The 54,571-nt window shown below is 44.1% G+C and overlaps 1 protein-coding gene across 1 annotated transcript; it reads left to right on the top strand.

Moving 5' to 3' along the window:
• Window positions 1-7,775: 7,775 nt before the first annotated feature.
• zgc:101569 (uncharacterized protein LOC449822 homolog) lies at window positions 7,776-49,495 on the top strand. The gene is made up of 6 exons (XM_067976706.1): window positions 7,776-8,102; window positions 12,801-12,971; window positions 22,334-22,431; window positions 31,296-31,440; window positions 31,526-31,675; window positions 47,150-49,495. Exons 1-6 carry the CDS (start codon window positions 7,949-7,951, stop codon window positions 47,371-47,373), a joined length of 942 nt encoding a protein of 313 aa, XP_067832807.1. The 5' UTR covers window positions 7,776-7,948; the 3' UTR covers window positions 47,374-49,495.
• The last annotated feature ends 5,076 nt before the right edge of the window (window positions 49,496-54,571 follow it).

Genomic DNA, 54,571 nt, shown 5'->3' with positions numbered 1-54,571 from the left:
TTGAGAGTAGACTGATGGGGCGGTAATTGGCCGGATTGGATTTGTCCTGCTTTTTGTGGACAGGACATACCTGGGCAATTTTCCACATTGTCGGGTGGATGCCAGTGTTGTAGCTGTACTGGAACAGCTTGGCTAGAGGCAATAGCAGGGAAACATCCAAGTCAATGTAAGCCATCAAGTAAAAATTCTGAGCTAATTATGTTTTTTTTGTGCCACTGATGGGGACTGATGTTTGTGCATGAACCAGAGGGGGATATTTACAGGGGGCTTGGATGCCGACCTCAAATACTAATATAGGTCAGTCACCCAAGCTCAAATCATGGTGAAACCTGTTCAGCCGCAAGTTATTGAAGAACTGACAGGGGGATAAACGTCCTTGGGCACAGCAACACGTGACAACTTCAGTGAGAACTACAAATCCACCATGGGACGTAAAGGGGAGAAAAGCTAGCTTTTACAGTCATACAATTAATCTTTTATAAATTATGTTAAGAACTGAGGGTAAAGATTTTGGGAAGAGGATAATAAGCAAATAAGTAAAGTACTTCTATTTTATATTGGAAATAACTGAATAAGAGGCTTTGAGAAGCGCAAAGGGAATCTCACAATTTTGACCTGGGGGCGTGGCCAGTTTTGTGGGCGGGGCCCGATCCGTGCGAATTGAATCTTGAACCAGCATAAGTGGTTTTGGGCGTAACTCACTTACGTTTAAAATGCCCTGATCTTTTGCGCTGATTCTGCCTGGATTGTGCTGATATAACCAGCAGAAACTCAACCTGAAATCGCAGTCTGAGTCCCAAACGATCCATGAGCAATTCAACAAGAGATTTATTACTATACATTTATTTAATTTTTTTGGAACTAGACGCTAGAATTAAAGGAACCTTCAATATAATGTTCATTCTTAAGATATCCATCCTGCCCCACAAGAACAACAGAAGAATCTGCAAGCTTTATAAATTCGTCTTGATCTCCAACAACGGTGGGGAGAGATTTTTCTTTAGCATAGGATATCAACAGCTTCAGCAAAGTATAGCCCCTGGGGGGACAGTGATTAGTTAACAATAGTATCTGATGGGGAAAACAACCAGTGAATATTAACATTTTTTGAGTGCAAAAGCAAAGAAAAGGGGAGCAGTAATGAGGCTCATTATGATGAGAAGTGACAAACTGTGTGTACATTATTCAGGAGTCATGAGGAAAATTGTTGGGCTGGTTACTGTCTTGAAAGGTTGATGGTAGTAAATTTTCCCTGTGACGGGCAGCGAAGAACATGTGATGGAAAGGATAGGTGTAAGATCAGGGGCTGGTACAATCCACCTTTGCAGAGACCAGAAACGCATGAAGTGCACTGGTTGCTAGCCTATTGATTGACGAGGACAAACGAGGAGTAATTTCCCAATTTTGTGCCTCGTGTGGGACTGCTCACCCACCAGGACCACCTTTGGGCACACGCTGTGCATGATCTACCTTCCATTGTGGTTGGAAAAATACGCAGATCCTGCACCTGAATTTCCCATATGTAGGTCCCAGCTGGCAAAGTGGGAAATTGATACATTACTCCTGTCGAAAGAGCGAGAAATGGCTAAAGGGCCGAGGTCCATAATGTAAGACACCGCCAAGTGAAAAAGAATAGAAAAAACTTAATGCGGAATGCCAGCTTTAGATTGGCACAGTGAGACTTCCGCCCACCGAATGAATGTGTCTCTAACCTGACAAATTTCCGGGGGTCACCCAATTAAAATTTTTTTTTTGCATGAGCTCCTAGAGGTGTTCCCGCCCTTGCTTTGGGAGCTTGCCACTGGGGCGTGGGATAAGGCTGCTGCTATAGGAGATGGATGCCTGCAGCAGCTTAAAGGGGAAGGCAGCCTCTGATTTTCTAAAAGGTTTGCTGCCTCCGATGAACTTGCAAATTCCACCGATGTGCAACTGCCAATCCATTGTCCCACATTACATTACTGATCCTTTTTTTGTAGCTGGCATTAGTCCTGTCATTGCACTTCCCCCAGCAATGCTGGCCACTTGTTGAATGCTGGCACTGTTCGTGTCCAGCGTTGCTAAGATGATAATGACAGAAAACAATGATCATCACACTGATATTATTGCCTAATATGGATGTGCCTCCCTATATTTGGGCAGGCGCAGCTGGTGTCATTTCCAGCAGACGGTACACAAATGGACTAGAACTTGGTGTGATGGGCCCCACCCTGTTTTCCGCCCCCTTCTAACCCATTAGTGTTAAAGCAGTAGCAATGAAGGCAAAAGTCGTGCCTGATAAATCAAATAGTACTGGCTAGATTTCGGCAAACTTGTGTTTTAAAGGCCTGTAGGTCGTAGGAGGAAGTGAAAACTAAAGAAGGTAAGAAGTTTCACAGTTTTGAGGTCTTCCATTCCCCTTTTTAAATATTTCTGTAACCAGTGATGAAAAACCAATTTTAGTGTCTCTTGAACAAAAATAGCTGCCCAAAAAACTTTTTCAGAATTATGTTAGATTTAAAGCTACATTCCTGATCTCATCAATGAAAAAGTGGATTAAACACGGTCTTTGATTCGCCTCAGTTCACTCTCTACTCAACGAGCCCTTCATACTTTCCAGTATATCATCAAATTTGTAGATGTACATGGGGGAGGGAAAAAAACACAGTTCTAGATAGAATCACATTATCTATTGTCATTGACCTACATAAATCGAGTCAGGAATACAGCATTAAATGGAACATAATTCTTAAATGTTTCTGGGCAAGAATTATTGTACAAGGGAGTCAACAAAATGGGTTACACACCACCAGTACTGCAGTAAAATGGTTCGTTTAACTTTCTGTCATTTTTTTATTCTTTCATCTTTGAACTTTATGGCACTTTTTAACCTTTATATTTTGTATTTCTAAATAATTCTGTAACTAATGGTGTATTATCTTAATTTGAACTCTTGGATTTAAATGTAACAGTTGCAAATTGAAACAGTACATTTCTCATTTGACATTAAAAGAATCATACCTAAAAACAAAGAGATGTTATGAAATATACTCTTTACCCAAATCTTTAGTGAATCGTACGAAATTTACAATTCATTCTTGGGTCATGGTACATTACAGGTTGCATAGTACTTGTATTTTGAGGCTGTTACACAGTTCTGTACATTTGGGTAGCACTATGTATTGACAGGACCAGAGTCGTTCGTTGGTAAGGATCCTTGGTGGGTCAGACTCACCAGCACAAGGAGTTGGTGAAGTTTTGACAATATGTCTTTGACTGTAAAATAATTACAATGGCCTCAACAGAGATTGTTACATCTCAGTTTTATTTTAAAACGTGTGTGATTTTAAAATGGGGTTATATTGACCCATCTACTTAATATCTAAGTTCACATATATTAATTTTTATAAACATTTTAAGTGGAATTGGCCAATTGTGAATATTTTGTATTTTAATTTATCACAAAAACAGAGTTAAACAGTTAAAGAGAGATGTTGCAAATGTACACTCCAGCCTTAAGTCCCAATATGTGCTGCACCAGAAGTATAAGTTCATAAAATCTACCATTAAAAATTTTGATTTCAGGTTTGTGTTTCAGGCTGTAATACCACCAGGTTCATACAGGTGGTGTCCCTGGGAAAACTGTTTTCTAGTAGTTCTGCAGTGCCACCAGGTGGTGCATCTTAATATCTCAGCACTTGGTAATAACATAAGAATATAAGAATTAGGAGCAGGAGTAGGCCATACGGCCCCTCGAGCCTGCTCCACCATTCAATAAGATTATGGCTGATCTTTGACCTCAACTCCACTTTCCCGCCTGATCCCCATATCCCTTGATTCCCTTAGTGTCCAAAAATCTATCGATCCCAGTCTTGAATATACCCAACGACTGAGCATCCACAGCCCTCTGGGGTAGAGAATTCTAAAGATTCACAACCGTCTAAGTGAATAAACTTTTCCTCATCTCGGTGCCAAATGGCCAACCCCTTATCTTGAGACTATGACTCCTAGTTCTAGACTCTCCAGCCAGGGGAAACAGCCTCTCAGCATCTACCCTGTCAAGCCCCCTCAGAATTTCATACTTTTCAATGAGATCACCTCTCATTCTCCTCAACTCCAGAGAATATAAACCCATTCTACTCAATCTCTCCTCGTAGCACAACCCAGGAATCAATCTAGTGAACCTTTGTTGCGCCCCCTCTAATGCAATCCTTCTTCAGGTAAGGAGTCCAAAACTGTACACAGTACTCCAGGTGTAGTCTTACCAAAGCCCTTTTTAATTGCAGCAAGACCTCCTTACTCTTATACTCCAACCCCCTTGCAATAAAGGCTAACATACCATTTGCTTTCCTAATTGCTAGTTGCACCTGCATGTTAACTTCCTGTGATTTGTGTACTAGGACACGCAAATCCCGCTGAATACTAACATTTCTTAGTTTCTCACATTTTAAAAAATATTCTGCTTTTCTATCCTTCCTACCAAAGTTGGTAATTTCACATTTCCCCACATTATCCTCCATCTGCCAACTTCTCACCCACTCACTTAACCAATCTATATCCCTTTTCAGCATCTTTGCGTCCTCCTCACTGCTTACTTTCCCACCTAGCTTTGTGACATCAGCAAACATGGATACATTACACTCAGTCCCTTCATCTAAGTCATTGATATAAACTATAAATAACTGAGGCCCAAGCACTGATCTTTAAATGTTCGCCATTGCTTATCTACCGTCATATCTTTTAATATAATTTCCCAATCTATCTTAGCCAACTTGCCCCTCATACCTTCATAATTGGCTTTGTTTAAATTTAAGATCCTAGTTTTGGACTTAACAACATTACCCTCAAACTCAATGTGAAATTCTATCGTATTATGATCACTCTTCCCCAGAGGATCCTTAACTATGAGATTACTAATTAACCCTGCCTCATTACACAATACCAGATCTAAAATAGCCTGTTCCCGAGTTGGTTCCTCGACATATTGTTCTAGAAAACTGTCTTGAACGGATTCCATGAACCTGTCCTCCGAACTACTTTTGCCAATTTGGTTTGCCCAGTCTATATGAAGATTAGAGCCCCCCACCCCACCCCACCCCACCCCCACAATAACTGAATTACCCTTGTTACGTGCTCCTCTAATTTCCTGATTTATACTCTGTCCAGCACTGTAACAACTGTTAGGGGGCCTATAAACTACTCCCACCAATGTTTTCTGCCCTTTGTTATTTTTTAGCTCCACCCATACTGATTCTACATCCTGATTTTCTGAGCTAAGATCCTTTCTCACTACTGTCCTTATCTCATCCTTTATTATCAGGGCAATGCCCCCTCCCTCCTCCACCGCTCTCTCCCCTCCTCCTTAAAGTGCATTTTTAAAGAGAAATGATTCCAAACCCTCTTCAGGTTTTCTACGTTGCTTTTTGTCATGGAGGTGAGCATGGTGCACAGGGTGGAGGCCCACAGCGATATGTGGGGGAGTGGTGGAAGAGTTCTGGGAGAGTAGTCTCACACTGAAGTCAGTGAAGTATTACTGGAATCTGCAGAAATTGTCGAATCTGGAGGTGACGGTATTGGTGAGGTGGAATTTGCTAGTTTGCTGGTGGAAGGGTATAACCTGGACCTCGTGGAAGAACTGGTCTAGTCTATCAATACAACCCCCCATAACATGAGGCCCAGGGGATTTTCACTCCTGGGCCTCATTTAAATCCGCCCCCCCCCCCCACTGATTCCCACCGGTGGGGATGACACAGAGGCCGGTGGGCGGAAGCGGGTGCAGGCCATGGCTGGGGACCCACAGAAACAGTCCCCGGCGAGGTAAGTCAGGAAGGAGGGTTGCTGGATAAGGGGGCGAGGGGAATCTCGGGACAGAGGAAACCCAAGATTTCCTTGTTGGGCCAGGAGAAGCACTCCTGAGCACATAATCCAGGCTGATACTTCAGTGCAGTAATGAGGGAGTGCTGCACTGTCAGAGGTTCTGTCTTTTGGATGAGATGTTCAACCAAAGCCCCTTCTGCCCTTTAAGTTCCCATGGCACTATTCAAAGAAGAGCAGAATAGATTTCCTGGTGTCCATGCCAAAATTTATCCCTCAACCAACACCACTATCTGGTCATTTATCTCATTGCTGATTATGGAAGTTTGCTGTGTGCAAATTGGCTGCCATGCTTGCCTACATTACAACAGCGACTACACTTCAAAAAAGTTAATTTGACTATGAAGCACTTTGGGACATCCTGAGGATGTGAAAGGTGCTATATATACATATGCAAATTCATTCTATGTGGTATCAATGTTACCGATCACTTAGCACAAGCCTGAATGTTGTCCAGGTCCTGCTGTAGGCTACCATAGGCTGTTGGAGGAGTTCTGGATAGAGCTGTAGAATCATCAGAGAACAGCACCGTTCCTGACCCAAGATAGAAGGGAGGTCATTGATGAATCATCTGAAGATGGTTGCTGTCCTGAGGAACTCTTGCAGCAATGTTTTGGGGCTATTATGATAGGCCTCCAACAACCAAGATTATCTTCCTTTGTGTCAAATATGACTCCAGCCACTGGAGGGTCTTTCCTTTAACACCCAATGACCTTAGTTTTCCTAGAGCTCCTTGGTGCCATACTCAGTTGAATGCTACCTTGATGTCCAGGGTAGTTACTCTCACTTCTTCTCTAACATTCAGCTCTTTTATCCACGGCTGGATCAAGATTGTGGATCCAGTGGTTCTGGAGCTGAGTGGTTCTGATGGAACCAGAACTGAACATAGTGAGCAGGTTATTGGTGTCATTTGATGGTACTCCTTCCATCACTTTGCTTATTTGGGAGGAGGCTGATAGGCAGTAATTGGCCGGGTTGGATTAGTTCTGCTTTCTGTGGATAGGACATACCTGGGCTTTCTTCCACATTGTTGGCTAGATGCCAATGCCATAGCTACACTGGAATAACCCGGCACCTTAAATAAAATTAGATTTTTTCAATTAATACAGTGGAAAAGTGAAAAGTTGACCAAAGAAAAATATGAAAGCAATCTCCTGAGGACCTTTGCTTTCAGAAAGGTGTTTTTTCTCTCTCAATTTCCATTGAATCGCAACCATATTTGATGAAGGCTGGAAAATAATGTAAAATTGGAAAACAATCCTTGATGGTAAATGTTACTCCTATTAGTGAAATGAAGCAAATACAGCTGCAAAAAAAATCCCTACATCCATTCCACTAAAATGGATTAGTTTAAAGAAAATAATTTCTGATAATAAATAAAGTTAGTTCACCTTAAAGGTGCATATCTCTGATATAGGCCAACTTGAACAAGTCAGAGGAATGAGGAACCAGATCACAGACTGCAAATGTACATGTTCTAGAGTTGCCAACCCTCCAGGATTGTCAAATATCATCCAATACAGTAATTAAGAGTATGTTTGCCTTCCAATCAGTGCACTGCAAGGATAGAAGTGTCGGGCGACCAATAGCGAGGATGTGGAGGTTGGAGGCCATGTAATGAAACCTCCAGGAATACGTCCACCCAGAGTTGGCAACTCTAGAACATTCCCACCATGGGCTCCCACTCCTCAGGCAGGAAGAATGATCAGTTGGGTACCAGAACCCCAGCCAATACCATGAGGGGAGAAGAGGGGAAACCATGGGGAGAGTTTGCAGACAAACTCAAAGTCCACTTCAGTCAGAGTCTATTATGGTCTAATGCATCTCAATATAGAAATACATACAGTAATATTTTTGGTGTATTTTGTTGGCACCAGAAAGATAAACACTTTCTTTTAAATCTCCTTTTCCCCAGTCACTCTCGCGTGAAGTTGCGAGGGACTTTTTGAACGTGAACTAAACTTCGAATGGAGTTTGGAGCCGGGGGACTGTAACTTTTGGTCGGTCGAACAAGTCCCCGGAGCCCAGGCTCAAGAAGCGATCAGTTTTCCCGCAGTGTGGAGGGGGATAGACTGTAACTCGGTGTCGGTATTTGGCCATGTCAGGCTGTGGTCGCTGGTGGCGGTCCCTGTTCGCTGCTACAAATGCACAGGTCCGCTTTAAGCTCCAAAGAGCGGATCTGCGCTGCAGAGGAGCCCCGTGTGTGTCGGCCAGGAGTTTAAATACAGCCAGCAGCGGCGGGCAGGAGGCAGGTGAGTCTCTCCCTCTCTCTGGGTGTATGGTTCCACTTGAAAACAGGCAGCTCCCTAGGAAGAATTTGCATTTATATAGCGTCTTTCACGTCCCAAAGTGCTTTACAGCCAGTGAAGTACTTTTTAAGTGTAGCATGTAAGAAATGCAATTTGCACTCAGCAAGGTCCCACAAACAGCAGTCCGATAAATGACCAGGTGTGAGTTGAGGGATAAATATTGGCCGGGACGCCAGGGAGAACTCCCAGCTCTTCTTCAAAATAGTGCCATGGGATCTTTTACGACCTACAACCAGAGGGTAGACGGGGCCTCGGTTTAACATAGAAACATACAAAATAGGAGCAAGAGTAGGCCATTCAGCCCTTCGGGCCTGCTCCGCCATTCAAAATGATCATGGCTGATCGTCTAACTCAGTACCCTGTTCCCGCTTTTTCCCCATATCCCTTGATCCCTTTAGCATTAAGAAATATATCTATCTCCTTCTTGAATACATCTAATGACTTGGCCTCCACTGCCTTCTGTGGTAGAGAATTCCACAGGTTCACCACCCTCTGAGTGAAGAAATTTCTCCTCATCTCGGTTCTAAATGGCATACCCCGTATCCTGAGACTGTGACCCCTGGTTCTGGACTCCCCAGTCATCAGGAACATCCTCCCTGCATCTAGTCTGTCTAGTCCTGTTAGAATTTTATGTGTTTCGATGAGATCACCTCTCATTCTTCTAAACTCTAGTGAATACAGGCCTAGTCGACCCAATCTCTCCTCATACGTCAGTCCTGCCATCCCAGGAATCAGTCTGGTAAACCTTCGTTGCACTCCCTCCATGGCAAGGACATCCTTCCTCAGATAAGGAGACCAAAACTGCACACTATACTCCAGATGTGGTCTCACCAAGGCCCTGTATAACTGCAGTAAGACATCCCTGTTCCTGTACTCAAATCCTCTTGCGATGAAGGCCAACATACCATTCGCCTTCCTAACTTCTTGCTGCACCTGAATGCTCGCTTTCAGCGACTGGTGTACAAGGACACCCAGGTCTCGTTGCACCTCCCCTTTTCCTAATCTATCAACATTCAGAAAATAATCTGCCTTTCTGTTTTTACAACCACGTTATACTGCATCTGCCATGTTCTTGCCCACTCACCCAACTTGTCTAAATCACATCGGAGCCTCTTTACATCCTCCTCACAGCTCACATTCCACCCCAGCTTTGTTTCGTCTGCAAACTTGGAAATGTTACATTCCGTTCCCTCATCCAAATCATTGTTATATATTGTGGATAGCTGGGGCCCAAGCACTGATCCCTGCGGTACCCCACTAGTCACTGCCTGCCACCCGGAAAAAGACCCGTTTATTTCTACTCTCTGTTTCCTGTCTGTCAACCAATTCTCAATCCATGCCAGTTTATTTCCTCCAATCCCATGTGCTTTAATTTTGCACACTAACCTCTTGTGTGGGACCTTATCAAAAGTGTCTCATCTGAAAGACAGCACTCCATCCGTTCTGCAGTGGAGTATCGGTCCAGATTTTGTGCTCAAGGCCCTGGAGTGGGATTTGAACCCATAACCTTCTAGACTTAGAGGTGAGAATGCTACCAACTGAGCCACAGCTGACAACTAGGGTTAATTTGCTATGACATTGCACAGAAATAGCCCTGCTATGTTTAAATGGGTTTGTAATCTGTATTGGGCTAATGCTGCCTTTATGCTCATATGAATCGATTTCCTTGGTACCAGATTTACCCTGTTTATACTACAGGGCAGATTGGGCTCCAGTGGGCTCCAATGTCACTCATGCAGACTTGCACAGACAGTTATAGGACCACTTCTTCCGTATATTGAGAGGTGAATGAAAGTACCAGATGATGGAGCCCGTGCACAACTTTATCTCTGGTTGTGAAACCTTCCCCAATCGTTGGGAGAGAACTTACATTTATATAGCATCTTTCACCTGCTCAGGGTGTCCCAAAGCACTTTGCAGCCAAGTACTTTTGAATTATAGTCACTGTTGAGATGTAGGCAAACACAGCAGCCAATTTGCACACAGCAAGCTCTCACAAACAGCAGTGAGATAAATGACCAGATAATCTGCTCATGGCGGTGTTGGTTGAGGGATAATATTGGTCAGGATGCTGAGAAAACCCCTCTGCTCTTCTTTGAATAGAGGCATGGGATCTTTGGTACACACCCGAGAGAGTGGAGAGGGATTCAGGTTAACGTCCCATCCAGGGTGGAACCCCCAACAGTGCAACTCACCCTCGATACTCATTAGTGTCAACCTAGATTATATGGTCAAGTGTCTGGAGTGGGGCTTGAACCCATGACCTCAAGGCTGACATCTAAGAAAGGTCTATATAAATCAGCAATGGGAAGTCTACTTGGGTGTATTCAGTACACAGCCAGTCCGTGGTTTGGAAAGCAACAATTTGTATTCATTGTAGAAAAACTTCATGGATTGGGTATAAAGTCTTTGCAGGAGGATTAAGCAAGGTGACCGAAACCTTGTGACCGAAGAGATGTGTTTTGAGAAGACTATTAAAGAAAGGGAGGGAGGTCACAGTTGACTTTCTGGCTCTGGCTGACTAGCCCTTCTGAAAGTATAGCAATTTGCCACTTATGCACATGCCCAACCCTCCGTGCTGATGCCTGGTCCTCCCTGCGATCCAGGCCTTCAGTGAGTCTGATCCACTGGAATCTTGAGTCCCATCTCACTGGCTGCGTTCACTCCAAGTGCCCATTTGGAAATTTCCTTTGATATTCAGAGGCGGTGGAGCGGACTGATGACTGCAAGAAACGGTTTAATTTTATCAAAGGAAGCTTATTGAGTGTGTTTTTGGTGGTGCACGTTTGTGTGGGTAGTGTCCAGCTGTCCTAGTGCTTCTGAATGTAGACGAATGGGGGGAGCTTTGCAACGTGCAAACTAGGTGACCAGAGGAAAGAATAGCCTAATTTGTTGCATGATAAAATGATTTTTTAAAATTGTATTGCAATAGAGACTGATCGAATGGTCTTTATTGGGAGCTGATAAATAAGATGTTTTTTGAACTGTTTACATTTGTTTCCATGATTTTAGTGGATTGGCACAGGGAGTGCAGGCAGCACAGTGGGGGCTGAGGAAGCCAGCACGAGTGCCTCTTTCTGCCTGGCCCAAAATAGTGCAGGGAGCAGGAATTAGCATCTCTATTTCATCCTCTCTAAACTCACTTGACCTATAAACTGCACTTGGTATTGACTCCTCCTGTCATTGTCACAGGAGATCAAATAGTAATTAGCGTGTGAAACCATCCCAGAATAATTTTTATTTTTTTGGCTTCATTTGCTCAATCACAGTACACTTGAAAATGCATCAAAAAAGTCAAAAATCAGAATTTCCTGCGGGCACGTCCTCTAGACCCTCTTTGGAATTAAACTTTGTTCCATGAGAGCACACTGATCCTCTTCAAACATATCTAAACCCACCACAGCAAAAATTGGCCTGTCGTATAGTTTTGTGTAGAAAACAGTCCGAGGGCAGTTAAAATGAGGCCAGTCACTTACCACCTCCTATCCCGCTGTCTGCCGATCTTACCCTGTTCCTTTGAGCGGGACACCTGTAGGAAGACAGCGGGGTCCTTCTTTAAATATGCAGATTGTGTCCCAATTATGTCATTAGGACCCGATCTGCAATTTTAGTTGAAGGCCTGAGCGTGGGAGCAGTGACGGCTTCTCCGTCAGGTCAGACCTGTCGCAAGCTGGATTGGGGGTCAGAAAAGGCCCAACAGGTAAGCTTTAAAATTTTATTTTAGGTTTCCCTGTGGGCCAGGAGAAGCAGGAGCACTCCTCTTGGCCTCACTAGGGCCTCCCATGCCCCGGGCTCCCCCAGTTTCCTCCCCCCCCACCCCCGATTGTGGCTCGAACCCCCGCCCCACTGACTGCTGGGAACCGGGTCCCCGGCTGTGGCTTCCTGCTGCCAAATTCCAGCTCCCGCCCACTAGTAGTGGATCTGGCCAGGTTGGGGCGGGTCTCCGGGAACATTTATGTAAATGAGGTCCGGCCATTAAGATCAGCTGGTCCTTCACATCCTCGGACTCCCCGGACGTGCTGCCTGCTTTGGGGCTCGGATCTCCCCCCTTTAAAATCGGGGCCATAATGTCAGACAGGCAGTTTGTCAATAGTGATGGTTGTGGGGTTGAGGTGTTGGATGTGTAGAGCTGGGTGTTACCAGCGTACATGTAGGAGCTGACCCTGTGTCTATGAGTGATGCCATGTGAGAGGTGAAGAGGAGATGGCCAAGGATGGAATTTTGGGGAACTCCAAAAGAGACGGTGTGAGAGCTGCAGGAGTGTCCATTGCTGGAGATGTATTGGTTGCATTGGGACAGGTAGAAGTGGAACCATGTGAAGGCTGTCCCATTTGAGATGGACCATGGAGGAGAGGTGGAGGAGAGGGAATGTGTGATTGACCATATGAATGCTACAGAGGACAGGACTGGAATTCTGGCTGAACCTTATTTCAGAGCAGATTGCAACTTATGGCAAAATGTTTCCTGCAAAAATATGATCCAGTGTTTCTTTTGGAAATGTCATGAGATATCATTTTACAAATGATAAAAATTCATGTGGGGTGTACATTTTTCTCGTGAGAATGTAAAAGTGAATTCTGTACCTTTTCAACTGTAAATTTACCAAGTATAATGTGTACATCAAATTGTTCTATTTTGTAGCTGGGAAGAACTATGTAATCACGGAGAAGAATGGCTCGATTTTGACCATTGGGCTTAACAGGCCGGAAGTAAGGAACGCTGTAAACGAGAACACCGCCCTACAACTACTGGAAGCATTCACTGCTTTTGAGAGGGACAAAACTTTGACAGCAGCTGTATTATATGGAACAGGTTTGTCCGTTAATACCAATAGATCTCCCCCAGCATTGCGCACGGATAGTCCAGGACCTGGGGTTTGGTTTCTGATGTTTATTACAGACCCACTGCTGCCTAAATGCAACTGCGATTTGCCCATCACTGTCATAACAGCAAATTGATTGAAGCAAAGGAGTACAATAGTATAGTGGTTACGTTACCGGGCTAGTAATCCAGATGTAGGGAATTTAGGGTCTTTCCCAGAGATTCATGGATCTCGACGTTAGTTCAGGCAAAGAAAGCCACCTGACGCGGTAGTTTTGTGAATCAAAGTGATTCTTTATTTAGTCATTTAAAAAGACCACATAGCAAGCACGAAGCAACTCAATTAACACAAGGATTACTCTACCCGATAATACAAGTAGGGGTTTGCAACGTTCCTTATTAATGATTTAAAAGAGCACATGAGCAGGCACAAAGCAAAGTGAGCAAGTATTGGATACAACCTTATGCATCAAAGCAGTCATTTAGGTCCAAAAGTAGGGAGCTGATTACTGTGGTAACATGTGTCGAAGTTCTTCTCATCAAGGTTTGTCTTTTCATCAAAGTTTAGAGACAAAGTGGTTTGGTCAATGGTCAGAATCAAAGTCTTTTTGTCAAAGTTCAGAAACAAAGCCTCGTTAGAGGAACTCATGCTGCATTCGTTAATTCTTGAAACTTCTTCCAGCTTCTCCGATGTTGTCTATTGTCTGTCTGTTTTGACTGCTACGATGTCTTATCTTTATATGCTTCTGAGCAAATGGGTGTGAACCAAGTTACGAGAAGGCCCAATTCATCCATAGCATTAAGATGGATTGCTGGTTGGACTGCTCATGGACCGTATGAACCCCTTATATCCTCCTCTCTATGTGAAGCCAGTTGTCCTATCAGTTCTTTGTCCTTCGCAGTTGTTGTTGATATCAAAAACCTTCTGGAAGCTTCTCCTTATCAGTTGTTATTGAAAGCTACAGTTTCTGTACTGCATTGCTCCTGCAGTGTTAAACTGATGTCCAACTGTCCAGTTTAAACGGCCTGCACTTTGCTGTTTTTCAATTGTGCATTTATACTATAACGTCCAGGGCAAGTTAACCCTTGCTTTCAAATGTACTGTAAATGTAGTATCCAAGTGACTGTCCAAATCCTTAAAGGGACTGGTTAACCCTTTATGTTGAATCATCCAGTCGTTCAGAAGAGTGAAATGGGATTTGACCCAATGTCCAAAATCCTTACACAGAGGTCTGGGCTACTAATCCAGAGAACGTGAGTTCGAATCCTACCATGGCATTTTGAGGATTTGAACTCAGTATTAAAAAAAATAAATAAATCTGGCAATAAAAAGCTGATACAGTCCCCATGGGATTTGCGTGCTGGATGGGGTGGACGTTATATTCATCGGACTCCCTAATAATGTCTTCTCCAAGCACTAAACAGAAAAGATTGAGTTACTGCCACTTCCTTGTACTAATGTATCTCCAAGACGCGTAGTATTTACGCCAGTACAGACTACATGGTCTTAATTCCACTCAGTGAAACATTTTAAATAATAAAAATGAAACTGCCCTGCCCTGGTCAATTTCACAGTTCCTGAACCGCTGCCGTTGTGTTTATGAATGTCTTTCAGTAATTAACATTTAATAAAGGAGTGATTCAAATACATTAAAACAGTGCAGGGTGAGCGGCAGTGGATGGGGGCAGACGGAAGGTGACTCCGAACAGTTACTTGGAACTGCCCGAAATGGTCGGCGTGCTTAATACCTTTATAAGTGATGCCTGTTTAATTGACGCCTTTGGTAATGGCAAATGGTCAGCGCCGTTTGCCCCATATAGGAGGCTGTCCGGGATAAACGGCGACGGTGTAAGTGGTGGGGGCTGTATCAGTAAAAGTGACCATGAAGCTGTCGGATTGTCGTAAAAACTCAACTGGCTCACTAATGTCCTTTAAGGGAAGGAAAGCTGCCATCCTATATGTGACTCCAATCCTACACCAACGTCATTGCCGTCTGACACCGGCACAAACATCCATCCTTCTTACCAAAAGCCTCCTTCTCAACAACACTGTTCGCTCATAATTTTTATTTAATAGCTTAATCTCTATGAAATGCTGAGGAAATTGATAACTATTATTTTTGACATTTTCTGCCATTGGTGCCTCAATTGTTTGTCACAGTATAACCTGGTTTTTGTAGCTTGTGAAAACTACGACACAGGTGACACACCCCTCTCGTAAAAATGTCTCCACATATGAGCTAAAACTCCTTGGTCATTCTCACCTGTTTGTCATGTGACGCGGGCTGTCACGGTGCACTGTGGATATTTTCATTCCACAGAAGCAGGGTGAAAACTACAACTTTCATGATGCATTTTACCCACAGAATTTCTCCACAGCAGCTGAAAATCCCAGGACCCGGGCACAGGTAACATTATCAACTCAAGCTTCAGACAGCAGCTCCAGACAGCCTGTGTGGGGGAACCTGTTGCTGACATTTCTAATATCAAGTGAGATAACAACAACACCTTTCATTTATATCGTGCCTTTAACGTAGTAAAACGTCCCAAGGCGCTTCGCAGGAGTGTTATCGAACAAAATTTGAGACCGCCCCACATGAGATAGGAACATAGGAACAGGAGTAGGCCATTCAGCCCCTCGTGCCTGCTCTGCCATTTGATAAGATCATGGCTGATCTGTGATCTAACTCCATATACCTGCCTTTGGCCCATATCCCTCAATACCTTTGGTTGCCAAAAAGCTATCTATCTCAGATTTAAATTGAGCAATTGAGCTAGTATCAATTGCCGTTTGCGGAAGAGAGTTCCAAACTTCTACAACCCTTTGTGTGTAGAAATGTTTTCTAATCTCGCTCCTGAAAGGTCTGACTCTAATTTTTAAACTGTGCCCCCTACTCCTAAAATCCCCAACCAGCAGAAATAGTTTCTCTCTATCCACCCTATCCGTTCCCCTTAATATCTTATAAACTTCGATCAGGTCACCCCTTAACCTTCGAAACTCCAGAGAATACAACCCCAGTTTGTGTAATCTCTCCTCGTAACTTAACCCTTGAAGTCCAGGTATCATTCTAGTAAACGTACGCTGCACTCCCTCCAAAGCCAATATGTCCTTCCGAAGGTGCAGTGCCCAGAACTGCTCACAGTACTCCAGGTGCGGTCTAACCATGGTTTTGTATAGCTGCAGCATAACTTCTGCCCCCTTGTACTCCAGTCCTCTAGATATAAAGGCCAGCATTCCATTAGCCTTATTGATTATTTTCTGCACCTATTCATGACACTTCAATGATCTGTGTACCTGAACCCCGAAGTCCCTTTGGACATCCACTGTTTTTAACTTTTTACCAGGACAGGTGACCAAAAGCTTGGTCAAAGGGGTAGGTTTTAAGGAGGAGGGAGAGGTAGAGCTAGGGAGGGTGGGGTGAAAGAAATTGGAGATGCACAAGAGAATAGGCAGCGTTTTAGTAATTTTTGTGAGAATTATGAATTTCTGGAGTGTTTGTTACAAAGGAACTTCGGCTTTGACTTTTATTAGCCATGGCAGCTCATAGGCCTGGAAATTCCTCAGAGCTGTTCCGCTCAGCTGGCCTTACTTCGCTGGAGGTGCAGCGGGAACCCTGTTAATGGGCGTTCCCACCACATTTCCAGCAAAGTGACACCGGCAGAGCGGAAGCGGCTCTGAGGAATTTCCCGCACTTTACCTTAATATTCCTACTTCCCAAGTGCGAATCTCCATTTTAAACACTTGAATTAATTCTGCATCCGTGGCCTTCTGGGCCAACATAATATACATCATCACAACCTTTTGTGTGTGAATTTATTTTTTGGATTTGTTTTTAAACAGCTTGGCTTGTATTCTGGGATTGTGTGTCTTGTACTGGATTATCTTAAACACCATGGCCTAGAAATTCGTTGGCGTCGCCCCCGTCCCGCAGGCATAGAACGGGCGCCTGAGCGTTCAATATGGCAGGCGGCGTTCATGAGCACGTTCTGCGCCGGAAGTGTGCTGCCCGCCATATTGGTAAAGGTTCCTACGGTAGGTGTCCAAGGGCTTCCGTCTCAAGCAGGCTTTGGGGCCTTTGCATTGCAATTAGACTTGTAGTTGTATAGATTGGGCAAAGCTAAAACAGAATTTTGATTGCCATTTTTTGGCACTCACTTTGTGTAGATCATCAATTCAAATTTGACCCTTTTGAGAACTATAGTAATGAACTAATGTACTCTAAATTATTTTCTTTTGCCAACCACTTCAATATTTGGAACAGTGAAATTCTGCTTAATGTTTTAAGAAACCCAGCAATATTCACGCTTTATTAATGGTTTTGTTTTCCCTCACCGGTTTTTGCTCCTCCCCACCTGAATCCTTGCAAGAATATTGTTCCACGGGCACCTGCTGTCCTCTTGTACCTTGTCCAAGTGGCACTTATTCAAATTTAAAGACCGATCCTGGCCTCATCTGATGTCCACACGTGTCCAATTCCAGCAGGGGCCTCTGGGGTACTGATTCGGAGCAGGAACCTTGGGTGACTTTACCCTACTTAACCGGTGAGGTCACAATTTAGTGTTGCACTTGAAATCCGCCAACTCAGCACAGAGCAGAGATTGAACCTGGGACCTTCCTGGTCTGTGTAACTTGGTTACGCAGCTACAGAATAAGCAATATTAATATTTCTTCAGATATAAAAAAAATCTGAGATCCTCTAATAAAAAGTTGTATTGTGTTCTATTCTAATTGCAAGTCTTTAATATTGGATTTAGTTAGAGGGATAGTATTTGTTTTCGGATCGTGTATTGGAAATGCCTTTTCCGTGATTCCTCTGATTTCAGTGGACACACGGTCTAATTTGAAGGCCGGTGTTCATATTTCCTTGTTTGCGTGAATTGATAAGTTTGAAAGTTATCCTGTAACTGAATTTATCTTTTTTGAGGTGAAGTATAGTTGTGTGACTATCAGCCAGGGTCTGTGAATACTATTATGACCTATGATCTAGCTCAGGAAGTTGGTGTGTTCTTCTAACCTGTTCCTTATGGATCTTAGAAGGAGCTTTGCCTCCATTGTGTGAGTATCCATAGGACTCTTTACTATATTGACAACTAGAAGTATTAAACTCTAACCTCAATTCATTGTCCTGTGGAAGTGAAGCCTTGAGAACTCTGGTGTCAAACAATGCCTAGTGCTTTGGTTGTCAGCTGTTAACGTAAGATCTTCTTGAAAGAGTCAATATGTTTAGTTTTGAGCTGTGTTTATCTACATTCTTGGGCTGAAATGTTGAATGCTAACTGTGTGGTCTTGGTCACGTATCATGTCGATGGTCCAAACTATTAACCTTCACGCATTCTCAACTATTTAGTTTGTGTGCTTACAAATTTATCACGTTCTCGGGGTTTTTGAATTTGTTGTTGTTTCCTGGACCTAATTTTCACATGCAAATTATTTTTTTTCTCTGCAGTAACTCAAAGCATAATGACATTTGATGGGTTTACTAATTACGGTAAAAGGAGAACATCGTAACAAAATATTTATCTATATAGTTAAGTCTTGTGTGCAGCAAACAGCTGCCCCACAGCGGTATTGTACATTGGGTGACTTTACCCTACTTAACTGGTGAGGCCACAATTTAGTGTCGCACTTGAAATCAGCCAACTCAGCACAGAGCAGAGATTGAACCTGGGACCTTCCTGGTCTGTGTAACTTGGTTACGCAGCTACAGAATAAGCAATATTAATATTTCTTCAGATGTAAAAAAAAATGTGAGATCCTCTAATAAAAAGTTATATTGTGTTCTATTCTAATTGCAAGTCTTTAATATTGGATTTTGTGGAACATAAGAAATTAGTATGTCAGGCTATTCGGCACATTTTCTCTCACAGCTCAGATATATTTATATAAAGCAACACATCCCTGTTCACTGCACTGAAGGAAAGCAGGTAAGAAACCGACCATTGAACATGCAACAAAAAAACTACCAACTAACCTGGCTCAAGTGGGGATCTCAAAGATATTGACTGGAGGATACAAGGGGCATTTGTTCCAACTGTTGGTTCATATCTGTACCTGAGCAGTCCTCTTGGATGTTAATTTCAGCCTGGACACAGTTCCTCAGGGCCACAATGAGCTCCAGAGATAACCCTGCAAGCCAGTCCCCTAAAGGATATGGTAGTCCTCACCTAAAGAAGCAGCAGAATTCTTAAATATGATTGTGGATTTCCATACAATGCAAGCATCCATCTGACCAAAAAAAAAATCTAGCAAGGGAGAAATTAAAAACTTGCATTGGTGTAGTGTCTGATCACACCTCTGAAACGTCCTGGAGCACGATGAATTACATTGGAGTTCAGTTAATGTTACCCGGGTAAACGTGGCTGCCATTTTGCATACAGCAAGGTTTCACAGACAGCAATGAAGTAACTGACCAGTTAGCCTGTCTTTGGTATCAGTTGAGAGAGAACTTTTGGCTAGGACACTGGGAGAAAATCCCTGCTCATCTTGGAATAGTACCATGAGATCTTTAACATCCACCTGAACCACAGGAACACATAGACGGGGCTTGATTTTTCAAGTCACTTCTGATAGAACAGTGTTCCCAACAATGCATCCCTGACTCCAAACTGCAGTGGAGTATTAGTCTAGTTTACATGCTTTTAATAAAAGTGGCTTCCTAAACAGCACTACTGAATTCTGTGAAAATCAAAAGGGTTAACACTGGAATTCTGAGGGTCACTGTCCAAACACCTCTAGAGAACTGGAACAAATGAAGGACTTCTTGAAACTGGCAGTTGTTTCTAATTAGGGGCTAGTGCCAGATGAGTAGACCTTTCAAGGTTATCAGGATGAATGGGTCGCGCTATTAGTGTAAAGAGAACAGTGCAGGAGGGTGCCCAACAAGACTGCTTTTACGAGAGCCCTGGGTCGCATTGTTTTGATGTAAGTACTAGGAAAAGCAAAGGAATTAGTGCTCTAATAGGGAGTCAGGCCTTCAACTAATTATAAATCTAGCCATTATAATCCCTAATGTATGTTTCTCCAAATTAAATGATCCCTTAGAATGAATCCATGTGGCAGAATGAATCACCTTGCTTGGTCAAAGGGTAATGTAGGTGGAAAAGGGGGAGGGGGTCTACTTTGGTAAATTAATGGTACAATGAGTTCATGCTTTTCAAGTCCAAGTAGAAGGTTTTGGAAGGAGCAAGAACCTTAAAGGAAGTTGTAAAATGCTTACGAGGCAGACCTTCTAAGCTGAGGAAATATTCAGAATGAAAGTTGAAATGAAGCAACTTTTAAAGTGTATCACTCACCTAGTAGCTTAAATCTATGGGAACAGAGTTAGTAAGTAACCACATAATAATGCAGAGAAATAACATACGTGCAAGGTTAATAAATTAGGACAAGACCACAGCCAAAGAAGGAAAACAATGACCATTAATGGCCACTCGCTGCAGCCAGTCCCAGAGATGGAACTGAGCGTCCCTGAGGAAGTTAAGGAGTCAGTGCTACAACAGCCAATCTACTCGATGGATAAGGTTTATAAGAGGATACTTGGGTTTATGAGAGGATAGTGGACTAGCCTGAAAGTTTACCAGCAATTATATTGAATATAAACTATAAATTTAACCTTGCTAATTGTACAGTGTTCTTGAACACTATGCATTACTGTTATAAAGCCAGATCCCTGTACTATGCATAAACCAGGTTTGTGCCTGTAACAATTTACACTTATCAGTTAACAATATATACCTAAGTACTTTATGTAGTCCCCAATTCCTAACTTTGTGTTGATGATAATCATGTTGCCACATAAGTCAATAATGTAGTATTAGTTAATGCATCTATGTCTGAATTTATCTTTGATTAGCAATTGGGAGTTAATTACTTCACTCAGTAGTGTACTGCATCTCTGCTGTGATTGGTTGGTGTTACTATTATTTGGACAGTTCAAAGGGGAGCTAAATTTTAGGTATCACCTGGCCCTATAATGGTAAATCTCCAATCCAATTCTCTGAAGTGGAATTATTGAAAAAGGGTGAAAGGCTCATCCAATACCCTTTTGGTTAATATCTCTTGTATAACTTATGAATTTGCTGTTTCAAGCATATTAGCATCTTGAAGTGAGTAGGAACTGAGCCCCGTAGATTGCCTTTGAGATTGATTGGGGAAATGCCCTATAAACTATCTAAATTGTGCCTAAAATGGAGTTTAGCTTTTGAACTGAATGCTGGGGAAAGGCTTTTAGCTAACACAAGAACACGGCTAGTTTAAACCATAGAAGGTCCCAGGTAATGAAACCGTAAAGCCTCTAAGTTAATTATACCAGGAGGTCTGTGTATATACAGGGCATTCCTTAATGGTGTTATAAAATCATTTGAAAAAATCTTTACATTTAAAATAACACTGGGGGGGGCAAGGGGAGATAGAAAGATTTTGTGCGGAAAAACTCGAGAAATGCAAGATGGTTAGGGAGACCTTCTAGTACATGTGTCACTGGTTCATTGAATTAGGGAGACTTCTCTTTGAAATTAAGATATAAAACAGAGGGCCTTTGCACACCTCCAATCTGTAGTGGAATGGCAAGTGCAGAGGCTCTTTGAGGTAAATTTTAACCCCCAAGAACAGGTGGGGAGTAAGAATACTCTGTTTTCAGAGCAGGACAGCATCCCAGCTCCAACACATCTGCTTCCGTAACCCAGGCAAGTTTGTCTGCAGGTGGAGAGCAGACACCAGGAAGTCCTGCCCCCATTTAAAGCCGGTGGGCCAATACTTAAAAGGGCAATGCACCTCATTGAGATACTTGAGGTACTTAACAGTTTGTGCATTGGAATAATAAAATGAATGTAACCTTACCTGTTCGGGTTTCCCATCGCTACCCATTCACGTCAGGTCAAAGCAGACGGGAAGGGACGGATCCATGGGGTGAATGCCTTCATGGAATGCTTGTGGGCCCTGAGGAGCAGGAGTGCTTCATCCAGGCCCAACAATTGATTTTCCAGCAGACTATGTCATCTATAAAAACAAGTGATTTTAGCAGAATCTTTCTCTTGATCTTAAAAGACAATTTATACAAAAGAGTGTGGTTTAGAAGTGTAATGAGTTGAGTTTTTGACTGCTGGCCAGAAGGGATGTTAAGTCAAGTGTTCTGTCAGCATTTTTTAAAAAAAGTAATCCAGCGCACTCCAGGTCCCTCACCTAACCTAACCTTCCCTCCCTTGCCTCCACCTCCATATATGTCTTTAAATTGCATATTGATAAGCATCAATAGCCAAATGGGGATTTAGTGTGATGGTGAGCAGCTTTGAGTGTTTGTGTGTATATGTATTTTTTTTTAAAAACGTAATTGCTGATATTTTTCTGGCTTTTTCAGGAGGTCACTTCTGTGCTGGTTATGATTTAAAGGAGTTAGCTCAAGCTGCAGTGTCTGTTAAATTTGAACAGGATGTCACCACGGATCCAGGTCCTATGGTATGTATAGTAATATGCAATTGCACTTTAAACACTATCAGCAAATTGACTTTCATTTGCCCTTATGACCCTATTTAACTCAAGCATATATATCATGCTGGAGACTAACGACAAATTCCCGTAATGTCAACAACAACAACATTTATATAGCCCCTTTAACGTTGTAAAACGTCCCAGGGCGTGTCACACAGGAGGACTATCGAACAAGATTTGACACAGCCACATAGAGACATTAGGACAGGTGACCAAAAGCTTGGTCAAAGAGGTAGGTTTTAAGGAGCATCTTAAAGGAGGAGAGAGAGGTAGAGAGGTAGAGAGGCGGAGCGGTTTAGGGAGGGAATTCCAGAGCTGAAGGCCTGGGAAGCTGAAGGCACGGCTGCCGCTGGAGGGGCGAAGGAAATCGGGGATGCAAAAGAGACCAGAATTGGAGGAATGCAGAGATCTCGGAGGGTTGTAGGGCTGGAGGAGGTTACAGAGATAGGGAGGGGCAAGATCATGGAGGGATTATCACCCTGTCTTCCACGTCTGGCACAGCAACCAAGCCGGAATTGGGATCAGATAATACATGCAAAGCTAGTCGTTCAGTTTTGCGAAGACCTTGTGATACACTTAAAAAGAAAAATCTGACTTTGAAGTTTAGACTTACGAATTGGCTTTTCTTTTTGCTTTCAAATGATCTGCTCGTGGTAGACAAAGAGATTGTTCTACAGCTATGAGCTGTAGTCTGGCTCTCGTAAACCAATCCATTTGCCATAACAATAAAATGGAAAATGTGTACATTTTTCATAGAATTACACAGAATGTACAACACAGAAACAGGCCATTCAGCCCAACATGTCTGTGCTGGTGTTTGTGCTCCACGTGAGCCTCCTCCCACATTTCATATATGGTTCTGTTCAATTTTGTCACACAGTGATCAGAGAGATTTGAGTGTCCTTGTACACAAATCATAGAAAGTTAACATGCAGGTACAGCAAGCAATTAGAAAGGCAAATGGTATGTTGGTCTTTATTGCAAGGGGGTTGGAGTACAAGAATAAGGAGGTCTTGCTACAATTGTACAGGGCTTTGGTGAGACCACATCTGGAGTCCTGTGTACAGTTTTGGTCTCCTTAACTAAGGAAGGATATACTTGCCTTAGAGGGGGAGCAACAAAGGTTCACTAGATTGATTCTGGAATGAGAGGGTTATCCTATGAGGAGAGATTGATTAAAATGGGCCTATACTCTAGGAACATAGGAACAGGAGTAGGCCATTCAGCCCCTCGTACCTGCTCCGCCATTTGATGAGATCATGGCTGATCTGTGATCTAATTCCATTTACCTGCCTTTGGCCCATATCCCTTAATACCTTTGGTTGCCAAAAAGCTATCTATCTCAGATTTAAATTTAGCAGTTGAGCTAGTATCAATTGCCGTTTGCGGAAGAGAGTTCCAAACTTCTACCATCCTTTGTGTGTAGAAATGTTTTCTAATCTCGCTCCTGAAAGGTCTGGCTCTAATTTTTAGACTGTGCCCCCTACTCCTAAAATCCCCAACCAGCAGAAATAGTTTCTCTCTATCCACCCTATCTGTTCCCCTTAATATCTTATAAACTTCAATCAGATCACCCCTTAACCTTCTAAACTCCAGAGAATACAACCCCAATTTGTGTAATCTCTCCTCGTAACTTAACCCTTGAAGTCCGGGTATCATTCTAGTAAACCCAAGCTGCACTCCCTCCAAGGCCAATATGTCCTTCTGAAGCTGTGGTGCCCAGAACTGCTCACAGTACTCCAGGTGCGGTCCAACCAGGGTTTTGTATAGCTGCAGCATAACTTCTGCCCCCTTGTACTCTAGTCCTCTAGATATAAAGGCCAGCATTCCATTAGCCTTCTTGATTATTTTCTGCACCTGTTCATGACACTTCAATGATCTACGTACCTGAACCCCTAAGTCCCTTTAGAAAGTACCCTGTTCTATCCTTTTTTGATCCAAAGTGGATGACCTCTGGAGCTTCGAAGAATGAGAGGTGCTCTCTTTGAAACGTATAAAATTCTTAGAGGGCTTGACAGGGTAGATGCTGAGAGACTATTTTCCCCGGCTGGAGAGTCTAGAACTAGGCGGCATAGTCTCAGGATAAGGGGTCGCCCATTTAGGACTGAGATGAAGAGGAATTTCTTCACTCAGAGGATGGTGGATGCTCAGTCGTTGAGTATATTCAAGGCTGAATCCGATAGATTTTTGGACTCTAAGGGAATCAAGGGATATGGGGAACGGGCGGGAAAGTGGAGTTGAGGTCGAAGATCAGCCATGATCTGATTGAATGGCGGAGCAGGTTCAAGGGGCCGTATGGCCTACTCCTGCTCCTATTTCTTATGTTCCTCACATTCCATTGCAAACTATGTTTAGTTGTTAATAATGCAACTTGTAAAGGCATCAAAATTGAAAATGCTGGGAATGTTCAACAGGTCATTCAGTGTGTAGGCAGAGAACAGGACGAATTAGTGTTTCATGTGTGGACCTTTCATCCATACCTGAAATATTAACTCATCTGTTCTCCCCATAGTTGCTGACTAACTTGCTGAGTGTTTCTAGCATTTTCTGTTATTTTTTGTTTCAGATTTCCAGCATCTACGGTTTTAAAAAAATGTTGCCTGTAAAAGGGTAGTAAGGGATGTAGAGCCAAGGTGTGTAAATGGAGTTGAGATACAGATCAGCCGTGATCTAATTGAATGGCAGAACAGGCCCGAGGGGCTGGATGGCCTACTCCTGTTCCTATGTTCCTAAAGCTAGCGACTGGATCGCTTTATGGATACAAATGCTTAATGCATGAGGGCATCATCAGATGATCTCGATTAATTGGAACTTGTTGAATTAAGATGTGAAAAAGGTGATAGCAGTAGTAATTGTGCTTTGAACTGAAAAGATAGGCATTTGTTCCAGGCAGTCATAGTTAAAAGCTCATGAATATTTTGCTGAAGATTTGATGCCATTTCTGATGGAGTGTACGCCCGGAACATTACCCTGTCTTCTTTTTTCAGATGGTGATGGGCCTGTTGTGCATTTCCAGCATTTTCTGTTTTATTTTTACCCGATTCCGAGGATTTTCAGGTTTTTTTCTTTTTTTTTTACCAGATGGAAGTGCATGTCGTACCAAGAACTGACCTCGTTGGTAACCTGCTACTTTAAAAAGGAATATCTTAGAAATTTAAAAGTGAAAAATAGCTTTACGTTGGAGTAAAAATTGAGACGAGGCCTGAAATTCTGTAATTCTTGGAGTGCAAAAGCTGGTGTAGTTCCAGTGTAGAGGGTGTAAGTCAGGTATGGCAGTAATACAGCTATTCTGAAATACACGATAATTTCTGGTAGAACTGAGTGCTGGCGGAAAATGTGCCCATCCCCAAAGCGGTACACGTATGAAAATGACAGGGTGACAAGGGCAGAACTTGCTGTCCCGGAAATTCTGCCACTTACATTCAAATTGCACCTGATATAACTTAAGCCTGAAGAAAAGAGGTTGTGTGTGAATTGGCTGCCATGTTTCCCTACATTACAACAATACTTTTGGCTGTGAAGCGCTTTGAGATGTCCTGAGGTTGTGAAAGGCGCTATGTAAATGCAAGATAATGCATTCATTCATCAGTGTCAAACCAGGAAGTGGTTGAGTTCCCAGGCTTTGACTGTCCACTGTCTTTATTTGACTGGAGCAATTTAGAAATTTTTTTTCTCAGTTTAGCTGCTAAGAAAGGATTCTGCAAACTGCCTTTCAGCAATTTTAGACTTCCCACCTCCTGCCGTGGGACCCTTACCATGGGGTTCACTGTGGTCATTTCCACATGTCCTGATGAGGAGATAGAACAAAATCAGGAGAAGAGGAAATGGGAGACACACAATGGTGCTGTGCTGTGACAGAGACTGCAGACACAGGTTTGGGGGGAGCAGGTGGCTTAGCACAGCTGCTCTGAGGTTAAATTTCTTCCAGTACTGCAAAGGAGTCCTGGAGGTCAAGGAGATGGCACTTACTGCCATAGCCACCTTTCCACAAAGTTCCTACCACATTCTTGGCAGGTCTCTAACATCTAACTCAAAACAGCCCATCCCCCCAGCTCTACATCTCCATTAGGAAATGCTCATTTCTTCAATCTAGTTGCCATCCTTGTTGCTCAGGTTGTCTACTTGCCCTTCAGTGCTGCCTTCAAGCAGCACCAGGTTTTATATCCAGCTGCAGCACTGGCTCTCTATCTCTCCGTCAGCTATTCAGCCCCCGCTGCCTCCGCAGTAGATTTCCACCCCCCTTCTGGCCTACCTGTGTCTTTGTGGGCTGAATTTAGACAACCTGCAATTGACAGCGGGGTCAATGCCATGACCTTATAATGGGCAGAAGTCCTGCCCTGCCTCAGTTCCACTGTCACCGTTAGAATTTCAGGCCATTCATTTTATTTTTAGATAAAAAGGTTCTTATTTCAGATGTTGTTTGCTTCCTATGATCTCATGGTCTGCTGAGGGGAGGCTGTATTAACAAACTATAAATGATCATTTTAACACCGCATAAAGCATGTTCCAGATAGAGTACAGTTAAAAACAAAGAAACTGCAAGTGCTTGGAAATCTGAAACACAAAATGCTGGAAGTACACACATCTGAAAAGAGAGAGAGATTGGTTAATGTTTTGGGTGTAGATTACTCATCAGAGTTTACCAGAACACTGGCACATTGTTAAAGGATATTGGCCTAATTTCAATATTTCCTGCAGTGTATTGGAATCATAGAATGAGACAGCACAGAAGGAGGCTTTTTCTTAAATTCATTCACGGGATGTGGGCGTCGCTGGCGAGGCCGGCATTTATTGCCCATCCCTAATTGCCCTTGAGAAGGTGGTGGTGAGCCGCCTTCTTGAACCGCTGCAGTCTGCGTGGTGAAGGTTCTCCCACAGTGCTGTTAGGAAGGGAGTTCCAGGATTTTGACCCAGTGACAATGAAGGAACGGCGATATATTTCCAAGTCGGGATGGTGTGTCACTTGGAGGGGAACGTGCAGGTGGTGTTGTTCCCATGTGCCTGCTGCCCTTGTCCTTCTAGGTGGTACAGGTCGTGGGTTTGGGAGGTGCTGTCGAAGAAGCCTTGGCGAGTTGCTGCAGTGCATCCTGTGGATGGTACACACTGCAGCCATAGTCCGCCAGTGTTGAAGGGAGTGAATGTTTAGGGTGGTGGATGGGGTGCCAATCAAGCGGGCTGATTTGTCCTGGATGGTGTCGAGCTTCTTGAGTGTCGTTGGAGCTACACTCATCCAGGCAAGTGGAGAGTATTCCATCACACTCCTGACTTGTAGATGGTGGATATGGACTTTTAAAAAACATTTGATAAAGTACCACATAATAGACTTGTTAGCAAAATTAAAGCACATGGGATTAAAGGCAGCTTGGATACAAAATTGGCTAGGGGACAGAAAGGAGAGAGTAGTGGTGAACGGTTGTTTTTCAGACTGGAGGGAAGTATAGAGTGGTGTTCCCCAGGGTTCAGTATTAGGACCACTGCTCTTTTTGATATATATTAATGACCTGGACTTGGGTATGGAGGGTATAATTTCAAGGTTTGCAGATGACACAAAACTCGGAAATGTAGTAAACAATGTGGCAGATAGTAACAGAATTCAGGAGGACATAAACAGACTGGTGAAATGGGCAGACACATAGATGAATGAGAAGAGGAAATATAAATTAAATGGTACAGTTTTAAAAGGGGTGCAGGAGCAGAGTCCTGGGGGTATGCATACACAAATCTTTGAAGGTGGCAGGTCAAGTTGAGAAGGCTGTTGAAAAAGCATATGGGATCCTGGGCTTTATTCATAGAGGCATGGAGTACAAAAGCAAGGAAGTTACGCTAAACCTTTATAAAACACTGGTGAGGCTTCAGCTGGAGTATTGTGTTCAATTCTGGGTACCAAGCTTTAGGTGGGATGAAAAGGCCTTAGAGAGGGTGCAGAACTAGAATGGAATCAGGGATGCGGGATTTCAGTAATATGGAGAGACTGGAGAAACTGGGGTTGTTCTCTGAACAGAGACGGTTAAGGAGAGATTTGATGGAGGTGTTCAATATCATGATGTGGAGATGCCGGTGATGGACTGGGGTTGACAATTGTAAACAATTTTACAACACCAAGTTATAGTCCAGCAATTTTATTTTAAATTCACAAGCTTTCGGAAATCTCCGAAAGCTTGTGAATTTAAAATAAAATTGCTGGACTATAACTTGGTGTTGTAAAATTGTTTTCAATATCATGAACAGTTTTGGCAGAGTAAATAAGGAGAAACTGTTTTCATTGGCAGAAGGGAAGGTAACCAGAGGACACAGATTTAAGGTGATCGGCAAAAGAGCCAGAGGTGACATGCCCAGTTTTAAGCTGCTAGATCTGTTCTGAATCTATCCCATTTAGCACGGTGATAGTGCCACACAACACGTTGGATGGTGTCCTCAGTGTGAGGATGGGACTTTGTCTCCACAAGGACTGTGCGGTGGTCACTCCTACCAATACTGTCATGGACAGATGCATCTGCGACAGGTAGATTGGTGAGGACGAGGTCAAGTAAGAGTTTTTCCCTCATGTTGCTTCGCTCACCACCTGCCACAGGCCCAGTCTGGCAGGTATGTCCTTCGGGACTCGGCCAGCTCGGTCATTAGTGGTGCTACCGAGCCACTCTTGGTGATGGACATTGAAGTCCCCCACACAGAGTACATTCTGTGCCCTTGCTATCCTTAGTGATTCCTCCAAGTGGTGCTCAACATGGAGGAGGACTGATTTATCAGCTGAGGGAGGGCGGGAGGTGGTAATCAGCATGATGTTTCCTTGCCCGTGTTTGATATGACGCCATGAGACTGCATGGAGTCCGTAGTCAATGTTGAGGACTCCCAGGGCCACTCCCTCCTGACTATATAGCACTGTGCTGCCACCTCTGGTGGGTCTGTCCTGCCGGTGGGACAGGACATACCCAGGGATGAGTCTGGGACGTTGGCTGAAAGGTATGATTCTGTGAGTATGGCTATGTCAGGCTGTTGCTTGACTAGTCTGTGGGACAGCTCTCTCAATTTTGGCACAAATCCCCAGATGTTAGTGAGGAGGACTTTGCAGGGTTGACTGGGCTTGGTTTGCCTTTGCCTTTGTCGTGTCCGGTGCCGAGTGGGTGTCCGTCCGGTTTTATCCTTATTATGTGTTTTTGTAGCGGGTTTGTACAACTGAGTGGCTTGCTAGGCCATTTCAGAGGGCAACTAAGAATCAACCACATTGCTGTGGGTCTGGAGTCACACCCGACTGGGTGAGGATGGCAGATTTCCTTCCCTAAAGGACATTAGTAAACCATTTGGCCCATCATGCCTGTGCTGGCTCTGGAAGAGCTATCCAATTAGTCCCACTCGCCTGCTCTTTCCCCATAGCCTTGTAAATGTTTCCCCTTCAAGTATTCAGCCTTTTTTCTTTTAAAAGTTATTATTGAATCTGCTTCCACCACCCTTTCAGGCAGTGCATCCCAGATCATAATAGCTCGCTGTGTAAAAATAAATACCCTCCTCTCGCCTCTGGTTCTTTTGCCAATTACCTTAAATCTGTGTCCTCTTTACCGTCCCTTCTACCACTGGAAACAGTTTCTCCTCATTTACTCTATCAAAACCCTTCATGATTTTGAACACCTCTGTTAAATCTCCCCTTAACCTTCTCTGCTCTAAGGAGAACAACCCCAGCTTCTCCAGTCTCTCCATGTAACTGAAGTCCCTCATCCCTGGTACCATTCTAGTAAATTTCCTCTGCACCCTCTCTAAGGCCTTCACATCCTTCTTAAAGTGTGGTGCCGAAAATTGAACACAATACTCCAGCTGAGGCCTAACCAGTGTTTTATAAAGGTTTAGCATAACTTCCTTGTTTTTGTACTCTATGCCTCTATTTTTAAAGCCAAGGATCCTATATGTCTTTTTCAACTTGTCCTGCCACCTTCAAAGACTTATGTACATACACCCCCAGGTCTCTCTGTTCCTGCATCCCCTTTAAAACTGCACCATTTAGTATATATTGCCTCTCCTCATTCTTCCTCTCAAAATGAATCACTTCACACTTTCCTGCGTTACATTTCATCTGTCATGTGTCTGCCCATTTCACCAGCCTGTCCATGTCCTCCTGAAGTCTGTTACTATCCTCCTCACTGGTTACTACATTTCTGAGTTTTGTGTCATCTGCAAACTTTGAAATTATGCCCTGTATACCCAAGTCCAGGTCATTAATATATATCAAAAAGAGCAGTGGTCCCAACACCACCCCCTGGGGGGGGCACCACTGTAAACTTCCCTCCAGTCTGAAAAACAACCATTCACCACTATTCTCTGCTTTCTGTCCCTTAGCCAATTTTGTATCCACGCAGCCACTGCCCCTTTAATCCCATGGGCTTCAAGTTTGCTAACAACTCTATTATATGGTAGTTTGAATAAGATCAAATGCATCATCTTTAAAACCCTTATTTTCAACTCCCTCCATAGTCTTGCTTCCTCTAATCTACTCTTCCAAATTTGTTCTTACTGTGTGTGTCCTCTCTTCCTCTGCTCCGCTGTCTGTGACAGAGCCTTCAACAACCAGGCTATGCAATCTGGAATTCTTTTCCCAAACCTCTTTGCATTGTTGCCTCTCTCCCTTTCTTCAAAAGCCCCTGCAAAATTTACCTCTTTGACTGTGCCTTCAATCACTTCCTCTAACTTATCTCCCATTTCCTGCGATGGGTCAGCCATTTCCTACTGTAAAGTACCTTGGATAATTTATGTGAAAGATGCTCTATAAATGCAAATGGTTGTACGCAAAACGCTGCCGTGTATTTCTAGAATTTTGTTTTTTATTCCAGCTTTGCTCTTGACAGGGCCCTTCCAGAATGCAGTTATCAAAACCAGTGATTGCTGCGGTGAGTGGATACGCAGTTGCTGGAGGACTCGAGCTCTCTTTGCTGGCTGATTTACGTGTAATGGAACAAAGTGCTATCATGGGAGTGTTCTGCAGACGATTTGGTAAGTTTGTAAGCTGAGCAGAAGCCTGTAACTTGTAACATGCACAGTAGCAATATAAAATACCATCTGTATTTCCCTCCCACAGGTGTTCCATTAATTGACGGTGGTACAGTAAAGTTACCAAAGCTAATTGGGTTATCCAGGGCAATGGATCTTATTTTGACTGGACGTCCCATTGGTGCACAAGAAGCTTATGAATTTGGTCTAGCTAATCGAGTCGTCCCAGATGGTCAAGGTTCGTAAAAAAGAAAGACTTGCATTTATATAGCGCCTTTCACGACCTCAGGACGTCGCAAAGCGCTTTACAGCCAATGAAGTATTTTTGAAATGTAGTCACTGTTGTAATGTAGGAAACGCAGCAGCCAATTTGCACCCAGCAAGGTTCCACAAACAGCAATGTGATAAATGACCAGATAATCTGTTTTAGTGATGTTGGTTGAGGGATAAATATTGGCCAGGACACCAGGGAGAACTCCCGTGTTCTTCTTCAAAATAGTGTCATGGGATCTTTTATATCCTCCTCCTCAGTTTAACGTCTCATCTGAAAGACAGCATCTCAGACTGTGCAGTGCTCCCTCAGTATTGCACTGAATTATGTTCTCAAGTCTCTGGAGTGGGACTTGAACCCACAACCTTCTAACTCTGAGGCGAGAGTGCTGCCCACTGAGCCATGCCAAGGTTGGCGTGACCCTTGATTTTAAAAGGAAAATGAACTAATTGCAGTTAGCTAAAATTATATGCCGCTGCTATCATTGTATCTCAATTAGAAAAAAAACAAGCAAAGTCATGCCCAGTTTAAATTTTATTGGGGAGCGAAAAGACTTGGCCAGAATTTGAATGAATGCTATTTAAGCATTCATTCATGTTGAAACACTATCCAGTAAAATATAATGATAGATTACATAGTTTCATAGGGGATTCAATAGTTAGGGGAACAGACAGGAGTTTCTGTGGCCGTGACTCTAGGATGGTACATTACCCATCTGATGTCAGGGTCAAGGATGTCACTGAGCGACTGTAGAACATTCTGAGGGGGGAGGGTGAACAGCCAGAGGTCATGGTCTATATCAGTACCAATGACATAGGTAGAAAGAGGGATGAGGTCCTGCAAGCAGATTTTAAGGAGCTAGGAAAGAGATTAATAAGCAGGACCTCAAAGGTAGTATCTCCGGATTACTCCCAGTGCCACGCGCTAGTGAGTATAGAAATAGGAGGATAGAGCAGATGAATGCGTGGCTGGAGAGATAGTGCAGGAAGGAGGGCTTTAGATTCCTGGGGCATTGGGACCGGTGCTGGGGGAGGTGGGACCTGTACAAGCCAGACGGGTTGCACCTCAACAGGGCCAGGACTAATATCCTCGCGGGGAGGTTTGCTGATGCTGTTGGGGAGGATTTAAACTAGCTTGGCAGGGGGATGGGAACCTGAGCGTAGATTCAGAAAGGAAGAAAAGCAGAGCTGGAAATGGAAGGCAGAAAATTGGTAAGTGAGTTTGGATGGCAGAGGAAACAAAGGCTAGAAAATAGACAACAAAGGAGTTTAGCAGTGCTTAATGGTATATACCTCAATGCAAGGAGTATAGTGAATAAGGCAGATGAGCTGAGGGCACAGATAGACACATGGAAGTTTGATATCAGAGCTATTACTGAAACATGGCTTAAAGAAGGGCAGGAATGGCAGCTCAACATTTCTGGTTACAGGGTGTTCAGACGAGATAGAGAAGGGGATAAAAAAAGATGGGGGGGGTTGCAATATTGGTTAAGGAATCAATTTTACCCGTGAGGAGGGGTGATATGTTAGAAGAATCATCAAATGAGGCGATATAGGTTGAACTGAAGAACATAAAAAGGGGCAATCACGCTGCTGGGAGTGTACTGTAGACCCCCAAACAGTCAGAGGGAGATAGAACAGCAAATATGTAGGCAAATTTCTGAGAAGTGCAAAAACAATAGGCAGTAATAATAGGGGATTTCAACTGCCCTAATATTAACTGGGATACAATCAGTGTAAAAGGTATAGAGGGCGCAGAATTCTTAAACTGCATTCAGGAAAGCTTTTTTAGCCAGTACGTAGCAAGCCCAACAAGAGAGAGGACAGTTCTGGACTTAGTTTTAGGGAATGAAGCTGGGCAGGTGGAAGGAGTATCAGTGGGAGAGCATTTTGGTGGTAGTGGTCATAATTCAGTTAAATTTAGAGTAGTTATGGAAAAGGACAAAGGTAGAACAGGAGTAAAAGTTCTCAATTGGGGAAAGGCCAATTTTACTAAGCTGAGATGTGCTTTAGCAAAAGTGGACTGGAAACAGCTACTTGAAGGTAAATCAGTGTCAGAGCACTGGGAGGCATTCAAGGAGGAGATAGTGAGGGTTCAGAGCAAATATGTTCCCACAAAGAGAAAGGGTGGCAATATCAAATCTAGAGCCCCCTGGATGTCAAGGAGTATACAGGGTAGGATAAGGCAAAAAAGGGAAGCTTATGTCGGATACCACAAGCTCAATACTGCAGAAAGCCTAGAGGAGTATAGAAAGTGCAGGGGTGAAATTAAAAAGGAAATTAGGAAAACAAAGAGAGGGCATGAAAAAATATTTGCAAGTAAAATCAAGGAAAACCCAAAGATGTTTTATAAATACATAAAGAGCAAGAGAATAACTAAGGAAAGAGTAGGGCCTAATAGAGACCAAAAAAGTAACCTGTGTGTGGAGGCGGAAGATGTGGGTATGGTTCTTAATGAATACTTTGCGTCTGTCTTCACAAAAGAGGGGGACAAGGCAGACACTGTAGTTAAGGAGGAGGAGTGTGAAATATTAGGATGGGATAAACATAGTGAGGGAGGAAGTATTAAGGGGATTAGCATCTTTGAAAGTAGATAAATCGCCAGGCCCCGATGAAATGTATCCCAGGCTGTTAAGAGAAGCAGGGAGGAAATAGCGGAGGCTCTGACCATCATTTTCCAATCCTCTCTGGCTACAGGCTTGATGCTGGAGGACTGCTAACGTTGTACCATTTTTAAAAGGGGAGAAAGGGAAAGACCGAGTTATTACAGGCCAGCCAGCCAACCTAACCTCGATGGTGGACAAATTATTGGAAAAAATTCTGAAGGACAGGATTGATCGTCATTTAGAAAGGCACAGATTAATCAAGGACGGTCAGCATGGATTTGTTAAGGGAAGGTCTGTATGTCTAGCCTGATTGAATTTTTTGAGGAGGTAACAAGGAGGGTGGGGAGGATAGCGCATTTGATGTAGTCTACATGGATTTCAGCAAGGCTTTTGACAAGGTCCCACATGGCAGACTGGTCAGAAAAGTAAAAGCCCATGGGATCCAAGGGAAAGTGGGCAAATTGGATCCAAAATTGGTTCAGTGGCAGGAAGCAGAGGGTAATGGTGGATGGGTGTTTTTGTGACTGGAAGGCTGTTTCCAGTGGGGTTCCGCAGAGCTCAGCATTAGGTCCATTGCTTTTTGTGGTATATATTAATGATTTAGACCTAAATGTACGGAGCATGATTAAGAAGTTTGCAGATGATACAAAAGTTGGCTGTGTGCCACTGAGCCAATTTTGGATCCAAAGCTGTAGACTGCAGGAAGATATCAATGGACTGGTCAGGTGGGCAGAAAAGTGGCAAATGGAATTCAATCTGGTGAGGTAATGCATTTGGGGAGGGCAAACCAGGCAAGGGAATACACAATAAATGGGAGGATACTGAGAAGTGTAGAGGAACAGAGGGACCTTGGAGTGCATGTCCGCAGATCCCTGAAGGTAGCAGGACAGGTCGATAAGGTGGTTAAGAAGTGATATGGGATACTTACCTTTATTAGCTGAGGCATAGAATATAAGAGCATGGACGTTATGCTAAAACTGTATAAAACACTAGTTAGGCCACAGCTAGGGTACTGTGTGCAGTTCTGGTCACCACATTACAGGAAAGATGTAATTGCACTCGACAGGGTACAGAGGAGATTTACGAGGATGTTGCCAGGACTGGAGAATTTTAGCTATGAGGAAAGATTGGATGGGGTGGGGTTGTTTTCTTTGGAACAGAAGAGGCTGAGGGGAGATTTAATTGAGGTGTATAAAATATGAGGGGTCTAGATAGGGTGGATAGGAAAGACCTATTTCCCTTAACAGAGAGATCAAAAACCAGGAGGCATAGATTTAAAATAATTGGTAGAAGGATTAGAGGGGAGTTGAGGGGAAATTTTTTCATCCAGAGGGTGGTGGGGGTCTGGAACTGCCTGAATGGATGGTAGAGGCAGAAACCCTCAACTGATTTGAGGAGTACTTGGATGTGCACTTGAAGTGCTGTAACCTACAAGGCTACGGACCAAGAGCTGGAAAGTGGGATTAGGCTGGATGGCTCTTCTTCGGCTGGTACGGACACAATGGGCTGAATGGCCTCCTTCTGTGCCATAAATTTCTATGATTCTGTGATGGGTGTGTGAAATTTTCATTCTTCAAACTAAAAACACCTGGAAGTACAGTTAGATTTGTCCTTCCAAATTAGAGTATTTTGAACTCCTGTGAAATATGAAATTTACCTGTACAGTATGTTTCGTGTGACCTGAGACTTAACGCATTTTTTCAGATCCTGATTGCAAAAATCACAGTGAAGTTAAAACTGTCCTGTTACTATCAGGCTTGAGTCCTTCACTAACAGCACTTTTATAATTTTAATCCAGGGAAGTACTAAAAACAGAAAATGCTGGAAATACTCAGCAAGTCAGGCAGCTTCTGTGGAGAGAGAAACAGAGTTAATGTTTCAGGTCGAAGACCTTTCATCAGAACTGAAAGACGGTAAAGATTTAATAGTTTTCAAGCAAGTACAGAGCCGGGGAGAGGAAGGGGAGGGGAGGAAAGAATAAAAGGGAAGGTCTGTGGAGGGCAGGAGTGTTTGAATGACAAAAGTAGACAAGTAAAGAAACAAAAGATGGGTCTAGAGGAGCTGTAAATGGCAACAGCAGGACCATCACCAGCACCTGCTGTCCGAAAAAATGGGAGCAATGGTTCTGATCTGAAGTTATTGAAATCAATGTTGAGTCCAGAAGGTTGTAAAGTGCCTAATCGAAAGATGAGGTGCTGTTCATTGAGCTTACATTGAGCATCATTGGAACAGTGTAGGAGGCCGAGGACAGAGGGGTCAGATTGGGAGTGGGACGGAGAATTAAAATGGCAAGCGACCGGAAGGTCAGGGTCAGGCTTGTGGACTGAGCGGACGTGTTCAGTGAAGCGATCGCCCAAGAAGTACTGGTGCTGTGCCTTTCCCCAACTCTGGAGGGAGTTACCAGCTAGAACAGTAACTATACACCATTTACACTTCCACGGCAGCTGCTATCACAGGTAATGTATACTCTGCCCACAGTTAATGTATACTCTGCCCACAGATAATGTATACTCTGCCCACAGATAATGTATACTCTGCCCACAGATAATGTATACTCTGCCCACAGATAATGTATACTCTGCCCACAGATAATGTATACTCTGCCCACAGATAATGTATACTCTGCCCACAGTTAATGTATACTCTGCCCACAGTTAATGTATACTCTGCCCACAGTTAATGTATACTCTGCCCACAGCACTATTCAAAATCAGAGACATTTAGAGTGCTGGTCAACAGAAGGTGTCCAGCTGGTAATTTTTATAGTCAGGAGCGTCAAGGCATCAGCACTTAACTCACACTCTTAAAGTGCTACTGAGCAGTGAAACTGACAGGAGAACCCTTCGGGAGCACTGGGATTTAGGTGGGCAGAGAGGTAGAGACCGAGGATTAATATTTGTGATCAGTTTCACAACCCTGCTTCAATTTGTGCATATTGTCAAAACGACTATTTTCATAGTGTTCAACACCAGGGTGGAGTAGGAGTGATTTGAGGTGCTGAGTCTAGAGTATCGCACAAATACCATATTAGCACAAGCCTAAAGCATTTAGGCTCAATCTTTTCCTATGGTGGCGATATATCAAATAAGCTCAGTGATAATAGTATTGTGTCTGTAAATTGTACTTCAGCAATTCCTAAATCTGGCAAAGACATTCCAGTATGTGCAAATGAAGGGTTTCTCACAATGGTGGAAGGTTCTTTAAGAACAGTTATAGAGGAGAATCCAGTCTCAAGCTGTAATTTGTGATTTATCATATGCTCAGAATGCAAGGCCCTTGCTACACATGCCCATGGCAATCTTATTTCTCTTTCCCCAGTGCTGGTAACGTGCCATTCTTTCTCATTCCCACTGTAGTTTGTGGTCAAAGTCACGTAATGTTTGACACACTGACCTCTCGCTGCACTAGTGAGACTGCTTTGATGAGAATAAATGAGCACTTTGCTGTGACTTTCGCTTCTGCACACAGAGAACTTCTGGCACTGCCAATATTTGACTCAGCTGGGAAGGAATGTTTATGCTTCACAACAGTTCACAATAATAAAGGAGCTTTAGTCCCTGCACTAAAATCAGTGGCCTTGAAATTACACTCTTCGAATATTATGAACACTTAATAGATTTGCAGGAATTTCATCTGTCCGATATTTCAGCGGAGGCAGTAACCGTCTTAAAATAATGGGTTAACGACAGGGAATTCAGGAGAAACTTCTTTACCCAGAGAATGGTAAGAATGTGGAACTCGCTACCACAAGGAGTAGTTGAGGCAAATAGCATAGATGCATTTAAGGGGAAGCTAGATAAGCACATGAGGGGGAAAGGAATAGAAGGATATGCTGCTAGGATGAGATGAAGAGGGGTGGGAGGAGGCTCACGTGGAGCGTAAACCACAGCATAGACCAGTTGGGCCGAATGGCCTGTTTCTCAATGCGCATGATTTTAGCATGGCGGCAGGATCTCAGCGGGGTGGGGGGTGGTGGTCAATGGGCGTGTGGGAGACCCGGGGGGAAAAAATTTTACCTCTCTCCACGTAATCGCGACTTAATTGGAGGTCCTTAATGTGCCTTCCGGGTTTCCCACGCGTCAGGCAGCCAGATTGACAGGCTGGGGATCGGGGAGTTGGAGATCGATCACATCGTGAGTTGGACATCGGAGAGGGGACATCGGGGCTTGTACATCGTGGGTTTGGGGGGGTCGGACATCGGGGGTTGGAGCGGGGGCCAGCCGATCGCAAGGGTCCGATCACACCAGGTAGGCTGTTGGGCCTGGATGAAGCACTCCTGCTCCTCCGGGCCCACAGGCAGTGCAATAGAGGCACTCACCTCATGGATCCGGCCCTTCCCACCTGCTTTCACCTGGCATGAATCGGAAGCAATGTGAAACCCAAACAGGTAAGATCAAATTCATTTCAAGTGTCCAATACACAAAATATAAACATAAGAACATAAGAAATAGGAGCAGGAGTAGGCCAATCGGCCCCTCGAGCCTGCTCCGCCATTCAATAAGATCATGGCTGATCTGATCCTAACCTCAAATCTAAATTCATGTCCAATTTCCTGCCCGCTCCCCGTAACCCCTAATTCCCTTTACTTCTAGGAAACTGTCTATTTCTGTTTTAAATTTATTTAATGATGTAGCTTCCACAGCTTCCTGGGGCAGCAAATTCCACAGACCTACCACCCTCTGAGTGAAGAAGTTTCTCCTCATCTCAGTTTTGAAAGAGCAGCCCCTTATCCTAAGATTATGCCCCCTAGTTCTAGTTTCACCCATCCTTGGGAACATCCTTACCGCATCCACCCGATCAAGCCCCTTCACAATCTTATATGTTTCAATAAGATCGCCTCTCATTCTTCTGAACTCCAATGAGCAGAGTCCCAATCTACTCAACCTCTCCTCATATGTCCACCCCCTCATCCCCGGGATTAACCGAGTGAACCTTCTTTGTACTGCCTCGAGAGCAAGTATGTCTTTTCTTAAGTATGGACACCAAAACTGTATGCAGTATTCCAGATGCGGTCTCACCAATACCTTATATAACTGCAGCAATACCTCCCTGTTTTTATATTCTATCCCCCTAGCAATAAAAGCCAACATTCCGTTGGCCTTCTTGATCACCTGCTGCACCTGCAAACTAACTTTTTGATTTTCTTGCACTAGGACCCCCAGATCCCTTTATACTGCAGTACTTTCCAGTTTCTCGCCATTAAGATAATAACTTGCTCTCCGATTTTTCCTGCCAAAGTGCATAACCTCACATTTTCCAATATTGTATTGCATCTGCCAAATCTCCGCCCACTCACCCAGCCTGTCTATATCCCCTTGTAGGTTTTTTATGTCCTCCTCACTCTCTACTTTCCCTCCCATCTTTGTATCATCTGCAAACTTTGATATGTTACACTCGGTCCCCTCCTCCAAATCGTTAATATAGATTGTAAAGAGTTGGGGACCCAGCACCGACCCCTGCGGAACACCACTGGCTACAGGTTGCCAGTCCGAGAATGTACCATTTATCCCAACTCTCTGCTTCCTGTTAGATAACCAATCCTCCACCCATGCCAGAATATTACCCCCAATCCAGTGATTCTTTATCTTGAGCAATAATCTTTTATGTGGCACCTTGTCGAATGCCTTCTGGAAGTCCAAATACACTACGTCCACTGGTTCCCCTTTATCCACCCTGTACGTTATGTCCTCAAAGAACTCGAGCAAATTTGTCAGACATGACTTCCCCTTTGTAAAGCCATGCTGACTTTATCCTATTAAATTATGTTTATCCAAATGTTCCGCTACTGTCTCCTTAATAATAGACTCCAAAATTTTACCCACCACAGATGTTAGGCTAACTGGTCTATAATTTCCAGCCTTCTGCCTACTACCCTTTTTAAATAACGGTGTTACATTAGCAGTTTTCCAATCTGCCGGGACCTTTGCCGAGTCCAGAGAATTTTGGAAAATTATTACCAAAGCATCCACAATCCCTACTGCCACGTCCCTCAAGACCCTAGGATGTAAGCCATCAGGTCCAGGGGATTTATCCGCCTTGAGTCCCATTAATTTACTGAGTACCAATTTCTTAGTGATTTTAATCGTATTTAGCTCCTCCCCCCCTAGAGCCCCCTGTTTGTCCAGTGTTGGGATATTCTTAGTGTCCTCTACCGTAAAGACTGAAACAAAATATTTGTTCAGCATTTTTGCCATCTCCATGTTTCCCACCATTAATTTCCCGGTCTCATCCTCTAAAGGACCTATGTTTGCCTTAGCCACCCTTTTTCTTTTTATATAACTGTAGAAACTCTTGCTATCTGTTTTTATATTTTTTGCTAATTTATTTTCATAATCTATCTTCCCTTTCTTAATCAATCCTTTCGTTACTTTTTGCTGTCTTTTGAAGACTTCCCAATCTTCTATCCTCCCACTATGTTTGGTTACCTTATATGTCCTTGTTTTTAGTCGGATACTATCCTTAATTTCTTTACTTAGCCACGGATGGCTGTCATTTCTTTTACACCCTTTTTTCCTCAGTGGAATATATATTTTTTGAAATTTGTAAAATAACTCCTTAAATGAACACCACTGCTCATGTACCGTCTTACCCTTTAATCTATTTTCCCAGTCCACTTTAATCAATTCCGCTCTCATACCATCATAGTCTCCTTTATTCAAGCTCAGTACGCTTGTTTGAGAATCAACCTTCTCACCCTCTAATTGGATATGGAATTCAACCATGTTGTGGTCGCTCGTTCCAAGGGGATCCTTAACTAGGACATTATTAATTAATCCTGACTCATTACACAGGACCAGGTCCAAGGTTGCTTGCCCCCTTGTTGGTTCAGTTACATACTGCTCAAGAAATCCATCCCTAATACACTCAATAAACTCTTCCTCAAGGCTACCCTGCCCAATTTGATTTGTCCAGTTAATATGATAGTTAAAATCCCCCATAATTACATGCCCTGACTATTTCCTGATTAATACTTCTTCCAGCAGAGTTGCAACTATTAGGAGGCCTATATACTACGCCCACGAGTGTTTTCTGCCCCTTATTATTCCTTATCTCTACCCAAACTGTTTCATTATCCTGATCCTTTGTCCCAATATCATTTCTCTGTATTACAGTGATTCCTTCCTTTATTAACATAGCCACCCCACCACCCCCCTTCCTTCCTGCCTGTCCTTCCTGATTGTTAAATACCCTGGCATATTTAATTCCCAGTCGTTGTCACCCTGCAGCCATGTTTCTGTAATGGCCACAAGATCATACCCATACGTCGTTATTTGTGCCGTTAACTGGTCCATTTTGTTACGAATGCTACGTGCATTCAGATAAAGAACTTTCAAATATGTTTTGTGACACTTCGTTCCTGCTTTTTCCTTTTTTAACACTTTACCTTTTACTCCATACCTTCTGTCCCTTCCTGATACGCTTTCCTCTGTCTCCCTGCTCAGGTTCCCAACCCCCTGCCACAGCTTTGATGCTGGGTTAATCGCCTTACGCCTTCTAGTTTTTATTTTATCTGTCGTGCCTAAAGTATACTTTCTTTCCGCTGCTCTACGCTTTTCCCTTTCACTTGTTCTTGAACAACTGTTTGTACTATTTGTATTGTAGATTTCCCCTGGGTCTTCCCCTCTCTTGCTGCTCTCAACTTTATTCCCTTCTGACTCCCCGCTCAGGTTCCCATCCCCCTGCCACTCTAGTTTAAACCTTCCCCAACAGCACTAGCAAACACCCCCGCGAGGACATTTGTCCCGGTCCTGCTCGGGTGTAACCCGTCACGCTTGTACAGGTCCCACCTTCCCCAGAACCGGTCCCAATGTCCCAGGAATCTAAATCCCTCCCTCCTACACCATCCCTGCAGCCACGCATTCATCCTGTCTATTCTCCTGTTCCTATACTCACTAGCACGTGGCACCGGTAGTAATCCTGAGATCACTACCTTTGAAGTCCTGCTTTTTAATTTATCTCCTAACTCCTTAAATTCACCTTGCAGGACCTCATCCCTTTTTTTACCTATGTCGTTGGTACCGATATGGACCACGACTACTGGCTGTTCACCCTTAAGGATCTCAATGAGGTACATTGCCCCTTTAAGTATCAGCCCGCCAGATTTAAGTGGGGGCGGGACTTCCTGGTGACTGCTGTGCACACGCACACAGATCTGCCTGAGTCAAACCCAAAAATGGGCAGGTTGGAGGCGGGGTTTCTACCCGCGCCCAAAAACATTGATTTTCTCTGCCCCCAACCCACCCGATCTTGGGGACTAAAATCATGCCCCATGTGACACCTCCATTAAAAGAGGAGGCAGTGGAGTTTCTGGGGAATGTGTGAAGTGTTTTTATATGTCTATTTTTACAGCAGAATTTAAAGCCCAATGTATAATTTCTATCTACACTGTCATATGTTAGGATTACTATTTAAAGTCTTCAGCCAATTTGATTCACTCCATGTGATATCAAGAAACGGCTGAGTGCACTGGATACAACAAAGGCTATGGGCCCCGACAACATCCCAGCTGTAGTGCTGAAGACTTGTGCTCCAGAACTAGCCGTACTTCTAGTCAAGCTGTTCCAGTACAGCTACAACACTGGCATCTACCCGACATGGTGGAAAATTGCCCAGGAATGTCCTGTCCACAAAAAGCAGGACAAATCCAATCCGGCCAATTACCACCCCATCAGTCTACTCTCAATCATCAGCAAAGTGATGAAAGGTGTCGTCAACAGTGCTATCAAGCGGTACTTATTCACCAATAACCTGCTCACCGATGCTCAGTTTGGGTTCTGCCAGGACCACTCAGCTCCAGACCTCATTACAGCTTTGGTCCAAACATGGACAAAACAGCTGAATTCCAGAGGTGAGGTGAGAGTAACTGCACTTGACATCAAGGCAGCATTTGACCGAGTGTGGCACCAAGGAGCCCTAGTAAAATTGAAGTCAATGGGAATCAGGGGGAAAACTCTCCAGTGGCTGGAGTCATACCTAGCCCAAAGGAAGATGGTAGTGGTTGTTGGAGGCCAATCATCTCAGTCCCAGCACATTGCTGCAGGAGTTCCTCAAGGCAGTGTCCTAGGCACAACCATCTTCAGCTGCTTCATCAATGACCATAAGGCAGAGCATTCCAGATCATAACAACTCGCAGTGTAAAAAAATATCTCCTCATCTTCTCTTTGGTTCTTTTGCCATGTATCTGTGCCCTCTGGTTACCGACCCTCCTGCCAGTGAAAACAGTTTCTCTATCTACCTTAAAAAAAAACTCATAATTTTGAACACGTCTATTAAATCTCCCTTTAACCTTCTCTGCTCTAAGGAGAACAATCCCAGCTTCTCTGTTCTCTTCACATAACTGAAGTCCCTCATCCCTGGCACCATTCTGGTGAATCTCCTCTGCACCCTCTCCAAGGCTTTGACATCCTTCCTAAAGTGCCCAGAATTGGACACAATACTCCAGCTGAGGCCTACCCGGTGATTTATAAAGGTTTAGCATAGCTTCCTTGCTTTTGTACTCTGTTTATAAAGCCAAGGATCTCATGTGCTTTTTTAGCAGCCTTATCAACTTGTCCTGCCACCTTCAAAGATTCCTTTGTTTATTCTGGGCGTCATAAATCTACCTGTGATTGCTATTTAACATGAGAATGTGTTGGTTTTAAAGGCAGAGATTGGAAAAGTTCTTTGAAGGCGATAGGAGAGAAATCGCTCTACAGTGACCAAGCTCCGTGACTGCCATAGAAAATATTTTTTAAACTTCAGTCCTGGAGTAAAAATCTTATTATAGATTCATCACTTAGCACTCCAGTGCCGTTTATACCAGACTGAAATGGCCCAATGAATAAAATTCTTTCCTTCTCAAGGAATTTTCATGAAGGAAATTACTTTTGAAGCTTTCAGTCAAAAGTAGTTGGGAGAGGGAAGTCCTTGTGGCTAGAGTGCTACTTTATATTATCTACTGTTTCCACTTTCACCTATCCTTTAAATAGCAAATTCAGTCATCTACTTCGAGATGCACCATTTTCCTGCTTAAAAACTGACTGGAAAGCAAATAAACTCCCATGGCTGTGTTGTGCTCTTCTTTGCAGTTGTTAACTATTTTGTCAAGCTGGCTTGTCCTCCACCTGGAGACAATGGGGTAGATTGTAACAGGGGCCGGGAAGAGGGCCGGTGTTGGGGGGGGGCGTAGAATTCCCATCGGGAAACCCGCAAGTATTGGTTTCCCGGATATCCTTACGATTTTGACGTAAGGACGTCTCTCAATTTTTTTCTGTAAGTTTCCCGCCCGACAGCCAGCCAGATTGACAGGCCGGCTGTCAGTCGGACGGGAGAGCAGCAGGGGGGCGGAGGCCAGCGGGTAAGTCTTTGGGGTCAGTCATGGTGGCTCGGACATCAGGTGGGTCGGAGCTCGTGGGGGGGCGGCGGGGGAGTCGGAGATCGATTGTGGGGGTCCGACATGGTGGGGGGGGGGGGGGGGGTCGGTCGATCGATCGCGTGTGTGGGATCGCGGCAGTTAGGCTTGTTGGGCCTGCTCCTCCAGGCCCGCAAGCAGTGCAATAAAGGCACTTACCTGTTGATCCGGGCCTTCTCACATCCTCTTGAGTGAAGCAGAAGGCCTGGGAATCCCGGCCCCCAAGAGTTAAAATGGAGGCGCCGCAGGCTCCTTAAAATACTTCAGTGACCGACCCGCCTCCTGAGAGCGGGTTAGTCGCCTGCCCCTTGCCCTGCCTCCATTAAAACCGGAAGTGGGCGGGTTGGGGTCGGGTTTTTTTTTACGATTTTTTTACCTTCCCACCCGCCCCCAACCCACCATTCGTGGGGTTAAAATTTAGCCCAATGTCTTAAATCTAACCATTGAATGACTAATCTAGAATGAAGGCACTCAACAAAGCACCATTTGGCACGTCTGACCGGTGCATGGCCTGCATCCAAGTTGCCTTTTGTCGGTATGTTGGAAGTAATACCAGGCACAGGCTCCTGTGACATCAGCTGTGATCCACCGTCCCTCAAGGACAGAATTACATGTCAAATCTCAGTGGATCTCAGGGGCAGAGCTCATGAACACCATGTTTGCTGACAGATCATCTGAAATCCAAGTATCAAATATTCTGTCCGTGTAGCAACCCAATCACTGAAATTGAGGACAAGAACATTTCCGTTTAAAAAGTAGATCCCAGAGAAAGTCCTAGCCCTGTGGATCATGGATGTTTAGGTGCGCTAAGCTTTAACTGCTAAGCTAGCTGCTCTCCAGTGTCACCTATTTCAGTTGTTCTTGTTGATTGATATTGCCTCACCCGTGTGGAAAGCAGCAGACCTTTTGCCACGAATTAGGAAAGGATCAAAATGAGATCCCACTAATTACAGGCCAGTATGCCTATTCTCTGGATACTCCAGCAGGATCCAGTGAGCTTCTGTTGATGGCTCGGCTGTTGAGGAGATTGATGCAGAAACGCTTGTGGTTGAAAATACTAAAGTATTCAAACACGATATAGAGAAAAACACCGAACTTAAAGAGAAATTGTGACTTGCAAGCCAAATATTCAACCGCGTAAATAAAACCGAGTTCAGAAGGACTACATCCGAAAATGTAGCACTCGTGCAAGTCTGCCATATTTTTCGTAGGAAACCTATATTTAGGATATGTTTCACAGATGACTGATGTCATTTTCAGCATCCTGTTTACATGCACAAGTTCTGGCTTAACAATACCAAATAAAGTAAAATTGAAAGGGTCCTCCCCATTGGGGCTGAATTTCCTCGGAGCATCTCCCACTCTGCCGCCGTAACTTTGGCGGAAGTGTGGCGGAGACCTTGTTTACGGAAATTCACCCTCATTTTTTTTTCGGGAGCATTGGAAATGTTTTTGATAGGATGGCATGAATGGGAGGCACGTGAATTGACGGTTACAGACTCATTTCTGTGCACAAATACATTTTTCTGATGAGCAGGTGGTATTGAGAGGACTATTAATGAGTGGACAGAATTGGAAATCAGGAGATGGTCTTCCATATCACATTGGCCCGAATGTTTCTTGCAGCCAGCCATGGATTATCCTTTACATTCTCTGGATGCTACAACTGCTGTTCCTCCTTTGTCTGATCCCTCTGCATCCTTTAGGTGCTATTCCCTTCAGCCTCTCGGGCCACCATGAATAAGGAGAGCGCTTGTAAGACTAAGTTGTGTGACATGCATCAGACCACCACAATCCTTGACACTTTAGCTGGACTGTATTGCAGGGCATCCCAAGACTGATCCAGGCACCTGAAATTTGCCTTCAGATTTCCAGTAGTCTGCACTATGTTGATTCTGGTAATTGAATGGACCTTATTTTAGCAGTGCTGAGCTGGTATCCTGAGTGCAAGTGTCATCAGCCATTGCTTTAGAGGGTAGCCTTGATCTTCGAGGATTTTCCCAGACATTTGCTTTTCTGGACCAAAGTGTGTTGGAGTGATAGACTGCCTTAAAATAAAGGCATTGTGACAGCTGCCAAGAAAGCAAGCATCAGGTGCTGGTGGTCCCAAATGAGCTGACCACCAAGTCAGTGAAATCTTTTCCTGTTGTAGCAGTGGATGAGATTGATGAAGGGAATGTCTAGGTGCAATCTACAACTACTTGTACTTTGCCATTTTCCAGAATGGAATGATTTGCCATTGTCCTGCCAAGCTGATGGTAAACGCCCATGGGGAAACTAATGTATTGTATTTAAGTTCTCCACAGTGTACATTTTATCACATATTATAATAAAATGTGTCTGTGCTTCGACAGTTCATTTGATGAACAGCTAGATGGCACTGTAGTCTGACTATGAAATCTTCAATGGTCCATATGTACTTATTTCATTACTTTCTTCTTAACAGCTCTTCATTGTGCCGTGGAGTTGGCAGAACAGATATCTGCTTTCCCCCAGCACTGCATGCTTGCCGACAGAGCCTCTGCTTACTATGGTGTGTTCGATGCCTCTTCCTTTACTGAAGCCATGCAGGCTGAATTTGACAACGCTAAAGGTGTGATTTTGAAGGAATCCATCTCCGGTGCAAACAAGTTCATCTCGGGAACTGGAAGACAAGGAAAATTCACTTAGCTTCTGAAAAATCCTATGTGGCCATATGAAGATATATGAACTAATTGAAGGATTATTTTTTGGTAGGAGGGGGAGGAGGTTAGTCCTGATCAGCACAAATTAGGGCTCATTCTATAACTTCCTGATTTAAGGTATCTGCTTCTTACTGCTTCCATCACAGGTTTAGATTCCAACAGTAACTAATAATAACAACAATGGTTGCATATATATACATATATATTTTTAAACCTGTTTAAACCCAGTACTGAGGAGGGGTGTCACCTAACCTCACAGTTGGGTAAAACTTGTCTGGAGATGAAAGAAAATAAAATTAGTGGAATTTTTTTTTTAAACTGATAATTGCAGTCATTTATTTCCAGTAAAGTAAATGTCAATTTTGATTACTTTTACAAGAAATGGGGAAAAAAATAATCTCATTAAGAACGGAATGCTGGTAGATCAAACACATAATTTAAGAAATAAAAACAGAAAATACTGGAAACATACAGCAGGTCAGGCAGCATCTGTGGAGAGAGAAACAGATTTCCAGCATGCGCAGTAATTTGCTTTTGCTTTTAAGACCTAATTTAAGAAAACTGCCTAAAGGCAATTGTGATAAATTAATACTAGATTAAGTGGCCTTTATTATTTTTATTTGATTGTAAGAAGCACTGTTATTTTTGCAGATGGTACTTTAAATACTTATTTTATATAAGCTGGCCCTTGTCCCTCTAGAGATGATTACCCGCCCTCGTGAATATGCTCCAATACTTTTTCTGTCACCTAGTGTCGGTATCAAGTGCTCCAGGTCTGCCACAGACCAGATGGAAAGTAAAGCTTCCTTTACTCGGCACTAACAATGTGTCTTACCAAAGCGCATCCTGTGTGCCAGTATGACTTTTTCTGTTTCCTGGTTATTTCAAAACATGCTGGAAGATGAATCTTTGAAAGTTTTCCAATCAGTTTGGTAAGCTCAATCTTTTCTGCAAGCCATGTTGACATCTCACAAGTGAAATCGCCAAATTAGTGCCAAGTAATGGACCAGTTTTGTGCTGTGGGCTTGTACCCAGTAGTAATTGGGTCGAGGATGCCGAAACGCATTATGCATAGGATGCTTACAGCCAACGGAGAGAGGGGACGTTCATTCCATCAGTTTGATTTTGAAACTGGGCCTTGGATGTGAAAGAACAGTGTTTTAACCCACTAGGACATGTAGCATTTTCCCTCACATAGTATAGTCCAATATATTGTCATACAATTATTTTTGGGCCCATGATATATTGGGTCTATAAATATTTTTTTTGAAAGGCCTCGAAATTTGTTGGGATGTGATCCGAGCAGTTAGCTGGGGTCATGCCTGCCAGTGATTTCCGCCACTCATCCCACCAAAGTTAGTAGGGTCAGGGGAAGTGGCCAGAAGGCGTGGCCTTTGGTGGGTTGGGGGCACATCTGCGGCATATGCCCAACAAGGAGGCCTAGAACACCGGCCGAAGCTTGCTGGGACGGGGGAGAGATACCAGATTCCTCCTCCTCCCAGAAAGGTCTCTGACTAGAAATTACAAAATTAAAATTTTGAGCCACTGATATTTTGTGGTCCAAACCCCAAGCCCTGCCTAATCCCAAGGTGGGCCCCACATCCGTTCCTGTCGGCAAGGTATTCATGAAAACACATAGAAGCACAATTGTGTAATTACGTTTAAGCCTTGGTATGTTGATAATTAAGTTAGCTGAGCAGGTGCTTAGTACCGTCTGGCCCCCCTAGAAGATAACGGTATTGCCGACTACAAAAATATAATGAGAATACAGTTTCTTGAAAGGCTATGTGGCCTTGAGACTGACTTCAGCCCTACTGATAACCAGGACAGAAATGTGGGGAGGATGAGAATGCTCAGGCCTACGTGCCAAAGTAATAAAGGGCTATGGACGTTCGGGGGGTGGGGGGCAGGCTCACTACTTGATTGACCAACTACCTGAACCAATAAAGAATGTATGTGTACGCCCATATTCTATGACAGGTGGGCGTTGTTACTGAACTGTATAAACGTGAGCTGTTTCTTGAACTCAGCGAAGTCGTAGCCTCAACTGTTGTTTGAGGCACTCTTCCACTTGTACAAGTTTCTTAATAAATTCTCTCTTGTCTGAATTAAGTGTTTGGGTGTTAATGCATTGTATAGAATAAGTAATATTAAGTTTAAGTTTGCCTGGTGCGACTAGGTGTACTTTGATGCTAAGCTGAGTCGCGACTGAGGGCCCACGCACAGGAATCCCCCACTTTAAGGAGTCCCCATCTCTCTTATGTCAATGGCCTTGTAAGGTCTGCCCCCACAAGGCCATCTCAGAAACTTTGCCCCAGCCAGCAGGGAGCCTGCAAATTTGGGCTCTGATGAAGACTGTGGGTATTTTGTCAGACTCCTGCAGAGGTCACGACAGGAGTCTGCCAGAACAGCCAAGGAATTCCAGCCCTGTAGTTTTTTTTTAGAACAGACTGGCCTTACTCCCAAGTGCCAGTAATTAGGGTGTTCTCCTTGCTTCAGTTCCTCCATTTAGCAACTTGAAATCGGCCACATACTGCAGAACCTTGGAGTTCAGTCAGCTGGGAAAGGTCTGATTAAAGGTAATTTATATTTATTGTGCAATGGTCTTTCAATGCACTTCAGCACCAGTAGGCAGCAGGTACTAAGAGCAAATGAGCCACTTCCCCCCGAGCAAGGAAAAATTCAGGGGCAAGTCACCCCAGATTGTTCTTGTACACTACATAGTAACCAACTGAAATTCAACATAGAAACATACAAAATAGGAGCAAGAGTCGGCTATTCGGCCCTTCGGGCCTGCTCCACCATTCAAAATGATTATGGCTGATCGTCTAACTCAGTACCCTGTTCTCGCTTTTTCCCCATATCCCTTGATCCCTTTAGCATTAAGAAATATATCTATCTCCTTCTTGAATACATCTAATGACTTGGCCTCCACTGCCTTCTGTGGTAGAGAATTTCACAGGTTCACCACCCTCTGAGTGAAGAAATTTCTCCTCATCTCGGTTCTAAATAGCATACCCCGTATCCTGAGACTGTGACCCCTGGTTCTGGACTCCCCAGCCATCGGGAACATCCTCCCTGCATCTAGTCTGTCTAGTCCTGTTAGAATTTTATATGTTTCGATGAGATCACCTCTCATTCTTCTAAACTCTCGTGAATATAGGCCTAGTCGACCCAATCTCTCCTCATACGTCAGTCCTGCCATCCCAGGATTCAGTCTGGTAAACCTTTGTTGCACTCCCTCCATGGCAAGGACATCCTCTGATGAGGAGACCAAAACTGCACACAATACTCCAGATGTGGTCTCACCAAGGCCCTGTATAACTGCAGTAAGACATCCCTGCTCCTGTATTCAAATCCTCTTGCAATGAAGGCCAACATACCATTTGCCTTCCTAACTGCTTGCTGCACCTGAATGCTCACTTTCAGCGACATGTGTACAAGGACACCCAGGTCTCGTTGCACCTCCCCTTTTCCCAATCTATCACCATTCAGATAATAATCTGTCTTTCTGTTTTTACAACTAAAGTGGATAACCTCACATTTATCCACGTTATACTGCATCTGCCATGTTCTTGCCCACTCACCCAACTTGTCTAAATCACATTGGAGCCTCTTTGCATCCTCCTCACAGCTCACATTCCACCCCAGCTTTGTGTCATCGGCAAACTTGGAAATGTTACATCTAGTTCCCTCATCCAAATCATTGATATATATTGTGAATAGCTGGGGCCCAAGCACTGATCTCTGCGGTACCCCACTAGTCACTGCCTGCCACCCGGAAAAAGTCCCGTTTATTCCTACTCTCTGTTTCCTGTCTGTCAACCAATTCTCAATCCATGCCAATATATTCCCCCCAATCCCATGTGCTTTAATTTTGCACACTAACCTCTTGTGTGAGATCTTATCAAAAGCCACCTGAAAATCCAAATACACCACATCCACTGGTTCTCCCCTATCTATTCTACTAGTTACATCCTCAGAGGCAGAGGCTTGGGAGTAGGTCATTTGGTTTCCCTCTCTCTGCTGCATGGTCTGGGGAGACCCAAGCAGAGAGGCATAAAATAAAAATGTAAAAAAGGAAATAAACATGTTTTTTCAAATATTTTCAGTACAAATGAATAAGAAATTGATTGTAGCTCTATGATAAAATCTTAAAATAGTTACTATTTTAAAACTTGTGCTTGAAGTATTATGGGAACAATGTGGAAAATTAGTTTATTAAAAAGCAAAAATGATAGTCTACAATCCCATACTCTGGCATAAATTGTGGTACTTTATTGTTTTCTGAAATATAAACTTATTTGTGCATTTAAAGTAAATGTGCTGGAATGCAACAACGTCATCTCCTTGGTTTCATTCAAACTGTGATATTTTTCAGATAACTAAGTGTACGTGGAGTTGCAAATTGGTATATTATTCACTTTATTCAGCTGCCAGATATGATGAAAGTCACTGCTTTCAAGTATGCCAGCAGTTGAGTTTAATGAAGTGATGATTAATGTATTAATTTTATTTCACACCTCATTCTGATACGCTAAGCATTCTGCAGCAGAACAGTGGAAGTGGGGCAAATGTGCTGTGGGTTTGGATCGTGCTTCTGCAGCCCCTGCTAAAAAAAAAACACACAATGGGAGGGGCGGGGGGATTTCAGCCCCAAGGAACGGGAGGGTTAGGGTGGGTGGGAGGTCAAAATTGCAGGTTTTTAAATCGCGACCGCAACCCGGCTCCAATGCGCCCACTTCTGGGTTTAACGTGGACGAGGTTGTGTTGGTTAGTGCTGGCGGGCAGAGATTCAGCATGGCACTTAAAATCATGACGAGACGTTAAGCAGCGTTTTTTAAAATTTAACTTTAAATTTAACGCCTCCAGGATGGCTTTCCAGAGGCTCGTGAATCTAGCCAGGTAAAAGCAGGTGAGAAGAGCCGGTTCATTCAGGTAAGTGCCTTTATTGCACTGCTTGTTGGCCAGGAGGAGCAGAAGTGTTTCCTCCAGGCCCGACAAGCTTACCTGCCGCGATCGGTCCCCCGCGATCGGCTGAACCCCACCCCCCCGATGTCCGCGACCCCCCACCCCATCACCGACCTCTCGCCCCCACCGCGATCCCCGACTTCTCACCTCCACCCACCCCCCCGCCTCATCCAGCCCCTGAGGACATTGATCTCTCCCTGGCTGTTTTCCCATCCAACAGGCTGCCAACCTGTCAATCATGCTGGCCGCCGGGCGCGAAACCCGGAAGTAAATTTTTTTGCCTTCAATTGAGTTGCGCTCACTTCACATCCGGGTTTCCCGCACAAAAATCGACTCCCAGCTCTCTTCCCGGCTGCACGGAAAAATCATATGCCTGCTTACAGCCAGGAGTGGTCACACATTATCAGCGGTAAAACAAGCAACGATAAAGAAGACAAAAAAGCAAAAACTTTGGCGTGCAAATTGCACAGAAAAATATATAACACCAGAAAATAAAATCAGTGATCTGAGGCCAAAATTGCTCTCGAGTTTGCAGTATTAAGAGAAACTGGGGTGGAACCAAATATTACACAGGTTGTGGAATATGAATAACCCTTCTTAACAAATTCCACTTCAATCACTGCGCCTGGTCAGAGTTGCCAATGACATCCTGTGTGTCTATGGTCACAGCTTGCTGTCTCTCCTCAACCACTTAATTTTCCATTAATTGCCTTTTATCCACTGTTCCCCTTTATAGCACCACTTGCACATGGTTCCAATTCTACCAATCCCAGTGCAGTCACTACTTTTTCTTGAACTGCTTCTCCTCCTGTGCAGACAGCCACTTCTGGCGTGTCACAAGGCTCCGTTCTTGTTCCCCTCCTGTGTTGGAGCTACATGCTACACCTCAGCAGCATCATCCGCAAATACAGGCTAAGCTTGCATGGTGATGACCCCCAAGTCTACCTCAGTCATCAGCACCGACTCCAGGGCTTTTGCTGTACTATTTAACTGCTTCTCTGACACCAATTCCTGGATGAGTTGTCGCCTCCTGCAACTCAATGTCAATGGGCTCGATTTTCCCACCCCCGAGCGGGTGCGTTCGTGGCGGGGGGGGGGCTGCGAAAATCGGGGATTTCCCGGGCGGGTCCGGAGCCCGGCTCCAACCCGCCCACTTCCGGGTTCCCCAGTGACGCGCTGACATGCGCGCGCAGCCCCCGCATGTGGGACACCCGCCGGCAATTAAAGCCGGCGGGGTGCCACTTAAGGTAATTATTTAGGTACTTCAGGTCGTTTACAGACCTGATTAACATGATATTTTAGGAGGGGTGGGATTTTCAAGTCAACTGGGACTGTTTCCCGTACTGGGGGAAACACTCCCACTTCAAATGGACGTGTTCCAGATATCAGCCTGTGACAGCTGCAAAGGTCCATTTGACAGGTGGGGGGGGTGGTGGGGGGGGGAGACCCTCACTCATTGCAGGAGGCCACTCTGTCACTTTGGACAAAGTTTGGCCTCCACCACCCTCCTCCTAACAATAAAATTCACAAACTTGCACACTTACCCCGGTGTCCAGACACATGTACCTACCTTGCGGACCCCCTCAGATGTACATCTTCCGGATGGGGGCCGCCGTAGCTGCAGTCATGACGTCCTCGGAGGACGAACAGCCTCACCAGCCTCGCCGGCCACACCGTCCACCTCTGACACGTGGAGCTCCACAACACAGTGCTGTGACACATCCACCTGCACAGCAGGAGGGAGGGCTACCGCAGAGAGAGATGCGTCGCAGAGGGCACTACCCTCGCCACAGGGTCCACAGACCGAGGCTCAGCTTCCTGGACCCCTCTGAGCAGCAGTGCACACGGAGGCTCAGAGTCACTCGACATGTAGTCGTGGACATCTGCAGCCTCCTTCATGCCGATCTGCTCCCAGCAGGCCCGAGCACCATCTTCTTACCTGTCGCTGTCAAAGTCACCATTTCCCTCAACAACTTCTCCTTCGCATCCTGCCAGGGTGCCACCGGGGACATCGCCGACGTCTCTCAGTCGTCTGCACAAAAGAGCCCTGCAAATACACCTACACCCACTCTGCAGTAACACAATGGGTGGCACAGTTGTGGGTCTTCATTGTGATCCTCAGGAAAGGGCATTATTGCACAAACCAGACAAGATTCACAAAGACGTGGCAGTAGTGGTGCCAATATAATATGTAATGTGAGTTGATCAGATAT

Source organism: Heptranchias perlo, chromosome 3 (genome assembly GCF_035084215.1).
Source record: "Heptranchias perlo isolate sHepPer1 chromosome 3, sHepPer1.hap1, whole genome shotgun sequence".
Lineage (NCBI taxonomy): Eukaryota > Metazoa > Chordata > Chondrichthyes > Hexanchiformes > Hexanchidae > Heptranchias > Heptranchias perlo.
Note: the sequence above shows the minus strand (reverse complement) of the source record. Positions and strands in the feature narration are given on the sequence as shown.

Coding starts and splice junctions, on each gene's coding strand:
- zgc:101569 (XM_067976706.1), top strand. CDS start 7,949: ATGTCAGGCTGTGGTCGCTGGTGGCGGTCCCTGTTCGCTGCTACAAAT. Junction 22,432..31,295: donor CCACGGATCCAGGTCCTATG/GTATGTATAGTA, acceptor TGCTCTTGACAG/GGCCCTTCCAGAATGCAGTT. Junction 31,676..47,149: donor AGTCGTCCCAGATGGTCAAG/GTTCGTAAAAAA, acceptor TCTTCTTAACAG/CTCTTCATTGTGCCGTGGAG.